Here is a 72089-nt window from a genome sequence, read left to right on the forward strand (position 1 = left end):
TTATCTCAATATGGGAATCATCCTTCTCTCATAATGTGTAATGTTGTATCTCAAGTGTGGACTTCAGGGAAATGGTGAATAGTTCCATTTTACTGTCTCAGTGTCACTGCTACAACCCTGTAACAAATCTGCATTTATTAATCCTATTTCTTTTAAGCTACAGAATAACCAGGGTTTTCTGAGATTAGGAAGAAAATCAAATTTCAAAATCAAAACCACATTCCAAAATTTCTTAAAAGGTATTTTTCTTTGTTCAATTCCTTTGTAAAAACATTGGTCACCATTTAACATACAGTGCCAACAAAATGCACCCAATCTACATGCATAAACAAGTCAATAAATCATAATACACAGACAACATGAATTTCAAACGAAGAGTACTGACACAGCTCACGTTGCATTTAACCATAGTTATAGTTGCTCCCAAAAAAGAAACAGCTAATATGAGAAATAAGAATTCCAGTTTCAATCTGAAATAAAATTCCTCGTGACAAGTAATATGAAACAATGATTATATGAAGTCATTATCTTAAAGGGAACCATTTTTCAGAAGTCACTTTGTGCAAAGCACCATACTAGTATAGAATAAGATCTTGAAAAAAATGTGTACCTTAGGTTAAGGACAAAAGGGCTCCATTATTTTTTTAACTAATTACCTGAATGATGCAAATTTTTATTGTGTCCATAAATTAAAATACTTTTCAATATGAAGGTTATATAGTCCATATTTTGACATTTTAAATAATTCTACAGACGCTCAGCTAAAAAGATTCTGTAGGACTGGGTTATTTTCACGAGCAAAAAAAATGAAAGCACTCATCAAAAGCCCTTTCTAAACTCACAGGCAAAGTTCCTGGATATGGGATTTAATTAATAAAAAGAAAATTTAAGCACCACAATAAAATATGTTTTTAGAGAACAGAAAGGACTGGCAATACAGTTAGGGACAAAAGCACTTAAACATTTACCCAAAAAAAAAAAATTTTTTTTTAAAAATAATCACTCTAATCCTATCATCTGAAATAATAAAAAAAAAATTTTGGTGTGTCTGTGGTATTATGTGGAAGATACAAACCACAGTTCTATGTAAAATGTTAAGTTTTAAAATTCTAATTTGATCAAATGAGACTGTCATAGTATTTGTACATAATAAGAATGTTATATATTTATTTTTATATTCTATGATTAAAGGACACCACTAAAACCATTTTGAAGTACACAGAAGAGAATTTATGACAAATTGCCTTGTGAGAAAAAACAGCTCCTCTGAAAATAAGACCTCAAAGTAAATATGTGCAAATAAAACTTTAAAAATAAGGTAGCTGTAAATAGAGCCATCTTTAAGTTTCCCTTCTTTTGCATCTATTTAGCAAAATAAATAATTTCAGTGGCCCAAATAGTAACTTTAATTTCTGTTTTTCTCCTCCATGATGTGTTCAACTACTCTTACAATTAAGAGTAATTTTTTAGCCTGCGTAACAGACCACATGCTAACAAACTTTAAGGGTTCATAAAATTAAAATTTATGATTCACAAGTATAGATATGAATCCTATCTATGCCTAAATCAGATACACAAGACTGGACATAAGTAACTTCAATCTAAAATATGATTTAAACACCACAAAAAAAGAAAAGGGACCAAAAAAGGGAGAAAGAATTTCTCCTCATATGTCTTTTGACCACTAGGCTATATATAGCAAAAAGCAAAACATAAAATATTTATTTTTCACCTCAAAAGAAGTTATCCAGAAATAAAATCCGCTAAAGAAGATACAACAATGTCAAAATTATGAGTACTCAAACTCATTCAATTCAGATGAGAAGACATTTGGGGGGGAGAAAAGCCTTCCCAAACAGTATTATTTGTATTTTATTAACCTTACAAATATCACCTCAACTTCACCACTCATACCATAAACCTTCTTGACAGTTTCCATTTTATACTTCTGTGAAAAAAAATTTTTTTTCCCTCTTAATTTTCCAAGTGTCATGTCAAACCCCTTAGTTCACACCTTAATTCCACAATCCCCATTAAAAATACTCTAAAATAATGACTTTCCCTTAGGAGTCAGAAATCACTATGTAATTATTCAAAACTGAGAAATTAAATTGGTAAAAAAACCAACTCAAAATAATACACTTGTTAACATATATGGTTTTATGTAGTAGGGAGACCACATAATTGTTCATCCTGATTAATCTCCGGCTCTTGAGACAATAAGGTCTGAAAATTAAAATGAGTGATAGGTACTTAAAATATTTAAAGTCTCTGTCCATTTTGAATAGATGTGAGAGTTTTTTTTAAATGACTGAAATTATACGATTGTAAATGTTTACTGTGAAACAGTACAAAATTGATGTAGCCAAAAAGAGTAAAAAAAAATCTTTAACTGATGTTAAACATCTTAAGTAATTTGGAAAAAATCTTAAGGTTGAATTGTAACTATAAGGGAACAACAACAGAAAATGCTTTCATGCATGTACACGTGGTAAGTAACAAATAGGCAAACGCCAAGTCAGCACAGCACATCAATGACTGATACTTAAATGATATTTTGGTATATAAAGAAAGAAAAAGAAAAGGTAAAATGTTGACTGCCATTGATGAAAAAGCATTTCAACAATTTACACAAAAGTTTTTTTAAAAAGATGTCCTAAGAAAACCAAGCCACAATAAGTTAATGTTTTCCATAATACATGCTGAATTAGTTGATCCCATATCTATGCACTGTTACTGTCTTAATTCCTAAATGTTGTGACAGCATATTTAATAATTGAGGTACATTAGTTTACATCTTTTTATAGGTATCCTAAGAGAGTTAATTTTTCTTTTCCAGTTTTTCATCATCTTCACCTCCTCCAAAGAAAATCAAAGGAAACATTCCTAGAATGCAGCCAATAGTCACCCCAACAGCTTTGCCCTATGGAAACAGAAGAAAAGATTTTTTGACAGTTAATTTACCCCTGTAAGAGGAATCCTTGCTTAAGTATCTGATAAAAATTAAAAATTACTATGTACTATAAAATTCAACTGTGACTGTATTTCTTTTGATCATAGTAACTTAAATATAAAAATAATGTACAAAAGGTTCTAGAACAAATAATATGTAAAGTTCAAAGCAACAAGGAAAAAAAAATTTTTTTCAAATTGCCATAAAAATAACATTAGAGGGGCTTCCCTGGTGGCGCAGTGGTTAAGAATCCACCTGCCAATGCAGGGGACACGGGTTCAAGCCCTGGTCCGGGAAGATCCCACATGCTGCGGAGCAACTAAGCCCGTGCGCCAACTACTGAGCACGCATGCCACAACTACTGAAGCCCGCGCACCTAGAGCCCGTGCTCCGCAACAAGAGAAGCCACTGCAATGAGAAGGCCGCGCACTGCAACAAAGAGTAGTCCCCGCTCACCACAACTAGAGAAAGCCCACGCATAGCAATGAAGACACAATGCAGCCAAAAATAAATAAATAAATTTATTAAAAAAAATGAATTAACATTAGAGAAGTATTCAAGTAGAAAAACACTTTTTAAAAATGTCAGAGATAGGAAGAAAGGAAATATCTCACCAAGTACTCTCAACATATTTGGATTTGCTACCCTTTGTATATATTCCTTTTCAATATTTATCCCCATGTATACCTAATTATATGTAGGTCTAATCATTATGTAAACATAGCTTTGTTTTCTGCCTTATTCCTTCCCCCCACAGCCACACATGTTATAATAAACTCCTTTCCAAACTGTTTCATAAACTTAATTAAAAAACTTCTAAATTCCACTGAATTGATGGGCCTATAATCTACGTAAAGCTCTTTTTTTTTTTTCTCCCGGCCACACTGCGTGGCTTGTGGGATCCTTGTTCCCTGAGCAGAGATTGAACCCGGGCCCCATGCAGTGGAAGCACCGAGTCCTAACCACTGGACCACCAGGGAATTCAAGCTCTCCTTACCATTAAAAATCATTGCTACTTTTTCACCACTGCAAATGACAGAACAATAAACATTTCTGTGTATAGTTCTTCCTCAATGATTTATTTAAAAATCAAATAATATGAATATTTGTGCATAATCACAGGATACTGCCATGCTATCTATTCTAGACAAAACTGCAAATATGTGTATACCCATTGCAATATATTTATATGTATACGTACACACAATTTTTCTGCGATCTCACCTACATTAAAAAAATATTTTTTAATTTTTATAAATGATTTTTAAATGATGCATTCCTATGATGACTATTAAGGTTATACACTTTTGAATTAAGTTTCATGTCTTCATACAGACATTTACTGAGAATCTACAAAGTACCAAACTCTATGCTAGGTACCAGGGAGACAGACAGGGTCCAAGCAGATGCAGTCTGTCTCTCTCCGCTAGGAACTTCCAGTTAGTTATCACGTTTTTCTACTTGCTAGTCAATATACTTGGAATTCTCTCATTCACCTAGTAAATGTCTCATCAATAATTTCAAAATAAGCTTAGATCTAATACTCACCAAGAAATCTATACACCAGAAGAAATTTCTCTCCACAAAGAGTTAATTCTTTTCCTGGTGCTTCTGCTGTATCTGGTGCATAATTCTATTACTGAATATGTCACACTAAATTATAATTTATTTAATATGTCTGGTTCCTTACCTACACAATCCTTAAAAAGAACTATAGTCTATTACTCATTTTATGTCCTTCAGTCTCAGCACATAACTGATACTCCTCAACAGTAACTGAATCATACAAAGAATTTTTCAAAAATCAAGTATACCTACAAAAAATAGTCAATAAAAAATTATTGCTTTTCTGAAGCTGCCAAGGCTTGGATAGTTTTTGTTAAAAATTCCACTCAAATCAATTTTAGTCTCAAATTTCTCAAGGGACTGAATACAGTGTCTTGCTCTGGCTACCCAAATTCACCGTCATAAGCCATATAAAGTACTCACCAAATGTGTACTAACACGTGTTTGCCACATGTCAACTTGCTTTGGTGTGAGATCAGGAATTGATAGGCCTAACCTGGAAGCCAAAGCTTCAACGTAGCCTGCAAGTCTTTAAAAATACAAGAGGACAGAATATAAGTTTTTAAAGAGACACACAATGTCCTCACATAGGAAAAACTAATTACTACAAAGATAAGATCATTCTATACCTGTAATTGGCACTCTAGAAATGGTATAAACATTCTTTTACAACTTCCATCTTCATTGTGTATAAATATATTTGGTTTAAAAATTTTCAGACTGACATATTTAATGCACAGGTAAATTAATTAACTTAGAGTGATTATTCTCTACCATTACCCTAAAAAGAACAATTCAAGGTATATAAAAATTTTTACAACACTTATAATTTATTCATTTATTCCAAATTCAAAGCAAAGCACTTTAACATATAAGTTAATAACTATCCTCAGAAAACAAAAACTTCCAAAATTTATCAGATTGATATACTACGAAAAACAGCCTACAATTTTCAGGGCAATTTCAAGTATTTATCAATTCTAAGTTGCCATTGCTTATTGGATACAATCTTACTTTAAGAACTGTAAGAAAGAAAAAAAATTGCCAATTAAACTATGCATACCATCAATTATAAGATGGATCCCAATGTCAGATATGTTAAGTTCTAAAAACCTGTGCTACTAAGATTGATAAAATGTGGTATTTGTTACCTAATGTTATTTTTAAAAGGCAGAGGAGAAGTAGTTCTTAAATATAAGACTCCTAACAAATCTTTATCTCTAATAAAAAAATAATTGTTTAATGATACAATCTAAAACCAAATGGCCTTAGAGATCTATTAGATCATTTGATTCTATTAAATATAGAAAGCTATCACAGTAGCTATATAATATTATCATTATTAACCTTAATGTTGGAAACTGGGAAATGGAATGTTTAAGGGGTAATATCATTATAGGTTTATGTCAGGAATTCCAGGAATATAAAATTTCTGCTTCGGCCCAGAACAAAGAAACTGTGTTTTTAACATTAGCTCTGGCCCCAAACTCCAGTGCAGAAATCTAATATATAGAGTTAGGTCATATATAAAGCTGCTTTTCTCCAGATTATAGGGCTAAGTAGACCTCTACTAGACCCAGATCCAAATCTCAAAACTTACCATTCTAATGAACCAAAAAAGGAAGAAACAGAACCAAAGACTGAGCAAGAGAAAATATGTTTATCACAAAAATTAATGCCAACTTAGTCTAATTTATACTTCCCAGGCTTCCCCAAGCTCAGGAAGCAGCCCAGGCCATCTGCCGCTTAGAAGAGAGAATGTAAAAACAGAAAGAGAGAAAGCTGGCCTTTTCCAAGTAGGCATCCTCAGTTTGTTTCATCATTCCTGCCACATGGAATAAAAAGAGAAAAAACTAGCCAAGTCCCTGTATGTTTTGGCCATTATTCTCTGAAAATTCCTCTCTCTAGAAAACATGCCCAGTCAGTATCCTCACATTTGAGCCATATTTCTTATCTTTGGGTTTAGTGGGAGGAGGGTGGGGGTGAAATAATGATAGGGGTTCTTACTTTTAGTCCTGTCTCACCCTTGGAAATGTTTATAAAATACATATAAACACTTCAGTAAATGAAAATTCAACTTACCTTATGGTAGTTTTAGAAAAAATTTTGCACATATCAGAATTGCTTGAGAAGATTATTAAACACAAATGTCAGGGTCCCATCCCCAGAGACACTAATTCTGCATGACTGGGATGTGAGCGAGACATCTATATTTGATGCACACCAAACATTTAGTGCTATTGATTTAGAAACATTAAAGTTAAAAATTTAGTTATAAAACACACATGCAAAAATAAATGTCCCTTTTTAAAATCCTTCTCAATTAAAGGAGAATGGAGAAGAGAAATAGAGCAAGTACACACATGCACAAATGAATAAATGAATGAACTTACCCAAGACCAGCTAAATCTGACACAAGGTTTCCCAAAGCAGCAGCTAAAAAAATGAAAAATGGACAAGTGAATTATTACATAGAAGTCAGAAAAATCAATAAAGCACTGGTCTGGAAGAGTTATCACATTTCTAAACTACAATGACAATATCCAAAGTAGTTCATTCGACAGCTCTGAATCTTGAGATCTCCAAAATAGAACACAATATTTCTGAGATTATAGTATTCTACCTCCATCAAGTAGTAGGTTTTTTCTAATGTGGCAGCCAGTTTCCATTTTGGTTTCAGTATTAAAACACCTGTACGATATTTTGTAGTTTAACTTTCAGATAATATTTAAGGGAATTTGAATACTTGAAAGTTAAAGAGTAAAGCTATATGTACAGCTATGACATTCAAGAAAATCAAGGAGAGGAAATGTCTCTTTCATTAACTCATCTACTTCACGTGTTCCATAGAATAAAACAACACAGAATCATTCCCAAATGTCACCATCATGAAGAGTACAGTGGTATTTGGGGGGAAAGAGGAGATAGAACCAAATTAGATTTTCAATCTTGTATTTCCTTCCTTGACTTTTCTGCCCAACCTGAAAATAAATAATTTGATAGAGAAAAAGAGTAGGAAGGTTTTAGGGTAACACTGAATTAAGAGAAAAAAAATTTTAATATAGTCAATCTAGTAGATTATTGTTACCCATTAACTAACTTAAAGTACCTAAACTTTCTCAGAAAAATATGTGCTACATATACGAAATTAAAAATTAGAGGAATAGGATTACGTAGATAAACTAAGAGACATCTCAGTGAATAAACTCATTCAAATAAAGTATCCTCTTCTAAACCTAACCTACTAAAATGTTTCATAAATATACAATGGAATAATAACATTACTATTATTAAATACCTGCCATAGTTGAAATTCCCAAAATAACTCCAATAGATAACTCAATATGGGTTCCCTGAAAAATGATTACAAAGAAATTAATCTTAAAAATTAAAACTGAAGTTACTATCAAAGAATAGCAAAACATTAATAAAAAGAGGTAAAATAATCAATGTTATCACAGCAAAATTATATATATAAAATATGCATAAATATACACATATACTACAGCAATTCACTTAATTATTAAATATTGGGTTGACCAAAAAGTTCATTCGGATTTTTCCATAAGAGGTTGTGGAAAAACCCAAATGAACTTTTTGGCCAACCCAATATATGCATTCATGCAGAAATAACATCAATATTTTATTTATTAAAATTAGGCTTTCATAAAAATAAAAAATAGCAACACACATAGCAATATAATTCAAAATTAATAATCTAGAATTTATATTTTCTTACCACAGAAAGTTGTTTTAATGCTTTTGAACATAAAGACAACCAACTCACCTAAATTTTAAATTCTGAATGATACAACTATACTATTGATATTTACCCTATAAAAGATTTAAAAGACAGACAAAACCAGTTTCTAGGGACCCAAAAAATCAGACTTCAAAAATTATCCTTAAAACACTTAGTTCTTTAACCGTTAAGTAATGAGACTGTATGATTCATTTATCAGCAACAATAGCATTTAATACAATAGAGCTACAGCAAAAATTAGGTTCCACTGTATTTCCACTGAATTTATTGAGAGTTTAAGATTTTCTATGTCTATCTCATTTCTCTAAAGAAAAGAGGGGCTCGTATTTTTACTTCTACTTTAAAGAGAAGGAACTGAAGTGAAGAAGATTAAACCATTCTAATGGATTATTGCATAGAATAAAGAAGAAATCCTACAATCTATTGTGCTAATTCAGTTCTAATCCTTACACAATTCGGCCATAAGTGGACTTAATTTTCAAAAGCTCTCTTGAATACTGATGCTTGAAAATTTCTAAAACTTTTAAAAAAATCTCAATAATACTTATGGAGAAAAAAAAAGAATGCCCTACAAATCTCAATGATATTTGTGGAGGAAAAAAAAAAAAGAATGTCCTATCTGGTAATATAGAAATATTGTATTACTCAATTATTTACAAAATTGAAGAGAAGCTAAGTTTAATTTCCTCAATTTTCTTTCCCCTAGGCCTGTTGATTCCACTCCTTTAAAATATAATTCTTGTAGAGTATGGACCAAGCAGCATGATGTACAAAAGTCTCCCAGGCACTTAAAGTTACAAGGTTGTAAAGATACCCAAAGAAACAGATTTCTGAAGAAGAAAACAGGCATGAAGAAGTATCTTTATATATGGAACACAAAAAATCAGGAGCATTACTATAGAAGAGAAGCACTTAACAGCTATAGTGTATAAAAAAATAAATACAGCATCTTTAACATCAATGAATCATTAGAAATGAATCATTAGAAATGACCCCCCAAAAATCTGTTTGCCAATACATGTATTTATAAAGCATTTAAGTGCTTAATCATTTGGTTGAATTTAAGAAACGTGAAGATCCTTCAAACAGCATGAAAAGCCTCATATAAAGTCAAGGTCGGTTTGAAGGCAATGGACTATCCACTTCTTTCCTTTTTCCCATAGTTACATCAAATTTCATGTTAACAGGTGAGGTAGAAATTATAAATAAACCTAATACTAGTTGTCTTAAAGTTATACTTGGTTCATCACCTTAATATGATTAATCTATGCTAGAATTTTAATCAATTCTATCCTAATTAGATTGTAAGAAAAATAATCCCCCCAAAACCCACTAAAATATAAGTTATAAAAAACAATCCCAATAATATAAAAATTTAATAAAAAACTATGAAATCAAAAGCTTAGTATGAACAGCAGCCAAGAATAAAGGTCAAGCCTACTATGAGAAGTTATATAGGAACTTGTTTACATGATTACAACTAGGGTAGCAGTTAAGAGAGTATACCTAACAGGAAAAACATCAAATGGCATGATAGAAAAGAAGAATGAAATATCTTCTTGACTTACTATCTTCAAACAGTCATAGCTATCCTACAATGTTTGGAGGCAATCAGTGTTTTGTTTTGTTTTTTTAAAAAAAAAAAAAAGGTGAAAAACATTCTTAAGATAATAATGTTCACTTATTTCCCTTTTCATAGATCCTACAGTTATATTATTTATGGATTTTAGTCTTAGCAGTCTATTAAAAAGCCTCTTTGGAAAATTTAACTGTTCTTGAATTATTTTGCAATTATCACAGGATAATATTTTTGCCATACCTATTACTCTTAATCAGGTTTAAGCCAGTAGTTTAATTATTTATTTCAGTACTATATAAATAAAAAACGGTGATACGTTCCTGAAACTGGATTTCAATGTAAACCAGAAAAACAAATATTACTGAATTAGAGTCAACCATCTCAGGCCTGGAAAAATAGTCCACTCTCAGTTACACTAATAATGAGACACAGGCCTGAGTAATACAAAATAGGAACATTACAATAATTTGACTCTAGAATGTGGTTGTTCTGTTTGTTTTGTCTTGTTGGTATCTGTATTTAAACACAGATATCTGTTACTTTAGATATTTATTTCAAAGAAATAATAAGACCATACTGTGAAGGTCTTATTCAGGATCTAAGAAACTACCCAGTTTCCCTATTCTGATATCTCTTCAAAATCTCCCTGCACCCCTCTTTATGCAAAATATATCATCTCAACACTGCCCTGTAGCAAGAACAGTCTTTCATCATTTGAATATCTAAGGTCTGCCCAACTGAGGTGAAAAAAACAAATGATTATTAAGATGGTAGAATGAGAGGTACCAGCTGTCAATAAAGAGAATCTAAAATATTGAGTGTAAAACTGAAACAGAGAAGCTTTAATTCAGACAATCTATTCAAGAACACATCAAATCTTAAACTATAGCTTATAAATTCATCATAGTGGGGTTTTCATTACAATTAGATTTTATTTACATTAACTATTTAAATAATCTAACCAACTCAAGGTTTTAGAAATTTCAGAAAAGGTAGTGTGGTATGGTTGAATAAGTTTCTCATATTCACAGATATATAAAATAGCCAACTTGATTCTTATATACATAATAGGAAAATGTCATAATCAGTCAAAAAAACTAGCATTTTGAAATTGTATTTTAGAGGCTCTTACCAGACTACTTTGCTAAAGAATTATGTATCTAATGGGTGCTCATCACCTTCAAATTATGTGCATGCTACACTATCTTCTGTGACTGCTTAAGGAGCAAGATACCTTCCTGATGTGTGAACCCTGTGTTTCCTCAACCAGGTGAATGTCTAGACTCTCTGGATATCTGATCCCTATCAATCTGGACATAAGGTGAGACTACATACCAAAGAAAACCATTCTTGAATGAACCAATTTTAGATATTTTTAAAGCAAATTTTATAATCCATACAATGTAAATTATACTTTTATCCCTATATTGAAACCAAATATTCTATTTATATCCATCTATAGTACATGTGACCTCCAAAACACCGAAACAAAAAACAAAAACAAACGACAACAACAAAAAAAACCCTGGCATCTCTCAAATATATTTCCCTCACATTCAATAATCCTAAAATCATTCCATTTCTTTTTTGAGCTGTCTCCTATAAAATACCTAGAATTTATAGAACTTTTTAAAAGTTTGAGTCAGTGAAGAGAAGTGGATAGAGCACTGGGCAGTTTCAGAAGACCTGCATTTTCATCATGACTTTATAATCTGGATCCAATACTGGTTATCTAGTGACAAAAAGTGTCACAGAACAGTAAGAAAGATAAGTCAGCCATCCCTGAGACTAAACAATACTTGCAAGAAACAACCTTAAATTAAAATGACTTCAGCAAAGGAGAACTTTTTAACACTACGATGGAACAAAGACTGAAGGGTTTATTATTCACAGTATTCTGAATTGAAACTTAAATCATCTTTGGGTTAAATGGAAAGACTGTATATCCAAACACCCTTTAAAACATTTTTGTATGGGAAAACTGGACAAGGAACTAATTAATAACATACACATGATGAGAACTACTGATACAATTAAAGAACATTACAAAATTTTACATACTTTATTCTTTAGTAAGAATGTTGAAACTAGAACAGGATAATATAGACCCAATAAATATGTGTTTATTATTGTCAATGCTTTACCAAAAGTCTTGATGATTAATAGATATGATGCCTTAAAAATTGAGCTACAGTCTAATTAACCTGAAATATAGTTTAAAATAGCCTTGTTCATTATGATATTAATTAAAACTTTATAGCTACAATATGTAAATTATTAGGACAATTTAGACCACATTAATTTCTTTATTAACTCAAAATAGAAGGGTTGAAAGAACTTACTGCAACAATCATAATTGCATTATCCAAAAAGCCAAACCCTATGAAAGGTATCGCATTGTGGATGAATACTGAAAAACATCAAAAACAGAAAAATATGTTTTAAGATTTCTATAATTTTAAAATGACAAAAACAGACCATATGATTAAACTCTCATAAATAGATTTGGTTTAAGTTTTGGAATTTGCTTTCCATTCCCCATAGACAAAAGATTCTGCTTCTCCTCTGTTTATATACTTGGTGGAAGATATACTGGGGAAAAAACAAAATAAAAAACACGTAACATGTAAAATTAATGTTAGGCTTTTGTGTTTCCTTATTGGCAACGCACACACGTACAAATTACATACAGTTAATGACAGAACAAATAAATACATGAGTACCATGTTTTACCTGTTAAATTACTATTGACATCAATCTTTTTCTCTCTTAGACCTAACGACTGATACCATAAAATTGATCTCCATATTAGAAATAATAAAAAGTGTTCTGAATCAAATATCAGGGAAGCTATCTGGTCACTTACACTCACTAAACAATTTTTTAAACAAATGTTAGGAAAATGTGATTATCTCATCTGTCTTAGACATCTGTGTTCAAAGTCCTCTTTCCCCCATCAACACATCAGTATCCCTGATAGCTTTCACCAAATAAAACAAACAATATTTGATTTAAATGAAAATGTAACTTGATCTCTTCCTACCAAAGGCACATCTCACCCTATCTATCTAGTACATAATCTGAATGACCTGAGAAAACAGAAGTGTAACTAGGAAGAACTAACACCTATTTAAAAAATATATTTAGCTTCATTTTTTTTCCTATTTACATCTTCAGCACACTGCAGAATGCCTAGTGCACAGTAGATGCTCAATAAACATTAGTTAAATAAGTTGAGGACAACTAACTTGGAAAGGAAGAGAATTCCAGATTAAGAGAATTGAAGGAAGACTGTGAAACAGATTAAAAGCTGGGGATAGTTAAGACTTTATTCTAGTTATTCTATAAATCTGCCAAGGTATAGTCAACATCCATTCAACTGAGGACTTTTTAAAAATAAACATCAAGGCTCTGAGTTTTATACCACATCCAAAAAATAGTCCCTTAAACCAATTGGTTATATATGTGTTCAGTGCCTTTAGATCTTTTTTCTTTTAATGCAGTTAAGTCCACAGAAAGTATAATTAAAATATAATCCAGAAGTTATGAAAATTTGATACCACTCTACCCCAATCAGGGAAGGCTAATAAGCAGTAAAACAAGAAACATTTCTACCCACAAGCACTGTCGAAGACTAAGATCAAGGGGGAAAATAGTATATACCCTAGGTCATTTCAGAGTTCTTCTCGTTATCACATAAGAATATCCCAGGTAAAAAGCAGCATCTTTTAAATTATAAAGCATATTGTTTTAAAAGCTATGAAAGATGATAAAAATCAAGTGGCACATTAATGAAATGGGATTTTTTAATTAAAGAGTCTAGACTTAGTTCTTTGACTTTTTGCCTAGATCCAGCTGCTTAATGACCAGACATTCAAAATTTTATAATAATCAGCTTCTAAAACACATACAGAATTTCAAAAAAATATTACAAATTTGACATGTCAAAAGAATATAATGAAATTTTTAAAATTCACCATATGAAACATTTACAATGAAAAGAGAGCTACTTAAATTTATATCTGGAGAGAAGACTCTCCAGACATCTCAATCATCTTTGAAATGTAAATATGGCAAAGTAACTATGAAACCTTTGGGATTACTAAACATTTTAGGGTTGACTTGATGGCATCTCTAAAACTGGCTAGTTATAAATATCTTAAAATTAGGTGTCAAGGTTATTAAACTAAGTTTAAGATTAGACTAATTGCTATCTTAGTAAAAACTTGGTCATAAAACCAAGGCATGTTGCCACACTGCTATAATAATTACCTGGAACTATAAAATATATTATGCTTTGATGTTTAGACCTAAGTAAATGAGTCCTGTAAATAAAAATTTATTTTCATTCCAAAGGAAAATTATAAGTTTCAGAAAGTCAAATAAACACGTACTGGACACTCCACAGGGCACTTGAGATACAAAGATACTTGGTTACCAGCCCTCAAGAAGTTTGGGTATGATAACACAGCCATATAAGCAGGTAATTTCAATATGACCCCCAGAATGGTAATAGCATTATACAGTGCTATGGATATTGATTGTATGAATCCAGGCTAGAAGAATAAAAAAAGATTACCTGGGAAAGAAACGTCTTAAAGAATTCTTAAATTGTTTTGATAGCTGGGAAAAGTTACTTATTTCTAATACAAATTATATTCTACCTCTGAGAGTAAAAGAACTATTAAAAAGAACTGGCTACTAAATTTTAATTATATAAGGTTGCTCTCCAGCATGTAATGATATCTTACCAATTTCTTCAGTTTCCTTTGGGAAATATTATTCTCTAACTCAGTAGTTGTTAGCAAATCACATCTAATATTTAGCTTTAACTTACAACCTATTCAAATTCACTGCACCACTAAATAATTCTCTTCTTCCATTGTCTTTATATTAAGATCCCAAACTATTTTACGTTACTTTGGTGTTAGCCCTTGAATATTTATTCCAATCATAATAAAGAAAGCACACCAGCAGCATTGTAAAGCTCTTCTTCCTGGTGGTTTAAAATGAACTTTACTTTCTTCATTATTACAAACAACAAATCAGAGTATTTTCTCCACCAAAGAAAATAGCCTAGAAATTCTAGTTCTGAAATTACCCAACTTAAATCCAAACGAAACATACCCTTTTTCTTGGGAATTAAGAAAACCTCTACTATAATTCTATCTCTAGATGGTAACGATATTTAAACAATAATAGATATGGTTAACAATCTTAGAAATTCCATAATACTGTAATATGTCTTAAACCAAGTTTACAAACTTTTTGCTTCAGCATAATAAATAAGATAATCTACTCTATCTGCAATGATTTAACTTACTGACTTCTGTACTATTAATGAGTAACACAGTTATTTCAAGTCCAAAAGACAGATGCACAAATATTTAACAATTATAGAACCATTACCATATCTCAGCTGTCCTGGGGTAGGTGGTAGAGCTTCCAATTTTTCTGAAGGGGAAAGAAAGGGTGTGGTCAAGAATTAGTTACTATAGCATGATTTCTTTTTTATTACAATGAAGAAAATACCAGCAGAATTACAAAGTGAGAGAATAGCAGAGTTTTTCATAAATTATCCTTAGGTTAATGGATCAAAGTTATCCATACAGGAAATATTACTTGGTATAGATTAAATTACAAAGCTAGAAAACAAAACTGAGCTTTAGTTACAGGCCTACCATGGATCCTATAGCCCTGAGTAAATCATTTGCTTTTTGGTTTTTTGTAATTCCTTGTATCTATATAATGAGGCTGTTCACACAAATTACAGTGAAAAAAAAAAAACTTCAGAAATATAGCCACCCTTCTTGAAAATGGCAACCCTAAATGACTTAAGAAATATATACCCAAACAAACACTGATAATACTCAAGTAGACCTAGATGACCTTTAAAAATAGGAAAATAATATTTTAAAGCAATGTATTACACCAGTAACTTCACCAGATTGTGTTATGTTCCTTAATTAATATCCCTAGATAATATACTGAATATTTTGAGTTTTGAAACCTATACTACTGGATAATTAGAATATTCTACACAATAAAATGACCCAAAAGAGTACAGTATCATTCAACAAATAGCAATATTACTTATAATATATGTCATAATAAACACAGAAAAGTTTTCCCAAGTATATATATCAAAGTAAGTAATTTCAAGTGCCATCATTAAATCTAAAAATTAACAATTATTACAAAGAATCTACCTACCTAATCTCATAACAATAAACAACTCACCATTTATAAGTAAGAGTAAGCTATGGTAAAATGGCAGAGAATTCCACCTTCTTTATCCTCACTCAATCCAACAGAAGTAACTGATAACCTATACAGAAGAACCCAAACCATGGATCGCTCTGCTCTAAAGATTTAGTACAAACAACCGAAGTGTCCAAGGAAATTCATTACAAACTGGATATATATTTTCTAAAATATTTATTTATAATCTATGACAACATAAGAACTGAAGAATTTATTTTTTAAAAAGGAAAAAGCAAATAAATCTCCATTAATAAGCTATATAAAAAGGAGTATGAATCATATTTGTAAATGTTATTTTACTAAAAAAGCATATAGTATCATAAAGGCTTTACAATAAGAAATACGCTAAAACCTAGAGTTTAGGCAACTACTGAATTATTCAGAAAGTTCTAAGAATGCAAGTTTAAGTTTTGTTTTTCCTTTTTTAGAACAGTTAAGAAATGAAGATATCCTAAAACTTTGTAGAATTTTACATCTGCTTAGAATATACTTTCCATTCTTTGACTAGCACTGTTACTTCAAAATCTACTTTGAAAGCATGCAAATAGTTTTCCAAATTTTTAACAAGAAATATAAGATATCGCTGTACTTCCACAGAGTTTTCTGGTGAAGTAAACATGCAAAAGTGGTTACATACCAGAACTATTTCCTAGTTGCATTACTCTCATCATCACTACAGTTCTGACACTGTGAGGAGAAGTCCTTGTCAGTTGACTGGAACATCTTGAAATACCTAAAAATTCAACAAGCAGGACCTTCCCAGTATAATGAGAATATACAGAGTCCTTGCTTTTACTTCTTCAAATTCCTTACATATTGAGCAAAATATTTAAAATATTTTACAACTCCTAAGACAAAAGGATAAGGGCTAGGCAAATGTATAACGTGTAGCGGTAAAGAGGAAAAAAAAATCAAATAATATAAACAATATTCCTAATCTGTCTTTCCAAGTACACATAAGGATTAAAAAATTAAAGGTAATGAAAAATAATTTTTTTTAAAGATAGAGAAAAAGGAAGAAATATAAAGTAAAGGAGACAGAGCAGGGAAGAAAACCACTGGCACAGAGATTAAAGTAAAATCAAAGCACAGATTTTTGCCTCCTGCATCATAAAGAACCTAAGGAGTAATAAGAGCAAATATGAAAGGAACATTTCCTAGAAAGTGAAAATTTTATTGGAAAGTATCTATCAAAAATTGATAAATCTATCATAAATTGATCAGTTTGAGGATTCTGACACTATAAATTATCTTCATTACTACGTTAACTGAAAGAAAGTAAAATACATATCAGAAGTTAAAGGGCTTCCCTGGTGGCGCAGTGGTTAAGAATCTGCCAGCCAATGCAAGAGACACGGGTTCGAGCCCTGCTCCGGGAAGATCCCACATGCCGCGGAGCAACTAAGCCCGTGTGTCACAACTACTGAGCCTGCGCTCTAGAGCCCGCGAGCCACAACTACTGAGCCCGTGTGCCACAACTACTGAAGCCCGCGTACCTAGAGCCCGTGCTCTGCAATGAGAGAAGCCACGCAATGAGAAGCCCACGCACAGCAACGAAGAGTAGCCCCCTCTCACTGCAACTAGAGATGGCCGGCGAGCAGCAACAGAGACCCAACGCAGCCAAAAATAAAACCAATAAAATAAATAAATTTAAAAAATAATTAAAAAAAAAAAAGTTACACACGTTAGATGTGGCTTCCCTGGTGGCGCAGTGGTTGAGAATCTGCCTGCCAATGCAGGGGACACGGGTTCAAGCCCTGGTCTGGGAAGATCCCACATGCCGCGGAGCAACTAGGCCCGTGAGCCACAACTACTGAGCCTGCGCGTCTGGAGCCTGTGCTCCGCAACAAGAGAGGCCGCGACAGTGAGAGGCCCGCGCACCGCGATGAAGAGTGGCCCCCGCTCGCCGGAACTAAAGAAAGCCCTCGCACAGAAACGAAGACCCAACACACCCAAAAATCAATCAATCAATAAATAAATTAAAAAAAAAAAAACACATTAGATGTATAACACACAGCAAAACTCAATCTTGGAAATAAGCCCAAGGTTTCAGCAATCTATACACGTTTTAAAATGTCATGGCTGCCAATTTAACCTCACTGAAAATAGTCATAATAAACCCCAAAGCTTTATTTCCCTACATATACATCTTAACCATAAAATTTTTCTTCTGACGTATGGTAAACTATGTACACTTACATGGAAATGTATTCTAATCTACTGTTTTATTAAGCAGACTTTGGAGTTAGAAAAACCAGTTCTTTCAGTTACTCTATGTGTGTATGTATGTGTTACATGCATCATAATTTCTCTCTTCTTTTCTAAATATTTTAAAATAAGATGACTATTAAGATTGTACATCACCACACCATATTCTCCAACCATTTTTAGCTTAAGAAATCCTGGTTCTACTTCCAATACTGGCTGAATAATCTTCTATCAGACCAATCCTCCTGCACAGAACAACTATAACTATAAATAAATATCTGAAAGCACTGAAAAATGACCAAAAGTAGGTTGATTCTGGAGAGGAATCAACACTTAGAAGAAAGAATGGAACTAAATGAGTTACCCATTTAACACAGCTTTTGGCCTAATCCACATGTAGACCAACTAAAACTCTTAATAAAAAAACTTCAGTCTTTCTGGACTAAAGAAGTAGTGGGCAGATAAAAAGAAACAAAACTGAGTTATTTGTAGTGAGGTGGATGGACCTAGAGACTGTCATACAGAGTGAAGTAAGTCAGAGAAAAATAAATACCGTATGCTAACACATATATATGGAATCTAAAAAAAAAAAAAAAAAAAGAAAAAAAGGTTCTGAAGAACCTAGGGGCAGGAAAGGAATAAAGACACAGACGTAGAGAATGGACTTGAGGACACGGGTAGGGAGATGGGTAAGCTGGGACGAAGTGAGAGAGTGGCATGGACTTATATATACTACCAAATGTAAAATAGATAGCTAGAGGGAAGCAGCCGCATAGCACAGGGAGATCAGCTCGGTGCTTTGTGACCACCTAGAGGGGTGGGATAGGGAGGGTGGGAGGGAGACCTAAGAGGGAGGAGATATGGGGATATATGTATGTGTATAGCTGATTCACTTTGTTATAAAGCAGAAACTAACACACCATTGTAAAGCAATTATACTCCAATAAAGATGTTAAAAAAAAAAAAAGTAGTGGGCAGAGTGCAAGGTAACCAAAGCCACTGGAAAGTGAGACGGGAATCCTGGAAAGAATAAAGTCAGAAAGGAGGAGCCCTAAATTCTGTATACACATTTGGTTCAAATATATGGCTGACCTGTAAACCACACTTGTGCAGGGAAAACTCCAAAAATCTCAGTTAAATGTAAAATAACTGAAGATTTGAGCTGCAGCCCAAGAGACAGAGTTTGCAATTTGAGCCTAACAATTAAGTGCATGCTAAAACAAATAAACAAAAGTCAATATTTTTCAGAAGAATGAAACAGAATGCAGAGTCTCTGCAACATAATAATCATAGCAATGACTAGGATACAATCCAAAATTATTTCACAAACAAACAGGAAAACCTGACCCATCTCAGGATAAAAAACAATAGAGACCAATTCAAAAGTGACTCAAATATGCATATGTATGTATAACTGTATCACATTGCTGTACACCAGAAACTAACACAACATTGTAAATCAACTATACTTCAATTTTTTTAAAAGTGACTCAAATGTTAGAAATAGCAGACAAGGAATTTAAAGTAGTAATTAAAATTATATTTGAAGATGTAAAAAAAAAAAATGCTCAAATAGAAATGATAAAAAACAAACAAGTTCCAGAACTGAAATATATAATATCTGAAATTTTAAAATTAACTGGATAGGCTTAAAAACATAATGAAGGTTATAGAAGAAGCAATTAATGAACATAATGATAGATCAGTAAAATTACCCAATCTGAAAAACAGAGAATAAAAGGACTGAAAAATAGTAAACCAGAGTCTCAGGGACCTGTGGCTAAATATCAAAAGGTCAATATATGCATAACTGGAGTTCCAGAAGGTGAGGAGAAAGAAAAGGACCAAAAAAACTTTTAAAATAAATAATGGCTAAAACTTTCTCAAAGTTGGGGGGAAGACAAAAATTTCAAAAGATTCAGAAAGTTCAGTGAACCCCTAGTAGGATAAATATAAAGAAAACCAATGACAAAGAAAAAAATATATTGAAAGCAGTCAGGAAAAAAATGACACATTAAGTAAAAGAAAACAATGATTTGAATATACGGAAAGAAAAAGAAAGCTGTCAGTCCAGTATTGCATATCCAGAAAAATATCCTTATCCTTCACGAATGAAGGCAAACTGTATCTCAGTTAAACTAAAACTATGAAAAAATGTGTTGCCAGCCAATCTGCAAAACAGGAAATGCAGAAGAAACTTCTTCAGACGGAAGGAAATACCAGTTGGAAAGTAAAATATTCAGGGAAGAATGAAGAGCATCAGAAATGGTAAATACTGAATAAATAGAAAAAACTACTTTTTTCCTAGTAATTTAAGTAAACCTGATTGTCCAAAGCAAAAATTACAACACTGCCTTGTGGAGTTTATAACATATGTAGATGTAATACATATGACATCAAAGCATAAAGGATGAAGGAGGTTACAAATGGACCAATTTGGAAATATGGTTGCAATATTTCTACAATGTATATGAAGTGGTACAAGGCTCTAAGTGGTATTAGCTCTAAGCAGTTTGAAAAGAGTTAAGAATGCATATTTGCAATTCCTAGAGCAACCATACATATAGACAAAATGCATTAAGGACATAGTTAGAAAGCTAAATAAATAATGTGAAGGGAATTCTAAAAAATATTAAGTCAAAAGAATGCAGGAAATGAGAACAGAAGAAAAAAAAACAGAGGGACAAGCAGAAACCAAATAGTAAAATAGTAAACCTACATCCAACTATATCGGTAATTACTTTCAATGTTAATGGACTAAACAATCCAATTAAAAGGCATAGATTGTCAAAATGGATAAAAAAGTAAGACCCAACTATATGATATCTGCAAGAATTACACTTTAATAGGTTGAAAGTAAATGAATGGTACAAGATACATTATACAAACAGTAAGCTTATAAAGGCTGGAGTGGCTATATTAATAACAGATAAAGTAGACTTAAAGACAGTATTACCAGAACCAGGGACATTTCAAAATGGTAAGAGTCAATTCATCAAAAGGCATAATAACAATTTGTTTATGCCTAATAACAGAGCTTTAAAATGCATGATGCGGACTTCCCTGGTGGCGCAATGGTTAAGAATCCACCTGCCAATGCAGGGGACACAGGTTCAATCCCTGGTCTGGGAAGATCCCACATGCTGTGGAGCAACTAAGCCCACGAGCCACAACTACTGAGCCCGCGCGCCGCAACTACTGAAGCCTGCGAGCTCTAGGGCCCGCGTGCCACAACTACTGAGCCTGCATGCTGCAACTACTGAAGCCTGCGCCCTTAGAGCCCGTGCTCCGCAACAGGAGAAGCCGCTGCAATGAGAAGCCGGCGCACTGCAATGAAGAGTAGTCCCAGCTGGCAGCAACTAGAGAAAGCCTATGCGCAGCAACGAAGACCCAATGCAACCAAAATAAAAAGAAAAACAAACAAAAACCAAAATGCATGATGCAAAATATGACAGAATTAAAGGGAAAATAAACATTTCCACAATCACACTTGGAGATACAAAAGCTTCTCTCTCAGTAACTGACAGAACACTAGGGGAAAATATCAGTAAAAAACACATTATCTGAACGCTACCAACCACCTTGATTCAACTGATATTTAAACATTTACACTCAACAACTACAGAATGCATATTCTTTTCAATTGTAGATGGTACATTCATCAAGATAGACCATATGCTGATCCACAAAACAGGTGTTAATAAATTAATGATTTAAGTTGTAAAGAATATGTTCTCTGACCAAAATGGAACCCATAACAATAAGATATCTAGGAAAAAAATTTAGAAATGAAATAACATCTTCTAAATACATGGGCCAAAGAAGAAATCAAAAAGGAAATTAGAAAATATTTTTCAAACTGAATCACAATGAAAATACAGCATATCAAAATTTGTCAAAACAGCTAAGTGAATGCTTAGAGGGAAACTTCTAGTTTTAAGTACTAATATTAAAAACAAAGGGCTAAAATGAATAACCTATGGTACTACCTTAAGAAGCTAGGAAAAAGAGAACAAGGGAAACCAAAAGTAAGTAGCAGAAAGAAGGAAATAATAACAAAAAGAGCTGAAATCAATGAAATAAAAAACAAACAATAAAGGAAATAGACAAAGCCTAAAGTTGGTTCTTTGAAAAGACCAACAAAATTAAAAAACCCTTAGGTACACCAATCAAGAAAGAGAGAACACAAATTACTAATATCAGGAATGAAACAGGGGATGTCACTACAGATCCTACAGACATTAAAATGAGAATATTACAAATAACTTTATGCCAACATATTCAACAACTTAGATGAAATGAACAAATTCCTTGAAAAATACAACTTACTAAAACTGATATAAGATGAAACAAAAAATCTGAACAGCTCTATCTAGTAGCAAAATCAAATTTGTTACCAAGCACCTTGCCATAACATTCACACTAAAAAAACCTTCTAGGCCCAGATGGTTTCACTAATGAGTTTTATCAAATATTAATGAAGAGCAAACACCAACCCTAGACAAACTTATAATCTATTTCAGAAAAACAGAAAATGAGGAAATACTTCCCAACTCATTTTATGAGGCCAGAATAGTCCTAAATATAAAATCTAACCAAGAAATTACAAAAAAGAGAAAACTACAGACCAATATCCCTCATGAACACAAACAGAAAAAATTTTAATGGAATGATAACTGTTCTGCTTTCCCAAAGTGTGTTTATTCACAATAGTGGCAAAAAATAACTAACATCCAGACTTCCTTACATTTTTCCCTTTCTGATATTTCTCATTGTTTGAAGGAGTTGTGCTTAACAGGGTTCCATGTTTAGAAACATATAGATTAGGAAAATTATCTGTATGTGTCTATGAGATAGTATTTACAAATAAAATTTTTTTCCTTTTGATTTCACAGTTAAAAGTCTTTGCTGGAGGGAGAGTAAATAAGACAGTTCTTGCAAACTGCTAATTTATACCATACCAAATCAAATAAAAATTATTTTAAGTGGGACTATCTCTCCTTCTGATCTGTCCTTGAGAACATAAATATATTCAATTATTGTATAGACAAATCTTTTCTGAATTAAAAAGCACCTAAGATATTCATTATAAATCCTGAAAACATAAAGTACTTTCCATGTTTAAATATAAAAATTTTCAACGCTTTCAACATTTTGTTTTGCTTCAGTAACCCAGGAAGATTAGAGAAAACAGTTTAAAACATTTAAAGCAATTTCACTTTTATTAAATGAAATTCTAATTTTTTAGAATGAACAAAGAATGAGGTATTCCAGTTAGTTTTCTAGTTAACTAAAGCAACCAGAGAACTGATGTAGCTTATAAAATACTGTTACTACCTAAGTAATATTGAATTCTTTAAAAAGAAATACTTCTTTGATGAATTGGAATATTATAGTGCATCAGAATCATCATTTTAATGCTCAATTATTATCTGTTTAGGAGATATAAAACTGAGGGTCACTGTCACATAAAAATCAGAAGAGAGAACAAAACACAAATTAAGGCTTTTTTCTCCTATTTCAGGAATAAAAATATATTTAATCCAGCAGCTTTTTATATCTTATTACATAAATATAAGTATATAATATTTGTTTTATACTATATTCACTTAAAAAGGGGGAAAGTTGGATTAGGAAGAGAAAGACAAAGGGAGAAATGAGAAACAGAGCAAGGTAAGAAAAACAGATGAGGAACAAATGTAGAGATTTTTTAAAAAGGGAGGCAGAGAGAGAGTTTTTGAAGGGAGCCTCAGAGAAGGCCACACAAGAAAGAGACTTCCTAGATCTGGGCAAATGAGTTGGTGGGACATGTTTCAGTCCCGCTACTGTATTTCTTTGTTGATTAGTCATCAGGTAGTCTAGACTTGACACCTTTGGATCAGACTCCCTGTGCACACAGATACCTCCTAATATATACACACTGCTAAGCACTATGGGAAAACCAGATGAACAGATATTATCTCCAGCTATGCCAGGGGTTCCCAGGCTTTGCTGTAGGACACAGACCTAAAGGTTTCCAAATCCCCAGGCCATGTTCTAAAAGCTTATTTTAAAATAAATTCCTGACCAATTGTTTATCATTGTCTTTTTTTTTTTTTTTTAAACCTAAAATGGCATCTGGTGAGAAAGGAAATTAGCTAACTGTAGGCTCTAATTTAAGCTGAATTCCAATCAGTTTTTTTTTTCCCCTGTGGTGAAAAATAAACAATAATAATTTTTTGATTGGTAAGATTAAGAAACAGTTTTTCCCAAGACATACATTTGGGACAGTATTCCTACAACCAAGCCTATACTACACTATTTCAATGACCTGTAATCACAGAAGAACAAATATCACCATTTTAAAGCTCACATTTGTTTTATTTATTTATTTTTTTTTTAAATTTTATTTATTTATTTTTTGGCTGCACTGGGTCTTCGTTGCTGCGCGTGGGCCTTCTCCAGTTGCGGCGAGCAGGGGATACTCTTTGTTGCGGTGTGTGGACTTCTCATTGCGGTGGCTTCTCTTTTTGTGGCGCATGGGCTCTAGGTGCGTGGGCTTCAGTAGCTGTGGCGTGTGGCTTCAGTAGTTGTGGCACGCAGGCTCTAGAGCACAGGCTCAGTAGTTGTGGCGCACGGGCTTAGTTGCTCCGCGGCATGTGGGATCTTCCCGGACTAGGGCTCGAACCTGTGTCCCCTGCATTGGCAGGCAGATTCTTAACCACTGCGCCACCAGGGAAGCCCCTCACATTTGTTTTAATCCTGGAAAATTCCTACTAGGTTTTACCAAAATGTCTTAGAATCCTTCATAACTAAAATGTAACATATATTCAAATACTTTTATCAGTGCTATAAACATACTAAAATTTACCTTTTATATTAATGCTTAGAATAAAGTAGGAAAATTCTTTTAAATTGTGCTTTTCAGGAATATACAACATGCAAGTTTTAGAACAGAACCACTGGGAACAGAACAACTGCCTGTAACCTGGCCATAAAATGCCTTGTGCCTTTGTGCTTTTCAGTCAAAATTGATTGTTATATCAATTTGGATATAACAAAGATTGGGATTGACATATATACACTAATATGTATAAAACAGATAACTTATAAAAACCTGCTGTATAGCACAGGGAACTCCACTTTGCTGTACAGCAGAAACTAACACAACATTGTAAAACAACTATACCCCAATAAGAAAATAAAATAAAATAAAAAATGAAATGAAGACACCAAAAGAACCCCCAAATACTGTAGGGCCTCCATTAATTAAAAAAAAACAAGACATAGGAATTTACTGCAAACATCTTACATTAAATAAGCCATATTTATATACAAACGTATATAATTCACTCATATTTATTTATTCATATTTACGTATATGAAAAGGATGAGGATGTTGAGTTTCTTAACTTAAGAGTGATTTTTAAGTAAAAATTAGAAAATAACATTTAAAATACTAAATTCCTTTGGTTTATCTAAATGAATAAGTTACACTTTTCAACTAAGAAGGTTATATACCTTTATTGTAGAAAGTTAATGAGACTCAGAAAAACAAACCAAAAAAAAAACCTTCAAACTACCTATAATTTATCAGAAATAAACATTTTGATGTATTATCCTTCAATCTTTTTTCTATAGAGAGGTATACACAAAATTGTGTTCTGCCATTTTCACAAAGCACTATGTGGTGAATATTTCCCCCTTAAATTTTTTAAGGCAATAATTGAATTGGTGGTATTTTATTTCATCATATGATACATAGTAGTTTAATCCCCTATGACTAGATATTTATTCTTTATTCTTTTTCACATTTATAAATAACACCTATACAAACCTGTACCTAAATCTTATGTTCCCCTGAAAGTTCTTTATGGTAGATTCTTAAGTGGCATGACTGAGTCCAAAAACAAGGGCATACATTTAAGGATTTTTAAAATTTTGCAAAATTTCTCTCAGAAAAAGTATGCTAAATTACTCCCATCTTGCTACATTTTTATTTTTTTATTGTTACACTGTACTAAAAATATTCTCATGTTTTCAGAATATAGGTAAAATGTCATTAAAACAAAATCCTTGAAAGAAATTTCCAGGCCCCAATCAATTGCCAAGTTATTTTCAGTGGCAAAAGATTCCAATACAACAAATAGGTAGGACAGGTCAAAGGAGTTTATTACTATATTTCCCCTTAAAAATAATTTTTAAAAAATCTTCAGTCCAATATCGACAAGTGGTTCTAAAATATCTTTTAGGATAAACTAAGCCTAGTGTATTTCTTTTTTAAATAAGTTACTGTACTAAGAAATACATCTTAAATTGAAAATCAAAATACTTCAGTAGAAGAAAGTAAGTGGAACACCTACACTTCATTTTAGCCTCCGCTATAAAACAAAACGTGTTTACAAAGGTGGTGCTGGAAAACAAAACTACCCCCCTTGACAGAGTGAGTTCTATAACATTATGTAATAAAAATTATAACTTCTTGGGAACTATACTCAATATTTTAACCTATAAGGGAAAAGAATCTGAAAAAGAATAGATGTATACATATGTATAAATGAATCACTTTGCTGTACACCTCAAACTAACACAACATTGTAAATCAACTATACTTCAATTTTTAAAATAAATAATTTTTAAAAAACTATGATCTGTCATTTTCATTGTTAAACCTTCCATTAAATTTAACCATACTTTACAAGTATAAATCCAAACTTGAAACGAAAGAAAATCTAAAGAACAAAAAGAAAGGTCTTGGTTTCCAATACGCTTTCACAGCAACGATAATTCTAAACGTGGTAAATTATTTCAGTCTATTATCATGGACATAAACATCAATATAAGATCACAAATCAAGGGAAAAATTCAGAATTATTTATAATAGACAGCAAGAAAAGTACCGAAGCCAACATCACCCTGAGATGACATAAAAGGAACAGTTTAATGCACGCACTATTACTTTAATTACAAATAACTCAATACCCTTGAAGGGTCCCGTGATGCAGTTTCTGATCGTTTGACCACCTAGTATTTGTTCTAAGCCCCACCCCAGCATCTTCCCTGAGAAAGGAGAGGAAGTAGCCTTGGCAACACAAATCACAATTTGACCTAAAAAGAGATTTATGAAAAGAACAGAGATGGAACTGCTGCATTTAAACAACAGTTTTGGGGATTACAGGTTTCAATTACCCATATTTCTAAATAGATAACTGCTTAGACTTTTAACAGAACCAAGAGTTCCAACGGGTAAGGTTAAATTTACAATAAATATATAACACATTAAAGAAAACAAACTTAAAATGCAAACCATGCTGTATGCAAAATAATTTAAGCAAAGTAAATCATATTAAATGCCAAAAAAATCAAACATGCACCAAAAAGGGTTTATAAAGCTACAAGGCAATATTTTTTTTTTTTACAAGAGATAAATAAAGGCAATATTTTTTAAAAGAAACAAATTAATATGACTAAGCAATATACTTATAAAAACTGACATTCCAATTGAAAAATGAAACACTTTAGAAATTGAAAGAACTTTTTAATTTAGTAAATTTCAATTAACAGGTCTTGTCTTTTAAAATAATGACTATTAATTATAAAAGGACTTTTAAATTATTTTTTAAATACATGCCTTAGCTAAGACCAAAAAGAAAAAGTATTTAAGTATGATTTTGTAATTTTATTTAGCATTTAAAAGTTTACTGCAACTTGTACATTATTTAGTCAAGAAATTTTTACTTAGATCATGCAATACTGTCACCTCAGTAACCTTCAGGGGAAGGTAACATGCAGCCTGGGGCTTCAATGCAACCTAGACTGGGATCCAGTTTACTTAAGGGCAGCTAACCAATTCCTGGTCTGAGGCAGTCCAGTGGTATAACAGTTGAGGACAGGAGTTGGCCAGTAGTAATGATGAGGAAGGTGATAGTACCCAATTAATCATCACCTTTATTAACCTCATTAATGTAGTAGTAACCTGTTAATTATTTAACTCTGGCTTAAGCAATAGTAAATACTAGATGTACAGTAATTTATTTCTCTTATGTCTGTCATCTCATGGAGTTTTCTTTTTTTTTAGGTTAATCAAACATACTATTGATCTGTGGTTGCTTTTACACATCTTACTTGTGTATTTGGAGCAATTATATACACTACTTAACACAAAGACTATATTCCTTTCCTTCCTTCATGCCAAAGGAAAAGAGACAAGGCAAATAATTACTATATATAATGATTTTCCTTTTTTTTTTAAAGGCTAAGATATTAAAACAACAATACAACTTTTTAAAAAAAAGTCAGATCTGGGGCGTTCCCTCATGGTCTAGTGGTTAGGATTCGGCGCTTTCACTACCGCGGCCTGCATTCAATCCCTGGACGGGGAACTGAGATCCCACAAGCTGCGCGGTGTGGCCAAAATAAGAAAGAAAAAGAGTCAGATCTTGTTACTTTCACTTATTAGGTATAGAGAGAAATAGTACTATATAACATTAAATTAAAAAAATCATATAACTAAGTATACATAACATGGATACATTATATTATAGATGGAAAGCTTAAAGTGAGTTATAAAAAAATTATTCATCTTGGAACATCATAAGTGGTTGGTAAATCTGTGGGTATGGTGACATAAATCCCTGGAAAACATTCATTTTAAAATAAAATTGCTTAATATTAGGAAGGAGCAAAGATTTTTCAGTCATTGCATTGCCTTTTTCCCTTTCAATCATTCCCCAAATAAAAATTCTTTCACAGAATGTTAGAGCTGAAAGGATCCTTAGAAACAATCTGCCAGTGGTTCTCAATATGCTACCTCACCCTGGAAAATGCCTGGAAATGCAGGGTTGTTTGTGGATGTGATAATGACTGAGAAATGCTACTAGCATCAGGGATTCTAAACATCCTACAATGCACAGGAGAGCCCTTCATAATGAAGAATTATCCAGCCCAAATGCCAGTAGTATGCCCACTTGGTAGTATACTGACTTAATTCTCCATTTTGAAGATTCAGCCACTTAGGTCCAGGGATGTTAGGTGACTTACTCAAGGACACACAACTTGGTCTAGAACCCAGATTCTCATTCTCTTGCTCTACTTCTCTTTCAATGAGTAAATTCTCAATGGCAAAACATAAAAGAACCAAGAATCAATTGGATATGAATATATAAAACACTGTCAAAACATTGGTCATGCATTAGTATTTGAAATTGAAGTAAAAACGCAATCAACTAAAATACTAATACCTTTTCAAATTCCTTTTTTCTCCCGTAAAATATCATTCCCTTTCATATACATCATTTTCAAATCCATCAAAGTTAAAAGAAAGAAGAGGAAATCAACTTATTTATTATGGTTAACAAATAAAATATTTTCTCAATTGGAAAATTACATGGTTCCTACTGGTTTCAGAACAACCGGATACCCTATAGTATAGCGCTAATCTCCCCTGCTAACCCTGAAGAAATTTATTATAGTGAAGAGCACTGAACTAAAAATCCAAAAGCCTTGACACTAATCCCTGCCCTGCTATATATGTATATATATAACTAGTCACCAAATCTTGACTATATCATAAATCCTCTAGATCTCAGTTTCATGTTACATAAAATGAGGAGTTTAGGGTCTCTGCATCCCTTCTAGCTCTAAGATTCTGATTCTATATTTCTTGTTTATTATATAGCTAGTAGGATTAAAAAAAGAAAAAGAGGCATACCACCTAAACATTCATGAAGAAGCACGCTACAGTGAGTAGGGATATAACTGAAGACTGAGTCTCAAAGGCTGATCGCTGACAGGTTAAATCCTACGATTAGTTACTGTTCAGCAGCACCTTACCTCCTAGTGATATCATTTGCCATTATCTATAGAATAAGTATTATTCCTTTTCCCCTACATTGTCCTAAAAATGAGGACTAACTAAACAATCTACAGAATAACCCAAAATTAAAACTTTTTTCTTCAAAAGACATTTTCATTAAATGCTTAACTTCTGCATAGACACTGAGATTAAACTTTTTAACTTCAGAGTTACATTAGAATTGGCAAAGTAGAGCAAACTGGGGGATTTTTGCACTGCCCTAATATGTTAATATATACACATGTGTGTATGTGTGTACACACACACTATATGTCTCTCCATTTCTCGGAGGTTCTTACAGTTTAGTTTCTGCTCTTGACACTATATATACAGCCTAAGAAAACTGAGTTATATTTATCCTTTATCTTTACAAAATTTCAATTGGCCCATAAAATATTTCTTATTCCTTTCCAAACACTGTGTTATACTTCTTAGGCAATGCATATATATTAAATAGTAATCAAAAAATAAAACATGGACAGAAAAGAATTTATTGCAATATTTTTATTTCTCCCTCCCCTCCCCCCCATACACACACACACACACACACACACACACACACTCAGTTAACACAATTCCTCCTCTACCACCACCATCACAACACACAACAGAAGTTAGATATCAAGCTGCATGGAGACTGAATCTGAAAAAAGTTCATGAATGGCCTTAAAGTGAACTTACATAAGACTTCCAAACTATTCAAGAATATACTCTTAAAATATATTTTCCTAAAGTTCAGTTACTTAAACCCAGTTTCTCTTTACAATATTCTGAAGGTTTCCCTGTGTGTGGTCCTTTTATCCTACTCATTCATCCTAAAGATATTCATAATCTTTGTTGCTTCTTATGTCTCACTTGCTCTCGTTATTTCAACAACTTTGAAAATATGTTATTTAAATATAATTAAATATAAGTGATTTTGTCTTTTGTTAAGATCATAAATGTAATCTTTCAGTTAATTAAACATGCAATTATTAGTTGATCATATCCACAAGGTCTAAGGTTAGATAATAAAAATAAATATTCTGTAGACAGTCTAAAACACTGATGCAAACGAACGAACAAACAAACAACAAAAAAGGACTATCACTATAACCAAAGCATTCTACTTCAAACAAGCAAGAAGTTCTGTCAAATAGATGCTTTTCCAGTTGCATTAAACATCTGACAAACAATCAATACTGCAAGATTGTACTATACCAAAACTATCAGGGGTCTCTGCTGATGATACCTCCTTTGCTCGCTTCACAATGGCAATCTCGGGTTTAGGATACCTGCATGCTAAAAATATTTTTAAATCAATGTATTCAAGCAATAATATAAATAAAATATGTATAAGTTTTCAAATGTATATGAAATTTTGAAGTGAAACATGCTAGAATATGGGCAGTTCTCATTTTGCACAATAGTGTGGGGACATAAAAATGACAATGCAAGCTGCAAAGCAAACAATAACTGATGGGAAAAATCACAATTGTTCTGTGACCTTAAAAAAATTTTTTTTCCAAAACATTAAAAATTATCTTACTGGCAGTTATAAATATATAGGGAAAGTTTTTAAATAGTAAAACTGATGTTTATTTAATATACTGTAATTTAAAATATTAGAAACACTGAGAAATAAAGTGTTTTATGCTTTGTAAAAAAAAAATTAAATGATCAAAAGTCGCTTCAATCGTGCTAGCACTCTCTTTCTCATCATATAACTTACAATATGGAACAAGCATCTTTTCTATGCCTTGGTTAATTGTCACACTCCTTTCTAAGTCTGAAATAGCTTGCATTTTATCTTTCATATTTTTAATATCATGAAATATCTGAGAGTTCCTTTAATGTGAAATTTTTACCAGAGTCACTTCTCTGGAACATCATCCTTTTCATCACAACCTTCTCACTTTCCTCATTCATGTCCATAAGTTTGCGGTCTCTTAGCTCCTCTGGCTGCATATCTGGAGTCTCTCAATGGCAGCAGTTCAACAGCAGTGTGAACATTCCCACAGTCAGCTATTTCTTCTATAACCTCATTTACATTTGATTAAAATTTCACTTCAGCATTATCACTTTTCTTTGCTGCATTTTCATCTTTTTTGGTCCATTCCCTTTTCATTATCTTTTTTTTTTTTTTAAACGTCTTATAGGTTTATCACTGGGAGACAAGGAGGCAACACAGCTACACATTTTGCTGTCTGTGTGTGAACTGAATAACAGATAAGTAGTGACCAATCACTGACAGACCGTGAAAGAGTGATATGATTGGTTACAATCATGAGGCACCCCCTGTTTTTACACAGTGATTTGTGGACTGAGGAGCTAGCAGCAAAGTTAATACTTTATGCAATTACTAAGAGTTAATATACCGCGGTAAATAAAATTTGAACCTTGTTGTTGGGGACTGGTGTTATTTAACTAAAACATGGTTACTAAAATTCATGCTTATGGGAACTGTGTAAAGCAGGGACTGCCTGCAATAACAAAAAAAATGAATTATTTAATGAAATGAGCATAAATTCAATGGTGGTGATGGGATATTGGTGACATGTAGGAGGAATGATCAAAAGAATAAATATATTAAGGATAATGGGAGTCAGGTATTTTTCCATCAGAGAATAAAGTTAGAAATACAGAAAGACAGAAATAAGAATGTACCCTGTGATGTTGGATCAGGATTGGAAAAATTGTTATGAACTCTTATGTTATAATAGATATGGATAGATAGAGAAATATAAATAATATTTATTATGTATATAAGTACATACATTCATATATTCACTCTGTCCACTGTGGGGGCCTGAGAACAGCAACACCCTAATAGCTATGAGCACACCTAATGTGCACGTCTTGGTTTCTAAATACCATTCTACACCGAAAAAAAACAGGGCTCCTTATAGAAATGGCTGATTCCAGGGCTAGGGTAGGAAATGTGCTAAGATTAGCCTAGAACAGCTCATGGTGCCAGAAAGTAAGGAAATGTTCAAAGAGTAATGGAGACGTCAAAAAGACACAGAAGCCAACTTGAAGGAGTTACCACTGGTGAAATATGGGACTGTTTGAGGGTCAAAAATGAAAGTAATGAATTGTAACCCATTAAATAGAGTAAGAAGTCATGAATATATATTGATATGAATTCATAACTTGAATAGTTGATGAGGAATGGGATATTTCATAGACTCAAGGTACCTCCCCACAAAATATTAATTACAAAAAGGAAAATAGTAACTCTCTAGTGGATAAGTCGGATAGACATTACTTCGTCAAATGTTCAAAGGAAATGGTTAGCCAAGAAATAGTTAACATCATCAGGAACAAAGAAAAATCATGAGCAACTGATAGGATGAAAAAAGAACATAAAATTACTTCTGTGATATTCCTACTTAAGATGCATAACTGGAATCTATTCATGAGGAAAGAGACAAAACCAAATTGAAGTATATGCTACAAAATAACTGGTCTGTAATCCTCAAAACTATCAAGGTAATGAAAGCCAAAGGAAAGACTGAGAAACTGTTTCAAATAAAGGAAATTCTAAATGCAACATGTGATTCTGGACTGGATTTTTTTGGTGTAAAGGAGCATTATTGGGACAACTGGTGAAACCTGAGTGACAGAGAATAAGATGGTAGTAATCTATCCATGTTATATTGTGGCTTATATGGGACAATATTCTTCTTTGTAGGAAGTATAGGCCAAAGTACTCCAGTTGTAGTGGGCATCGTGATGCACAGTTGATCCTTAGCTGCCCGAAGTCCTTCCGAGAGACAGCCCTCAGTGACAGTCCTCTTAGGGGACTGCTTCAGCTGAAGAATGCTGCCTCACCCAAGGCTCTGCTCCCTGCCCAGGGCAGTTCCGCATGTAATTTCACAGAGGAAGAGGCCTGGACCTCTCACCCAACTCAGGATAGCACTGAAGGGTCGTTCTATCTCTAGACCTCTCCTCAGGTTCAGCTAAGGCTTCGGTTGAGACTGCATCACTTTACTTCTACCTCTGCCCAAAACTCCTTCCTTCCCTTCCCTTTCTAAGGTGAGGATTCCAAACAGCACTCCCAGTAAACTTCCTGCATGCTAAATTTTGTCTCAGAGACTGCTTCCCAAGGAACCTACCCTGTGCCAGGGATGACAGAGCATCATGTCAGCAACTTATTCTCAAATGATTCAGGGGAAGGAAAAAGAATCTTAGTGTACTACACTTGAAACTTTTTCAGAAATTTGAGATTGTTTCTAAATTTTAAAAGTAATACAAAATTGAGTGGGGAAAACATAGGAAGAACAGGATGAAGAAAAGCAGAAGAAAAAAAGTATGACAGAGGACGTGGTTCACTGAAGAAATGAGACTAACCAATGAACAGTATATTCAAGGTAATAATGGGAAAGCAAAAGAAATGAGAACAAAGGAATAAATCTATTACACAGTATTTATTACTCAAAAGTGATTGTTGCATAACTATAAAATCAGTGTTAACAATTCACACTTTTTGTAATGTTGTTAACAGGTCCCTGTGAGTAGAAAAAAAAGTTATAATAATGTTTTTTTAAACTATAAGATCTTTCTAACACACAAGCAAAATTCTGCCAGCTCACAAAATATGCCACATCTTACATTATCACTCTCACATGTTTGCCTGTTTCCTTTCAAAATGCAAGGATGCCTGAGTTTATCTACATGACCTCAACTTTCTCACCTTAAAAACAAAAACACTTGCTATAACCTTGCTACTCAAAATATTGCCCCCCTGGATCTGTAGCACTGAATCACTAGGAACTTGTTAGAAATGCAGAACTCAAGCTCAACCTCAAATCTACTGAAACAGCATCTGTATTTCAGTAAGATTCCCAGATCATTTTATATGTACATTAAACTTTGTAAAGCAGGTTCTAGTTTTCACTGTGGGATATAGAGAGCTACAAAGAGTATTGCTCTCACCCTTACAGTGAAATGAAGTCAAACTAAATTCAAATTTATGACTTATTTCAAACCCATAAGAGAACTCAAGTCACAAAGCAAACAATTGGCCCTAAATCAAAAGAGAAGCAGGCACCTGCAAGGACAGAGGAGATGTTAGCATATGCTTACTTGAGACAGATGCAACCGGACACCATAAGAATACTGCTAGAATAACAACGGAACAGGTGAAGGCAGAGTGACAGCCAGTGCAACAGTGTGAAGGCATTAGGGTACGAATAAACTGTGGGAGTCTGCACCTTCTTGCAGGTTCTTTCACCAGAAATCTCACCAGACACAAAAGGTAATAGAAGGAGCCCTAAGAAAGCATCCATTGTGGTACAGACCTAGAAGAAGGGAAAAAGCAGTAGTGCAGAAGGGACATGAAACTCTACCTGGATCCCTTTCTCAACCTCTCCTATGAGTCAAAAGCCTTAATCTGTGAGAACGGCAAAAATACTGTCACCCGTGGGCAGGTAGGGTGACTAACCATCCAGTTTGCCTGGGACTCTTTCAGTTTTAGCACTTAAAGTCCCACATCCCAGGAAAAAAAATGTTCTCCCTAGCCTTTAGGTATTTTAATTTGAAAGTGGAGTTTCAAATCATCTTCTTGATTGCTCTAAGCTTCTTACCAAAGAAAATGAAAAGACATTACTTGCTAAATGGCCTGTATATTTTCTACACAATACTGCTAAAAAGAGGCATAATTTGCTTACCTGTGATATTACATTTTTGTCTGATAAACTAGAATTCTACACAGGACTCTGTAAAAAATGAGTAAACTAGTAACATATATTTAAAATAAGTTCAGACTTCTGACCGATGAGGAAAGAGGGAATCTTAGTAGTACTCAAGCTACTGCCCAACACCTCCTGCCCTCCATATCCAAAGTTCCCTTTAAAGAGTTGAATCCTTCCTTATTGATACTCCCTCCTCAGCCAACTAAAATCTGGCTTCTCCCCACATAATTCTTGACAAAGACATCACTCTCTTTTGTGTTATTATATCCAATAGACCTTCTTTACTCCACCCTCCCACCCCGCCAGTCTTCCTCTTATTTGAACCATCTAAAGCATCAGATCATTCCCTCTTTCTTGAAATGCTGTCTTCTTCACTTAGCTTCTGGAATACACTATTCTTGTTATTTTTCCTGACTTTGTAGACACTCCTCAGTCTCCCTCCAGTTCTGATCCTTCTTCATCTTCCCTTCCAATAAACATTGGTGCTTTTCAGAGTTCTGTCCTGGATCTTCCTCTCCATCGATATACAGCTGTTGACACCCATACTTACATCTTCAGCCTAAACTTCTATGAGCTCCAGATTTAACTGTATAAATACACACACATGCATAAACACACACACCTACTTACTTGACATCTCCATTTATATTCACAAAGGTATCTAAAATGTGACATGTCCAAAATTAACACTTTAAGTTCCACATCCCCAAATCTATTCTTTCCCCAGTCTTCTCCCTCACAGTTAATAATAACACTTTTTACTCAGTCACTATAGTCAGAAACCTAAGTCATCACTTACTATTTCCTTTCCCTTAATTATCTGACCCTTTCTAACCCATCAGCAAGTCCCATCAGTTCACTCTCACAAGTATATCTTGACTCCATCTCCTCCTCTTCATCTCTATGGCCACCTAGTCTCAGCCACCATCATTGCTAGCCTAGACTACTGTAACAGCTTCCTAAGTGGTCTCCCAGCTTACACATTTGCACCCTCCAATTTGTTCTCCAATAGCAGCCAGAGGGCTCTTGAAATACCATTTCACTAATGCTTAAATGCTTGAATGGCCTTCATATGGTTTACCCAGAAAGGTCCTGGCTAATCTGGCTTCTGCCTACCTACATCTCATCCCATTCCACTCTACCCTTTGTTCATTAAGTTCCACTCATATTTGCCTCCTTTCAATTTCTACACTATGTGAAGTCCCTTCCTATCTCAGGCTCTTGGTATTTGCTTTTCCTTCTGAGAATGCTCTTCCTCCATCTGTCTGAATGAATGGCTTCGTCTCAATCCTTTATTTTCAGCTTAAATATTACCTAAACAGAGGCCTTCCCAGATCACTTTAAGTAAATGTCCTTCTATTTATTCTTCTAATAGCACACACTATCTATAATTATTTTATTATTTACTTTATTGCTCTTATCTTTCCTCTCTCAAAAATGTAGGTTTCATGAGAGTATTTCCCTGAATTAATTCTCTGACACGCCTCCAATATCCAGTACCGAGTCTATTATGGTAGGGAGAGTAACAAATATTTGTTACACAAATAAATTTTCTAAGTTTAGAAAGGTTTTCTATGAATAGCATGTTAGATTTTTTTTAACTCATTTAAAAATCTAAAGGAAAATTAGAATGACAGAAAGTTAAAGATTTATAACAGTTGGAAGTCCCAAATACTAGTTTTCTGACTTTTTCAAAATCCCCCCACAATTTATAAACTTTTTTGCACACTGATTTTACTTTGATTTCCCTTATTTTAAAAGTAACAATGCTATATTTGCTTTTGTATTGAATGTGTATATTATGCAAACATATAAAAGATAGACTAAGATATACTACCAGCACATGTGACTTTTATTGAGCATTTGAGTTGTTACCTTTTTTCCCAGCACGTGTTAAAAAAATTCCAGGTATGAATATGTACAGAAAGGTGCAATAATAAGAACAGGGATTTTAAAGTCAAACAAAGCTAAGCTAAAAACTCTACTCTGCCACAGAGGTTTTAGGATCTTGGGCAAGCTCCTCTTAGCCTCAGCATCTTAATCCATAGAATAGAGATAATTCCTTCTCTCTCCAAGAGAAGTAAACAGAATAATTATATGAAAACTCACTTAATTAGCTCAGTATGTCTGTAGCAAACATTCAATAACTGCTAAGTAATGGTAATGAAAATGGTGTTGGCAGCAGCAATAGTGGTAGCAGTGGGATGTCTTCTATAAAATATAAGAACCATTATACAACAGAAATTCAGAAGTTATATTACAAAATATCATGCTATTTTTAAAATTACAAATGTTTTAATAACCCAGTGCCCTAAATAGTCTACCCTAAAACTCAGAAAGAAGACAGAAAATCTAAACTAAACCAAGTAATAAAGAACACCATTCTAACCTAAACTTCTCTGAACCTAAGTGCCTTTCAGGTATTTACAACAACAATCCTTTGAACGGCCATAATCGTAACATTAGCAGAAATACAAGATCTTCAGTGTGAGATCTGAAGAGTCAGAGGTCCATAGCAATGTGATAGGTGTGACTGGCTAGCTGGAGAGACAGGAGAGTAGTGGTCTGTGACCCTGAAATGTCTATCAAGATTAAACCCTACTGAATAGCATAAGGGTGAAGAGAGAAAGAGATACTGAAAGAAAAATAAGAAGAAAAAAAAAAAAAAACCACCATGGAAGAGTGACAAAGAGCAGACATTAGAAACAACAACAGAGACGCCCGAGAAGCAGACCTCCTTCCACAGTAGCAAAGTTTACCACAAGGGATGAATGAGGATAGAGCAGAGCGGTCCGAGGGCACTGGGGATGGAGTGGGGCAGGGGCAGAACAAATCCGACACACCTCGCCAGCACTATGACACGGTCTGAAAGCATGCCAACGGAAACAGCACAGCGTTCTGGGGGCATCTGGTGTGATGACTAGTATCTCTACAAATAGAAGTTAAGTAGCCCTCATATTAAAATACAGTATACAAGGACTCGGACATCTGGTACAAGCAAAACTGTGCTCGTTATACTTTTACTAAGGCAGAGAAAAAAACAGTATGTTCAAATATGTTGCCATCAAACATAGTCAACGTAAACGTTTCAGAGGCTAAGAGGAATGATGTTTTGTACAGAGGAACCGGTTTGCAAGGCAGAAATAGAGACACAGAGATAGAGAACAAACGTATGGACACCAAGGGGGGAAAGCGGGGGTGGGGGTGGTGGTGGGATGAATTGGGAGATTGGGATTGACATGTATACACTGATATGTATAAAATGGATAACTAATAAGAACCTGCTGTATAAAAAAAAAATGAAATAAAATTCAAAAAAAAAAAGAGGAATGACGTTTTGTTACCTGCAAGGTCCTTTGTCTAGAAGAGTCTCTCATTTACCAGATGGTTTGAGGTAACTACGTTATTATATTTTAACAAATAACTACTTGCTTTCATGTCGTTGTTTTCATTCACTTAAAGCATAAACCTATGAGTCAAAGACAAGGCTAGAATCTTACATACTAATTAATTCAGCTGACGAGCAAGATGCTAATAAAATCTGCACTCAGGAATTTAGTCCCTATTTGTTCCAGTTAGCTTTATATTCTCTCATGCCAGAGAAAACCAGATAAGAGTATAGTTATACAAATTCATCACTATTTTTAGAAAAACTAAAACAGTCGCCACTGATAGTGGTTCAATATCAGATCATTCCCAACATTCAAGATTATCCATTATCTTTATTTCTGCCTGACCCTTTGGATGACCCTATAAAGTTGCAGACTTTATATTATTTCAATTTTCCTATCTACAAACATCTTTATAAAAATTTGCTTGTCACAACTGCTATAAAAAGTAAGAAAACAGTGACTATTGAGAGGAACACCAGCAAATTACCGGTGAATTCAACTATGGCAGTGTTTGACTTATCTGGAAGCTCTATTTTCTAAGGGTCTAATATTTAGAATTTAGTTAAGAACTTAGAAGTGAAAGGGCATCACAATCAAGGAAAAGAGTTATCACAAAGCTCATTTATTTGATAATGAAGTGAAGAGTCTGATATAGCATTTCATATAAAGCGATGGCCCTCAAGCAGATTGGTTTTGCTAAATTCCTCCCTTTCCTCCCACCCAGTGTCTCCGCCAGGGAATATTTGGCAATGTCTAGAGACATTTTTGGTACACAAAACTTGGGGTGAGGAGGGTGGGAGGGTGCTACTGGCATCTAGTGGCTAGAAGACAGGGATGTTGCTAAATATCCTATGTGGAGGACAGCCCCACAACAAGAATTATCCAGCCCAAACGTCAATACTGCCAAGGCTAAGATATCCTGATATAGAGGAAAGAGTCCTATACATCTCTGTCTCCCTCTGTCTCTCTATATATCTATCAATCAAACAAATCACTATCACTATACTGGCACTCAGTACGAGAACGAATGGTCAAAAGTCTTAAGACACACAAACAAAAGCTAATATGTTACGGGTATGCATTAATAAACAAAGATGTAATACAAGATTTCCAACAGAAACGATTAATTTTTAAATGTTATAAAGGATATAAAGGAACTGATATAAAGGAACAAACTACAATTATTAGTTATGGTTACCTACATAGAATATGTCCTCCTAATTTCCCTTCCCTTGAATCTAGACTGGTCTTAGTGACTTGTTTGACCAATAGCATGTAGCAGAAATGACATTCTGGGACTTCCAAGGCTAGGCCATAAACTGTGGTAGGTTGAATAATACCCCTCCCCATATGTCCCCATCCTAATCCTCCTACCTGTGACTACATCACCTCATATGGCAAAGGAGAGTTTGCAGATGTGATTAAGTTAAGGATTTTGAGAAAGATTATCCTGAACTATCCAGGTGGGCCCTAAATGTAATCACGAGGGTCCTTATAAAAGAGAGGAAAAAAGGTCAATGATGTGACAACCGAAGCAGAGATTAATGTAAGCAAGAACCAAGGAATACCAAAAGCTGGAAGAAACAAGGACCGGATTCTCCCCTAGAGCCTCCAGAAGGACAGAGCATTGCTAACACTTTTATTTTAGCCCCTTAAGTCTAATTTTGGACCTCAGACTTCCAGAACTCTAAGAGAATAAATTTGTGTTGTTTTAAGCCACTATATTTGTGGCAATTTGTTACAGCAACAATGGGAAACTGATAACAAAGTCTTACAGCTTCTACTTAGCTCTCTTGGAACATTTTCTCTGGAAGTCCTGACCATTTTAAGACTGTCATACTGGTGAGATCACATGCATCTACTCTGGTCAATAGTTCTAGTTGAACCCAGCCTTCCAGCCATGTCCAACAAAGTGCCAGACAAGTGAGTGAAGCCATCTTGGACTCTGTGACCAGCTCATCTGCCAGCCGTTTACCAAGTGACCCCCATAGATATCATGTGAAAGAGAGGAATCACCCAGCTGAGCCCTGCCTATATTCCTGATCCACAAAATCATGAGAAATAATGGAACGTTCATTGTTTTATGTCACAAATAACTCTGGACCTCAAGTTACATGTTAAATGATGATTAAAGATTGTTAAATAGAATATATCCATTTTGTAATGGAAGAAAAAATTCCTATTTATATGATCTGTTTTCTAGGCAGTAATCCCTAGTTATAGGGCTACTCCAACATTCCCATTAACTCTAAGGTATCGTAATTAAGCTTGCTGGAATATACTGCTATAATTAGGTTCTTTCCATATTGGTAAAATAACTGATTGTGACAAAGCTTCATTTACTTATCCAGGGCCAGGATACAGAAGCTCTTATTAGAGATCACTCACTCTTCCTGACTCAATCCACATTTCATATCCTCATCCTGTTCTCCTCTTGCAGGTCTAGTTATTCCTTTATTCCTCTTTTACTGTTTCAACTAAGGCACCTAAATATCTTTATTCACAAATCTTAATTTGGAATATGAAATGTTTTCTTGCCCTCTTTCTTATTCTCTTTGAGCAAAAGCTAAGATTATCTCCAATTCATCTGGAGGCTAATAGCTTAACAGCACTGCCACTTTCTTACATAATCCTATACAAAGAGCTGAGAAAAATGCGGATACTCTTGTTAAGAGTCCAAGATCCCTAGTGGACTGGAACGCCACAAAAAGTCATCTTTGTTTCTATGTATTCTGAGTATGCTATACGGCAAGTTCTCAAAACAAAACTCCTCATGCTACCTTAAGTAAATAATCACAACGGTGGGGAACTACAAGATTAAATTTAGAATTATATGGTGTATCTATATGGATGTAGATAAATGGTAAAAAAAATTTGTAAAAAAATTTTTTTTAAACATATACAGTTATCACACAGAGAAACAGAAAAAAAAGCAAGCTGATTAAGATCTAACATTGACAGAAAAACTGCTCTGTTCCCCCAAAACATCCCTTATTTGCTATATATAAAAAGAATCTCATTTTTAAAATACTTTAAGTACACATTTAACAAAAATATTCCCTAAGAAGGTCCTTTTTCAAATCATATCTTTCATGGTGCCTCCCCAAAAGCCAGCTCTTACCTTTCTGTGTAATTCTCCAATGAGCATTAATTACAACACCTAAATAAGCGTGGAAGGCAGCCTCCAAGATGACCCCCACAATGATTTCCATCTCCTGGTATTCACACCCTGCCTGTATAGTATGCTCCCACAGTGTATGACGAGGGCAAAAAAGGATGGACTATCTCTTCTAAGACCAGGTTATAAAAGACTGTGGCTTCCAGCTTAGGTGTCTCTCTCTCATCACTCATTCTGGAGGAAGACAGCTGCCATGTCTTGAAACACTCAGGCAGCCCTGTGGAGAGGCCCACACAGCAAGGAATTGAGACTTCTAGCCAACAGCCATGTGAGTGAACCTTCTTGGAACGGGTTCCTCCAGCCCCAGTCAAGACTTCAATGATGCAGCCCTAGCTGAAAGCTTGATTACAACTTCACGAGAGACCCTGAGGCAGAAACATCCCTCTAAGCTGCCCCAAGACTCCTGATCCTCAGAAACCATGAGACAGTACATGTTTGTTTTAAGCCACTGTGCTTTGGGGTAATTTGTTGTACAGCAATGTAGAACTAATTAATGCAATAAGCACTGCTCATCCTTCAAAAACCAAATAGGTATTTTAAAAGTTTCTTAAAATAATTATAAATAGAAATAGTAACTGCAAAACTTGAAAACCAATTTGGTTTAAAAAGCTCAGCTGAAATTAAAAGGCAGCAGTAATAACATCAGCTTCCCAGTCCTACTTGTAAAAACAATGAACCAACAGTGCACTATCAGAAGACTATGGACTCTTTCTGGAAGAACAGAGAGCAGGCTGAGCAGATAAATTGAGAACAGAACACCAACGTTTTCAAAACTAGGAAAGAAATCAGTTTGTAATTTAAAAATCACAATATCTTACTTAACTATAATAAGACATCCCACAAAGTCTGCCTTATCTATTACAAACTGATTCTAAAGCTTTATCTTGTCACAGACTATATCAAATGCCTACTGATAAACACATAAGAAAGATAAGGGCAAATATACCAAATTTCAGCAGTAGACCCCACTTCCATTTCAAAGTACAGATTTTTCTTTTCCTGTAATGTTTCCACACCAAATCCAAAACACTTCATTAGATCACGCAAGCACTCTTTCCAAGAACACATAAGATTTCCTACTGTAAGAAACAGCTCTTTTAACATAATTTATTTCATTAGAAAGTGCACTTAGTACACACGTATTTAATACATGGGTTGAGCATTTAAAAACACTCAAAAAGCAACAATAAAAGAAAAACATGGCAATTTTTCATTTGTCTGGGGAAAAAATTGATTTCAGCAATAGAATGAGCTGTATGCATTCTCAACATAATAAATCCTCTCTACCTTAAATGGTTAATGAATAGGGTAATTTACTAGTGATGATCCCAGTTATCTCCATAGAAACTATATGTATTGATATGGAAAACAACGAGGAACACTAAGACTGTATTAAAAATTAAACCATCATCATCAATAAGTGTCATTTGAGTCAAAGAGCAATAATTTAGTCATCAACATTGGCAAAATTAGTTGACTTAAACTCTGAAGTTCTTTAGCTTTTAAGTCAAATGAGCATTTGAATACCACATTGTTTCCTATATCCCTTATCTTGAACAAAGACATCTTAAATTACCAACTTCTCTCTCATATAACTTATGTATTATTAAGTTTAATTGACACTAACTGATCTCCATTGACTGAAGTTTATAGGTCCTTTCCAGAATATTTAAAACCATGTTAAATTTTAAAATACATTTTCCATTTTCACTGGGAGATGTAGCATTCCTACTGGCATGTGCTAAAATAATAAGGTATGAGGCAAAATTTATCCATTTGTATCACAGGACATGCTTTTCATGAACTGTCATAAAATCATATTAATAAGGCCCTCCGATCTTGTAACAATGTTAATGCAGAATTTCCAAGAAATTACTTAGAAAAGGCCAAATGTGTGTTCAAACAGTCTTGCCCATGGAGAAAGATTCCTAAAACTAATGCTCTAGCATGAATGTCTTTATAGTTTTCCAAGGGTCACATTTTCAGAAGTGAATATTTTAAAACCACACACTGAGTGCACACATAGCTCACAAATATGCTAGTATTTGATTATGACTTCATGTAATATCATGATTACATTTAGTAACCGAATTGATTGTGATGTTACATTTTTCCTATAGAAGCACTGTGGGTAGACAATGTCTGGAATCATCCAATACCATAAATTGGTCCACAATTCCCTGAACGGAGGAAAAAAAAGCAGTTAAAAGGCACAACTAATAAAAAGTTTCTGAAGAAGTAGTGTAGAGAAGTCCTGCTTATGAGGTAGACAATTCTCTCCTCCATTCCTGAACACAGACCAAAGAAGCGCTTTCAAGTGCCTGCGGCAGATCAAATGCCTTGCTCCAAATAAATGTGCTCTTAACTTACGGAACCTATGGAATGCTTATGTACCTACCAACCTTGAGGGTAGGTTGGTAAAACAAACAAACAACAACAAAAAAAACAAAAAAACCAAAAAAAACCTTTCAAACACACCAGAATGTATAACATGAAACAGCAGCAATGTATTCTGTCTGTATCACGGTATTCAAATGGCCAAAGTATCTTAAGACTGAATGATTTGATCACTGGCCCCTTTCATCCTTCTGATCTTCTGACTTTTTAGCTTTTTCACTTGGACTCAAATTCTGACATACCAGCATGGTGCACCGGTTTGAAAAATATCTCTTTTAACAGGTTAGCTTAAAAATGGCTTGGCTTTCACCATTCCAAATTATTTTTGAGCAGAAGTCCGCTTTTTATTGCAGAGCCACAGATTTCCAGAAAAATACCTTCTTAACTACTGCATTCTTTCATCCTCTGGGGGCACAACAAAAACGGGAGTCTAACTTGGGCAGCACCGAACCTGTGATGGGCTTGCAAGTATGTATCTGCAGTTGCTGGTCTGATCCACGCTTTCAGTTTCCCAGGAAAATGTTTCCTTCGGCTGCTTAAATGAATCCAACTGGAGGTGTACGCAAACAAGCCGCTGAGAACACCTCTGCCTTAACGAAGCAACATCCCTTCTTTCGGACCCTCACACATCTTCCTTTGATAACCATTTAGCGAAGTTTCTCCCTGCCTCTCGGCTTTGTAGCGCTTTGGAAGCACGCACCGCAGGCCACCGGCATGGCTGCACGTTCACAAGTAAGCAGCAAGGACTACAGGGGGACAGGAGGGCTGGGGGACGGGGGGCACAGCAAATCTAAACAAAATCAAATCAACGTCGGTTGGTAACTGGGGCTGAAGCTCCAACTGTGAGGCTGGGGAGGAACCAGCCAAGCGCTGGCCCTGGCCGCCTGGCACGATCCGCGCCCGTCCTACCTGCCCCGGGGACACTCAGGAGGCGCAAAGTTCCCCCCGCCCCCCCGGACGTCCCAGGCGCGAGGCCAAGCGGGCGAGGGGTCCGGCGGCAAGGGGCCCAGGCCGAGGGGCGGCCGGGCGGCCGCGGCGCAGGCGGGGTAGGGGAGGGCTCTGGCCACCCGCCCCTCCGCCCCCGGCTCACCCCGCTCGCGCCCCCCTTACCTTGGGCGATGGCAATGGACTCGAAGCGGTGCAGCTCCTTGAGCAGGCAGCTCCTCTCGCTGGAGTGCAGGCTGTAGATGAAGTCGCGCGCGCCCTGCGCCGTGTTCAGCGCCTCCATGGGCTCCTTCTTGGGGTGGGTGCCCAGCTCCCGGGGGCCGCCCGGGGCCGCGAGCGCCAGCAGCCCCCGCCCGCAGCAGCACCAGAACGGCGGGCGGGGCGCGGCGGCAGGGCCCGGCCTCAGGCTGCGCGCGGTCCGGCTCCTCAGCAGCGGCAGCAGCCGGGACATGGCGGGCTGAGGAGCGGGGACGCCCCGCGGCAGTCCGGCAGGGCGATTTCTGGCGAGCCCGCGGGAAGAAGGAGCTGGTCTCAGCCCGACCCCGCCCCGATGTCCTCCTGACAGGCAGCCGAGGCGCCGGGAACCATGCACTCGCCGGGCCCGCGCGACTGGAGCCTCCTCTTCAGTCCTCCTTCCCTTCCCAAAGGCTCGCGGCGCCTCCGGTCCCTCCCGACGACAAAAACTTTCTCTGAGGCGGCTGGGCCGGGAGAGCGCTCCCGGAGAAGGCGGGCGGGCGGTGCGGGCGGGCGCCTCCCAACCAAAGAGGAGCGGCGCGGGCGGGCGGGTTCAGCAAGGGTTTGTGTCTGTCAGTCTGATCTTCCAGAAGGATGAGTCAGCCACGCGCCGCCCTTCCCCGGCACGGCCCTTCCCCGGCACCGCCCTCCTCTCTCGCCGGTTTTCCCACCCTCTTGCCAGCCCTAGTCCCCACACCGTACGGCTTCAGCGCCCTCAAAGCAGCCGCGCTCTCAGACCACAGCCGCCGCCGGTACCCCTAGCGGCAATATAGGGGGTAACGGGGCGGGGCGAAGGAAAGAGGCGGGGTGGGTGAGGCGGGGCCGCGCAGGCGCATTGTGCAGGCTTGCGGGCCGCGTTTTCTGCGGGCTAAAGAGCGTGCGCGCGATTCCCTACTCCCTCTGAAGCGTGAAGGTGGAGAGAGAGAGGGACCTTGCCCCTTGCGCTGGCCTCCGGGTGGCTGAGTAGTACGGCTGCCACCCGGCCCCCCCTAGCGCCGGGCCTGAATCTGCGGCTGGTTTTGAACGATGCTCCAGCGTGTAGGCCCTCTCGCCCGACACGGGCCTGGCCACAGCGCCCTGCTCAGGCTTTGGAACATTGAAGCGCCCAGGCCGCGCCCTTCGCCAAGTCGCACACACCCAGACTTCGGCCAGACAACCGGGTCTCCGAGGCACCCGCTCTGGGAGCCCCAGAGGGAGGGCTAGGCCAGTTCTCTCCCTTCCCAAGAAGAGTCTGAGACTGAGACCTTGACACTGAGAACACCCTTCCCCGTTCAGATGCAAGCAGCTTAGAGACGCTGGAGCCTGAGGCAAGAATGTTACAGACCTTTTCCAGGTGGTTGTCCAGGTTTGTTTGGTTGGTTTTTTTCTCTGTGCCGAGGTGGAAAGAATTCTGCGATCCTCCACCATTTCCACGTGTCCTAGGCATCTTTCAAGGCCCCAGTTCATAGGGTCTGCTATTCCAAGCTTTAATTTATCTCTTGCTAAGGGCGGAGATCTCTGCTTTATCTGAACCTGTCTAAAGACACTTAGGCTTCCTGTCTTCTTAGAGAATAGATCCACTTAGAGAATAAATCTGCTCAAGTGTAATCAAGATCTAAATCCTATCCTTATCATACCCACTGCTGCACCCAGCCCGAGACCTTGTATGCAGTAGATGTGCTATAAGAATGTAAGTGCAGTATATAAATGCGAGTCAAGGGAGGAACGGTATCGCTAAATCCTCCTACTGTAACCCAGTGGTTCTCAAAGTGTGGTCCCTGGACAGCAGAGCTTGTGAGACATGAAAATTTGTGTGCTCCACCAGAGACCTCCTGAATCAGAAACTGGGGGTTGGGACCCGTCAGCGTTTTAACAAGCTCTCCAGTTAATACTCCAGTTAACTCCAGTTAATAATACAGTTAATGCACACAAAATTTGAGAACCACTGCTCTAACTTAAACATGGAAAGCAATTTTTAAAATTTTTAAATTTCAGGGCAGTGCCTCTGGTGTAATAATGACAAGAATTTTCTCTGTGGAAAATGGAAGCTCTTTGAGTGTAGAGACTTTCTTGTCTTTGAAACCCCCTACACTTCCCAGTGTGTGTTGGAATCTTCTACAGAGTTATTTAAATTCTTGGGATTTCTACCACCACTACCCGCCCCCCCCCCATATCCCTTTTACCCCCAAGAGATTCTGACTCATTGGGCTTGGGCTGGGGCCTGGGAAGAGAGGTTTGAAAAAGCTCTTCAGTAGGAATTCCCAGCAGTCTCCAGGACACCAGTTTTGAGTTTGGGCTCCAGAAACAGATTGCTAAAAATTTGATAACTGGATCAACCACTTCCTAGCTATGTGTTAGTGTTAGATTGTTTCAGTAGTGGTCCCAATAATCATGCCTTATGGTATCCACTCCCTTGTGTAGACCTGTCCCACATGACTGTGGGCTCGGCCACGTGAATTGCTTTAGCCAATACGTGGGACATCACAGCCATGCTCTAAGTGCTTGTTCCTTGGGGCTTGCTGTAATGTGTTTGCTGTATGCTTTATGAATATTCAGTTCTACTATAGAAAATAAGAGAAACAAAAATGTAGACACAATTTGCTTATGAGACACGTTACGCGCAGAGTAAATGGATATGTGTTGAACATAGATAAAAAGGATGGAACAAATGAAAGTGCTACTTCAGATAGAAGGAGATAGATAAAGTAAACTTTAAATATTAGTAAGGCATGAATCATACTACCTCTCGACTGACAATTATGTCATTCCTAAATTGGCCACCAACTAGTGATACCCATTATAGCCCCATTATGGCCTCAGGTAGTCTCTGCACAAGAAAAGCAGATAAATCCCTAGCTGCTCAGCCAGCTAATGGCCAGCTACAGTTATGACCAGACACACTTGCTTCTGTATCACTCAGATGTATGTCAGATGTATGTCGATTCCAGACCCCTTCAGTCTGCCAAAACCCCTCGCTTACCCTCCATTCCGGTCCTTAAAACCATGCCATCTATGGTTTTAAGTGCTATGGTCCTTCCACCCTGCTTATACCCTAACCTAAGCTTGTTTATCTACTCCTTTTCTTTCTCCTTGCTTCTCATTCTGTTCTAAATTGGTTGATAAACTGTTGCTGTTCTTTAAGTGAACATGTTAAATGAAACTTAGTGGCTTAAATAGCCAGTTTATTTTGCTCGTGATTTTGTAGAAATAGAAATAGAAATTCAGGAAATAGAAATTCAGGAAGGGCTTGCTTGGGCAGTTCTTTGTTGGTGTCTCTTATCAGATGTCACTGCAACTGCAGTTGTTTAAAGGTTCATCTAGGCTGGACATCCAAGATGGCACACTCATGTGGCTGACAGTTGAGGCTGGCTGTTGGCTGGCTGGAAGCTCAGCTGGGACTGTGAACCAGAGTACCTTCACACACCCCCTCCAACATGTCAGACTTCTCACATGGCAGCTGGCTTCCCTGAGAGCGAGTGTCTGAAAAGAACCAGGTTCATGGCCTTTAATGACTTATCCTAAGAAGTAATGGAGCGTCACTTCCACTGTATTCTACTAGCTACCAGCAAGCCACTAAGACCAGCCCATATAAAAGAGAAGGGGATATGGACCTCCACCCCTCAATGGAAACAGTGTCAAAGAATTTGGGGACATGTTTTAAAGCTGCCACATAAACAATGTGATTCAAGCATCTTAATTTGGTCTATAAGCCTATCTACATATATGCTTAATCCTTACTAGTCACTTGTGTTATTTCATTTTCTTCTTTTTTTTGTTTTTTGTTTTCATTTCGCTTGGTATATCAATGTCTTTGTTACTGGTTTCTAAGAACTCATTTATGATTAAGGATGTTAACCATTTATCATGCAATGCAAATGAAATGCCATATTTTATTGCCATCAATTTACTATGGTGTTTTGTATTTTGGTTTTGTATTAAAATATAATCATGTCGTGTTTTTGGAAAAAAAAAACAGAAGCCTATCTGTTCCATGACTTATGGTACAATCTTGGAATTTGGCTGCCACATAAAAAGGTCCAGAGTATCCTGCTGGAAAGGCCACATGGAGGAGGAGGCGACAGCCAATAGCCCCAGCTAACTACCAGGCACATGCGTGAGGCCATCTTGGACCACCTAGTCCCAGTCAAGCCCCAGATGACAGCATTGCAAAGTGGTTGAGATCATTAGCTCTGGAGCCAGACTGCCTAGGTTTGAGTCCCCACTCTACCGTTTACTTGATGTATAACCTTGAGCTAATAACTCAACCGTTCCATGACTGCTCATCTCTTTGATGGGGTTAAGGGCGTGTTGCTAAGTTTGCTCATCTGTTAAATGGACATAAGGGCATCTGCTTTAGAGGGTTATAGTGAAACTAAATACATGTAAAGTATTTCAAACAGCTCCTGGAACATGTAAGTGCTCAATAAATTATTACTATCCAAATTCCTGTGGACCTCTCAAACCTCTAGGATTAGGTCTTTGGACCCTAATTTGAGAAATAGCTACCTAGCTATCTGTCATTTAATACACATGTAATGTGTACTAAGTGGATCCTCTATCCACTCTCTTTCTCTGAACACTTGAATACCCTAAATATAAATGGAGGAGATGGGGAGGGGGGAGGGTTGGGGGGATCCACGTATGGAGCTATGGAGAAGTGTAGGATAAGGCAGGTCTAACTGTGGGTGTCAAGAGGAAGGTTGTGAGGAAATGGGAGAGTGCCGAGGAGGTAGTGCCAGGTTGGAGAAGGTTACAGGAATGGAAGAGGGAGAGGAGGGCCCAGAAGGCAATCCTGGCCTGGGTTCAGCCTAACCTGCTCTTCACTTTTAAAGGTGACAAACATCATGCCTCAGTTAACAGTCACAGTCTCCTCCTCATGAAAAATTGGTGCTGAATCAATAGTCCACAGTAGGTTACATTATGCAAACACTCTCCAGAGTTCCTGGCATCCCTGTTGCTGGCAGGGCATAAGGCCATTTGCTGTCTGCATCTTACAATACGTTATATACCCCGCTATTGCTGTTCACTTTAAAATTCTTGAAATTGTTGCTTTACTTGGTGGGACCTTTAATCATTTTTTTCTGCCCACATTTTTGCAGTTCCCTTATTATACTTCTTATCCATCAAGTCTTAGTATTCTGACCCCCGGAAGTCCCCTGCCTCATTGGGGTTGTGGTGGATCGATTGCTGCTTCACAATGAAAACCACAAAATCTTATTAGGAAAATTAAAGAAGACTTAAATAAAAGGAGGAAAAGACCAATTCACGTTTGGAACAGTCAATAGCATTGACATAAGATGACAGTTCTCCCCAAATTAATCTATAAATTCAGTGCAATCCCAATCAAAATCCCAACTTGGTTTGTGTCTCTGTATATGTGTGTGTGAAATGGTCAAACTGTTACTAAAATTTATATTGCAATGCAAATGGAGGCAGTGTAGCATACCAGAAAGAGCATGGGTCCCCTGACTTTACATCCTAACCCTAATACCTACTAGCTGTTTCAGTTCGGACAAGTTGTCTATGATGCGAAGTCTTGGTTTGGGTGTTTCTTGTTATTTCTTAAAATACCACCTCACAGAATCATGAGCGTAAGATGAGTTAATGTATGTGAAACACATGGCACAATACCTAACATGTAGTAGGTGGTCAAAAAATGATAGGTAGTATTAGAAGGCATTAAGATTTAAAAATTAGTGTTAGCAGTATCAGTGTATCTACAAGTATCGGAGGCTCACATAACTTCAGAGCTAAAAGAAAGAGAATCCAACTGGATCTCTATTTTCTCAATGTTTCTTCACTCTCCAACTCCCTGCAGTCTAGCTGTTTGGCTTCCAAAGGACAAGGCTGGAGATATAAATTTGAGAGCCATCAGCATCCAGGTATCATTGAAAGCTGTAGACCTGGCCAGATTTCCAGTGGGTAAAGTAAAGATGGAGATGAGAATGTGGGGCTGACCCTGGGACTCTTCACCACTGAGACACTGGAAGAGGCAGAGGAGCCAGCAAAGTAGGAGGAAAACCAGAGGACAATGATGTTTATTGTCCTCCTCTCTGTTCCTAACATTAGAAACACCCAGAACGATGTTCGCCTGATACTGGTCATCATTATTCTTGGGATATTGGATGATTTTGTTAACTTTCTTCTTTGCCCTTGTCTCTGTTGCTTGGATTTTTTATGATAAGTGTATATATTGATAATTTAAACAAATAGAAAGCTTTACTCTAAAGAGAGGAACTACAGAACACTTTTGTTTCTTTTTTTTCTTTTTTTAAATTTATTTATTTATTTATTTTTGGCTGTGTTGGGTCTTCGTTTCTGTGCAAGGGCTTTCTCTAGTTGCGGCAAGCGGGGGCCACTCTTCATCGCGGTGCGCGGGCCTCTCACTATCGCGGCCTCTCTTGTTGCAGAGCACAGGCTCCAGACGCGCAGGCTCAGTAGTTGTGGCTCACGGGCCTAGTTGCTTTGCGGCATGTGGGATCTTCCCAGACCAGGGCTCGAACCCATGTCCCCTGCATTGGCAGGCAGATTCTCAACCACTGTGCCACCAGGGAAGCCCTACAAAACACTTTTGGTATGAAAAACACCTGGAAAATCCTAAATAAATCCTGAACAGACAATCTCTCTTTTGGATCCTTTGCATTCCTCTACACCAGTCATTTATTACTGCCTCTCATCACCACCTCATTTTGGTACTTCATCTTTAACGATTTAATCTATATGTTGAAAAGTGTCCATCACAGGGCAAGAAGCAGTATCTCATGGAAGCAGGATGGAAAATATAAGAGAGGGGCTATCAACTGGAGCTCAGAACTCATGTGTTAATTTCATACTCCAAGAGGTTCATATTTATCTGTCCATAAGTATACCTATAGGCAACACAACTATGACTGTCCACACAACATGAGAAGTGCATATGCACACATAATACCCATTCATATCAACACACACACACACACACATGCACACACCCCTACCTGACTCAGGGCAATATTTTGTAACTTTTCCCCCTTCCAGATTGCCCGTTGTGTTTGAGGCTGGGTAGGGATGTTGACCAAGGTAAATGTAAACAACAGGGCTATGAAATGCCTTCTCTTCAGACTTTAAACTTGAATTCTTAATGAGGCTTCCAAGTATTTAGATGCCCCAAGAACTATTTTTAAAAAATTACTCCAACTTTGAGCCCAGCAGCAAGATCAGCGGAAGGATTCTTGAATGTTCCTGTTTTTGAAGGAAAATAAGGCATCAACTCAGACTTTTCTGAACACCTTTTCAGATAGACTTATTAAATCATCTTCTAACACATACCTAAATTCAAATAATATTGACCCCTCCCCCCTCAGTACCAGCCACCAAGCTAGGCCTGGAAGTATAAAAATAAAAAGATATTTTGTTTAAGACCAAATTTTCTATTTTAGACCAAATATTTTCATTGCTGTCAGTTACTACTGTTCAACAGAATCGATTCTCAGGGTGTGAGAGGATTGCTCTTCCTTGTCCCCTTGAAGTTGGGGGTGGCCATGTGACTTGCTTTGGCCAATGAATGGAAACCTGACTGACACATTTTCACCTCCAGATGCAGGCACTTAATTGCCTGTGCTCAGCTGTGCAGCTCTGTCCTCTCCTAGCATGCTGAGATTCACAACATGTATTGAAATGGAAGTTCCATGAAATTGAAGAGGCGGGAAGTAGTGAGCCAATATAGGAGGACAGCTGCCCTGGAGAGTTGCCCCAATCCACAGCAGATTTTGTGTGACAGATAAATAACTTTTTTTGTGTTGAGTCACTGTGATTTAGGCAAAAGCTCCCATATCATATGACTAGTACAGCTCTTACTTTGTTTCTTACATTGAATGCCTCCCTTCACTCCTATTTTCTTTATCTAAAAGGACGCCTGTTTTGGCTCCAGGGTGTTTGTTTTTCCTTGGGATTAAGATATAGGGAAACAGGGTCCTTGTTTCCTTTGTCCTGTTTCTGAGCTTTATGTGGGTCTGGGGCCACAGATATAGATTTGGTAATCAACAGCATTAAGGAAGTGGTTACATCCATGCACTGGATAGAAAATGTGTAAATGAAAATGTAAGAGGACAGAGACCTGGGAAACAACAGTTAAGGGATAAGCAGTGGAAGAAGAAAGAACCAAGAGAAGAAGGTAAGATGATGTGGCAAAAGGAAAACAAAAAACAGGTGGCCACAGAAGCCAAAGGATGATAAAGTTTCTAGAATGAGTGGTCTAGAGTTTCAAATACAGCAGCAAAATCAAGCAAATTAAGGACAAGATAGTACTCATCAGAAACGATGTGTTGACTGTAAGTGGGTGAAAAAAGCACAGAGTTAATGGGAGAATAGATGACATCAACACAGTAACACAAGCGGGAAGCAGGTAGAGGAGTGGTAACTAACCTGACTGATCAGAGGGAGGTGGAAAGTAAACTGGAATGGAACAACCTAGAAGCTTCATTTTAGTAACAGCCTCAAAAAAGTATAGGAATTGGAGGCGCCAGGTACCTCTGAAGGTAGAGATATAGTTGAGCTGAAAACAGAAGATCCAGGTGAAAATTTTTAATGGAGCAGTTAATAAACCCAGATCCCATGCAGCTGGGAGATTGCCACTCCCTCACCCCAGGAGAAATCTAGAAGTTTACTAGTGGAGAGACACTAGGCTTGGGGGCTCCAGGAGCACCTGAGGGCAAGGGAAGCACACCACAAACAAGGAGATTAAGTGAATGCCACAGACTGACTCACGGATCCCTTATCACTCTCCTGCTCTGCCTCAACAGCGTTCTGTTAACCATAGTATTGGAGGATTCCTCTCTGAGAACCCAATAAAAGAGCACAGCCAGGCCACCCTGTAAGTAACCAGGCCACCAATTAACCAGTTCTGCCAGTCACAGTTTCTAGCTTTTTGTTGTCTCATTCTTAAAGACAAAATATGAGCTAAGAGCCTAAATTCACTAGTCAGCTGAAGAAAGCCTTCAAGATGGAAAGACAGAACCAAAATAGTCTTAAAAAAACAAACAAACAAAAAGGAACTCAGGACATGGGGAGCAAAATAAAACTTTTGAAAATGTATAACATTAACATCTTTGCAAAATAAGAAGCGATACTGCATCTATGGAAAAATAGGAGTCTATAAAAGTAGGAACATTCAGAAAACAAAAGGGACTTCCCTGACAGTCCAGTGGTTAAGACTCCAAGCTTCCAATGCAGGGGGCGCAGGTTTGAGTCCTGGTCAGGGAACTAAGATCCTACATGCCACGCGGTGCAGCCAAAAAAATTTTTTAATGGAAAACAATTAAAATAAAAACAGAAAACAAAAAATCTTACTTGAAAATTTAAAGTATGACAAAGTGAGAAATGTAGCAAAAAGATTGGAAGATAACACCAAGAAAAAACTTTATCATATCTGTATGATAGATAATATAACAAAATAGAAGACAAGTAACAAAATTATAGAATCAGGTCAGGAGGTGCAAGAGTTAAAGAAGATAAAGTAGTTTTGAAAATGTAAGGGAGAAAATTGTCAAAGAAATATCTGAAGGAGGGACTTCCCTGGTGGCACAGTGGTTAAGAATCCGCCTGCCAATGCAGGGGACACGAGTTCGAGCTGTGGTCCGGGAAGATCCCACGTGCCGCGGAGCAACTAAGCCCGTGCACCACAACTACTGAGCCTGCGCTCTAGAGCCCGCAAGCCACAACTACTGCGCCCGTGTGCCACAACTACTGAAGCCTGTGCGCCTAGAGCCCACGAGCCACAACTACTGAGCCCATGAACCACAACTACTGAAGCCCACGCACCTAGAGCCCATGCTCCGCAACAAGAGAAGCCACCCCAATGAGAAGCCCAAGCATCACAACAAAGAGTAGCCCCAACTTGCCGCAACTAGAGAAAGCCCACGCGCAGCAACGAAGACCCAACACAGCCAAAAATAAATAAATTAATTAATTAAAAAAAAAATCTGAAGGAAATTTCCCCAAAGTGAAGGTCATTTGTTCCCAGATCGAGAGTTCATTGAGGGCTCAGGACACTAGATAAAAAGAAGACCCACTCCAGAGCCTGTCATCATGACATTTCAGATCACTAGGAACCAAGAACAGATTCTAAAAGTTCCCAGCATCAAAGTCAATGGTTGTCAAGGGAAGTTCAATAAAAATAATCCTATTAGAATGGCTTCAGACTCTCAACAGCAATGCTGGAGACTAGAAGTCAACAGAGAAATAACTTCAAAATTCTGAGGGAAGTTATTTCCAATCTAGAATTCTATATCCAGCAGTCTAGTGTGAGGGTAGATTATAACCTTTTCAGACATGAAAGTCTCAAAATATTTCTGTCCCATACATCATATCACGAAGAAACTGGAAGATGCACTCCATCAAATTGAAGGGATAAACCAAGAGATCCAGGAAATGGGAAGTCACAGGACGGCAGTTCTAGAGAGCAGCTAGTCTGTGTGGGAGCAAAGCAATGGAAGGTTCTGGGAGGTGGGCCTCTAACAAAGAGGTGGACTTAATGAATTTTTCTGATGTATTTGAAATAGTAAAGGAGAGTTATGCTTACGGAAGGGAGTCTGGGAATGGACTAGTGATCGAAAACTAAGCAAACAACTGAGGCAATTATTAACTCTAGTAATAAATTATATTAGGGAGAAATTATAATAAATTTAAAAGTCACAGGTAAATAGTATTTACAGAGTTATAATAATACAGAACACTGATCTAACCAAAAATGATGATATATCTAAACTAGGCAGATGGGCGCCAGGGGAAGGGTCTTAGTCAATTCAGGCTGCCATAACAAAATACATAGATTGCATGGCTTAAATAATAGGAATTTATTTCCCACAGTTCTGGAAGCTGCAAGTCCAAGATGAAGGTGTCAGCAAGGTATATTTCATTCTGAGGCCTCTTCTCTTGGCTTGTACACAGTGACTATCTAGCTCTGTGCTCACATAACCTCTTCTTTTTAAAAAAAAATAATAAATTTATTTATTGGCTGTGTTGGTTCTTCCTGCTGCGCGTGGGCTTTTCTCTAGTTGCAGAGAGCGGGGGCTACTCTTTGTTGCGGTGCGTGGGCTTCTCACCGCGGTGGCTTCTCTTGTTGCAGAGAACGGATTCGAGGCACACAGGCTTCAATAGTTGTGGCACGTGGGCTCAGTAGTTGTGGCGCACGGGCTTAGTTGCTCCACAGCATGTGGGATCTTCCCGGACCAGGGCTCGAACCCGTGTCCCCTGCGTTGGCAGGTGGATTCTTAACCACTGCGCCACCAAGGAAGCCCCACATACCCTCTTCTTTTTGCAGGTGTGGGAGAGACAAAGCCCTCTGGTGTCTCTTCTTATAAGGGTGTTAATCCCATCATGAGGGCCCCACCCTCATGATCTCATCTAATCCTACTTACCTCCCCCAAAGCCCATCTCCAAATACTATCACATTGGAGTTGAGCCTCAGATGTGAATTTGTGGGAGACACAAACATAATAAGAAGTGAGTTTGCGTGTTTATCTGTATAGGTGCTGTAGGGCAAGGAAGTGGGAGTAGAAAAGCTAAATCCTTATCTTGCATAGTAAGCGTGCCAGTTAGCATCACCATAGGACACGGGTGGTAGTCCACTCTAAATAGGGTCATCTGAGGAGGGTTTATTTGCAAAGGTATGGGTGTAGGGGAGCCCCAAGAGATAGTGCAGTCACCCAGGGCTTAGAAGAAATTGCACTGTCACCAAGCCTAGGCTCACAGGGATGAGCGGAGTGCATGGGGACCACAGTCTAGAATGAGAGTCACGTAGAAAAGGCCTCCCTGAGAGAAGCAGTGACCTCCTGTTGAGGACACAGCCGGCTAGATTAGATGGTCAAGGAGGGAAACAGGGGAATAAACGTTCTGCTCTCACTGTCTTTTCTGTTTCTCTTTGATCTCTCCAGGTTCTCCCAGCTGGGGAAAAACTAACTCGTCTGGAAGTCAAAGGGCGCATTCATCAACACATTGATGTGGTCCATACAGGTGAGTTTCTCTGAACGGAGAGCAAGGAGAAGGGTACAGAGTAGATCCAAAGGACAAATGGGAGATAGCCAACACAGTAAGAAAGCCAAAAAATGAAGAAATAATAGGCATAATCTTAATATGTACCCAGAAGAGAGTTCTAAAAGAATTGAAAATAGTTGCCTTTTTTTTTTTGCCACACCTTGGGGCAGACCAAAGATCGAACCCGCGCCCCCTGCATTGGAAGCACGGAGTCTTTTTTTTTTTTTTCCATTTTTGGCTGTGTTGGGTCTTCATTGCTGCGCACGGGCTCTCTCTAGTTGTGGTGAGCAGGGGCTACTCTTCGTTGCGGTGCGCAGGCTTCTCACTGCAGTGGCTTCTCTTGTTGCGGAGCATGGGCTCTAGGCACGTGGGCTTCAGTAGTTGTGGCTCGCGGGCTCTAGAGCGCAGGCTCAGTAGTTGTTGGTGCACGGGCTTAGTTGCTCCGCGGCATGTGGGATCTTCCCAGACCAGGGATCAAATCCGTGTCCCCTGCATTGGCAGGCAGATTCTTAACCACTGCACCACCAGGGAAGTCCCAGAAGCACGGGGTCTTAACCACTGGACTGCCAGGGAAGTCCAGTGGTTGCCTTTGTGAAATAAAAATTGAAAATAGGGAGATGCAGGGTTGGGAACTGCTTTTTTAAAAATATATATCAATAGACTATAAACTGTGTAGAACTCTTTGACTTTTATAACTAAATACAACTTTGACAAAAATAATTTTTAAGTGCTCTTTGGATTTGCAATGAGAAAATCATTGATAACCTTTTGCCATGCAATTTCAGTTAAGTGCTGGGACCTGAGGTCAGATTATAGTGGGTTAAGAAGAGAAGCTGAGATGAGTGGAGATGAATTCTAAAAGGCAGTCAAATGTTGTTAATCAAATGTTTAGTTAATGTCTTTAACAGCTAGTCTGTTAACTTAGCTAGGTCAAAGGTATGCTGCCTGTGATTTGTGTTCTAATGACCCTCCACACTGCTACTTTGGGCCCACATGTGTAATCCACGTGTCTAGGATATTCATGTACAGTTTTAGGATTCAGAACATTTTATTGTGCTTTTAATTATTAAAATGGTTTCTGGCTATTATTTCTTAACCTGTCCCCAAAATATCATCTTGCCTTTGACACCCATTCCTCCTACTGTATTTCCTTTGTATACCTTCCCAACTCAAACTCAAAATCTGAACCATCTTTGACCTCCTCTTTCACTTCTAACATGTCCTTGCCAAATGCTATACATTCTACCTATGAAATGTTTTTAGCTCCTCATTTCCACCCTGGCTGACCCCGACAGAGTTTAAGCCATCAGGATTTGTGTATGTCCCTATGGGACTAACTCCCTCTCTAAGCCTCTAATCTCTACCTCCAATACATCTCCTTATTAACTAATGGACTTCCTGGTCTTATTAGAAATTGCTTTTCCAGCCACATCTCTCATTATTTCCCCTTTCTTGAGCCAAACACTCCTTTGGTGCTTGCCAAGAATTCCACTCTCCATGCCTGTGTTCATGTTGTCGCCTCTGCTTGCAGCACCTTCATGCTCATTTTCTCTACGTGTCCAGTCTTTCCCAATCTTCAAGGCCCAGCTCTAATGCCTTCCCATGCCTGAGGTCCTCTTGGAGATGCTTTCCAGGAAGGCATGAGCTCCTTTTCTGAAGCCCCTCATCACTTTTTCTGAAAGAAGTCCTTGTGTTCTAGTACATGGGGTGCCTCACTTATAAGCAACTTGAAGGAAACTTCCCTGTCTAATTCATCTTTGTTTACCCTGAACAGCAAGCATGGTATCCTGTACCTATACACACTCAATACATTTGTTGAATTTTTTAAAAAAATATTTATTTATTTATTCATTTATTTTGGCTGTGCTGGTTCTCAGTTGTGACACGCGGGATCCTTAGTTGCGGCATGCGGGCTCTTTGGTTGCGGCATGCGTGTGGGATCTAGTTCCCTGACCAGGGATCGAACCCAGGCCCCCTGTATTGGGAGCATGGAGCCACTGGACTGCCAGGTAGGTCCCCATTTGTTAACTTTTAAATGAAGTAGCCAATCAGTATTTTTCCTGCTGTATTGAGGTATAACTGGTATACAAAAAATTTGCACATAATTAATGTATATCATTTGGTAAGTTTAGACAAATTTATACACTCATGGTACCATCACCAAAATCAAGGTAGTAAACATATCCATCGCCTCCAGAAGTTTCCTTGTGTCCCTTTTGTTTTGGTTTTGGTTTTGGTTTTGGTTCTTGGTAAGAGCACCTAACATGAGATCTACCTTCTTAACAGATTTTAAGCACATGATACCTCATTGTTAACCACAGGCACTATGTTGTACAGAAGATCTCTGGAACTTACTCATCCTGTGTAACTGTAACCTTATACCTATTGAACAACTCCCCTATTCCTCTCCCCCCATTCCCTGGTAACCACCATTCAGCCAATCAATATTTGATTTTACGATATACTGTCATTTGAAAGGCAAAAAAGAGCAGTGATCTTAGGAACTATTATCATAATTAGACCAGCTGACTTCAAACCTCAGGTCCCAGAAAGATAGGAAAATATTATATGATCATTAAGGAAAAGATAGAGGGTGGGGGAACTGAAAGGTCCTATTAAAATTGAGAAGCCATAACCTGTTATTGTAGCCACCATGTAAATAAAGGTTAAGAACAGAGGTATTGGAGTCAGATTAACCTTGGCCAAAATCTTGACTCTGCCCCTTAAGGACTGCATATCCTTGGACCAATTAGCCCCTTTGAGCCTTCGTTCCTCAATTTCCTTCTTGGCAAAATTCAGACAATAACGTTACCTACCCTCCAAAGCCGTTCATATACTTATGTGAGATACAGGCAGACCTCATTTTGTTGTGCTTTGCTTTATTGAGCTTTGCAGATACTGCATTTTTTACGAATGAAGGTTTGTGGCAAATCTGCATCAGACAAGTCTATTGGCACCATTTTTCCAACAGCATTTGCTCACTTCATGTCTCTGTGTCATATTTTGGTAATTCTTGCAATATTTCAAACTTTTTCATTATTATTATATTTGTTATGGTGTTCTGTGCTCACTGATCTTTGATGTTTCTACTACTCACTGAAGGCTCAGCTGATGGTTAGCATTTTTTAGCAATAAAGCATTTTTTAATTAAGGTATGTACATTGTTTTCATAGACATAATGCTACTGCACACTTAATAGACTACAGTATAGTGTAAACATTACCTTTATATGTACTGGGAAACCAAAACATTTGTGTGACTTGGTTTATTGCAATATTTGCTTTATTTTATTTGGCCACACCACGTGGCTTGTGGGATCTTAGTTCCCTGACCAAAGATTTGTGTGACTTGGTTTATTGCAATATTTGCTTTATTTTATTTGGCCACACCACGTGGCTTGTGGGATCTTAGTTCCCTGACCAAAGATTGAACCCAGGCCCTTGGCAGTGAAACCATGGAGTCCTAACCACTGGACCGCCAGGGAATTCCCAATATTTGCTTTATTTTGATGGTCTGGAACCGAACCCATAATATCTCTGAGGTATGCTGGTAATGTACGCGAAGAGTTTTGCTGAATGCCTGGAATACATCATATACACTCAGTAAATGATAGCTTCTTTTTATCATCAATAGTGAGAACTGTGTTAAGCAGTTGCCAAGAGCACTCACTAGCTTTCGAATCAGACAGAGCTGGGAGTGCTTATTAAAAATGATGAGAGACCACTGAAACTCATTTTACTAGGCCAGCATTAAACTCATACCAAAGCAAGTTAAGGACACTGTGAGAAAAGAAAATTACAGGCCAATGTTCTTGATGCACTTAGATGCAAAAATCCTCAACAAATACTAGCAAACCAAATTTAACAGCACCTTAAAAGGATCATACACCATAATCAAGTGAGATTTATCCCTGAGATGCAAGGATGGTTCGGTTCAACATACACAAATCAATAAATGTGATATGCCACATTAACAGAATGAAGGATAAAAACCATATGGTAGTCTAAATAGATTCAGAGAAAGCATTTCACAAAACTCAACAGCCTTTTGTGATAAATATTCTCAACAAATTAGGTATAGAAGGACTGTGCCTTAACATAACGAAGGCCATATATGACAAAACCACAACATCATACTCAATGGTGAAGAGCTGAAAGCTTTTCCTTTAAGATCAGGAATAAGACAAGGGTGCCCATTCTTACCACTTCTATTCAATGTAGTACTGGAAATCTTAGAGTAATTAGGCAAGAAAAAAAATGGCATCCAAATCGGAAAGGAAGAATAACAACAAAAAAAAACAAAACAAAAACCAACCAAACAAACAAAAAACAAATTGAAAAGGAAGAAGTTAAATTGTCTCTGTTTGCAGATGACATGATTCATATGAGTAGCATCAACATATATACACTACCAAATGTAAAATAGATAGCTAGTGGGAAGCAGCAGCATGGCACAGGGAGATCAGCTCAGTGCTTTGCTACGACCTAGAGGGGTGGGATGGGGAGGGTGGGAGGGAGGCGCAAGAGGGAGGGGATATGGGGATATATGTATGCATATGGCTGATTCACTTTGTTGTACAACAGAAACTAACACAGCACTGTGAAGCAATTATACTCCTATAAAGATGTATTTTAAAAAAAAAGAAGAAAACCCTAGAGACTCCACCAAAAAATTGTTAGGACTAATAAATGAATTCAGTAAAGTTGCAGGATACAAAATCAATATGCAAAAATCAGTTGCTTTTATATACACTAACACTAAACTATCTGGAGAAAAAATTAAGAAAGCAATTTTATCTACAGTAGTACCAAAAACAATAAAATACTTAGGATAAATTTAACCAATTAGCTGGAAGAGCTATATAATGAAAACCATAAGACATTGATGAAAGAAACTGAAGAAGACACAAATAAATGGAAAAATATACCATGTTCATGAATTGGAAGAATTAACATTGTTAAAATGTCCATACTTCCCAAAGCCATCTACAGATTTAATGCAAATCCTAAAATGCACGTGGAACCACAGAAGACCTTGAATAGCCAGAGCAGTCTTGAGCAAGAAAAACAGCTGAAGGCATTACACGTCCTGATTTCAAGCTATATTGCAAAGCTATAGTAATCAAAACAGTATGGTACTGGCATAAAAACAGACACATAAACCAAAAGAACAGAGTAGAGAGCCAAGAAATATGCCCATGCATGTACATATAATATCTGACAGGAATACACAATGAGGAAAGAATAGTCTCTTTCAATAAATGGTGTTGGGAAAACTGTATATCCACATTCAAAAGAATGAAATTCAACCATTACACAAAAATCAACTAAAAATGAATTAAAAACTTAAGTGTAAGTCCTGAAACCATAAAATTTCTAGAAGAAAACACCAGGAGTAAGCTCCTTGACACTGGTCTTGGTAATGATTTTCTGGATGTGACACCAAAAGCACTAGCAACAAAAGCAAAAAGAAAACAAGTGGGATTATACCAAACTAAAAAGCTTCTGTATGGCATAGGAAACAATCAACAAAATGAAAAGGCAACTTGCAGAATGTGAGAAAGTATTTGCAAACTATACATCTGATAAGGGGTTAATAACCAACATACATAAATAACTCTTACAACTCAATAGCAAAAAAATAAACAAGATTAAAAAATAGGTAAAGGACCTGAAGAGACATTTTCCCAAAGAAGACATTCAAATGACCAATAGTTATATGAAAAGGCATTAAATATCACTAATCATCAAGGAAATGCAAATCAAAACCACAGTGAGATATCACCTCACACCTGTTAGCATGGCTAGTACCAAAAAGATAAGAGGTTACAAGTGTTGGCAATGGTTGCATAAAAGGGAACCCTCCTACAATGTTGATGGGAATGTAAACTGGTACAACAATTATGAAAACAGTATGAAGATTCCTCAAAAAGTTAAAAATAAAACTAAATACCATATGATCTAGCAATCCCACTTCTGGGTATATATCCAAAGGAAATGAAATCAGTATCTTGAAGAGATATCTGCTCTCCCATGTTCATTGCAGTATCATTCACAATAGCCAAGATATGAAAACATCCAAAGTGTCCATGAACAGATGAATGGATTTAAAAAGGTGGTATATTGCTAAAATAAAATAAAATGGAGACTGCTTGAAAATCCCCCAAGTAGAGAAAACCATTTAATCCACATAAGCAAAACTCAATACAGCTTATTTGATGAATGTAAGCAAAACTTAAGTTATTTCTTCCTCCACACTTCCCAGTTGCTGTAAAGTTAAATAATTAGGCCTGCTGATCAGTTTCATAGTAATATGTAATCATTATTTAGTATTCACCACATGGAAGACACCACATATGCTACGTACTTTGCATACCTCATCTCATTTAATCCTCTTAGCCTCGAAAAAATAGCTTTTGTTATCTCCAGTTTATAGATAATAATAATCATGATGATTATAGCTCTTGAGTGCTTACCATGGTCCAGGTACTGTGCTAAACCTTTAATATAGGTTACCTCTCTTTATCTTTATTAAAAATCCTATGTGGTAGGAACTATTTTTAATCCTCATTTTTTTAGATGAGAAACCAGATGTTCAGACAGGTTAAGTAACTTGCCCAAGGTCATACAGCTAATAAATGATGGACAGGATTCAAACCTCTGGTCTCTGTGATTCTAGAGTTCAAGGTTTTTCCCCTCAGAAGCCCAGCCAGCTTCAGGCACAGACATGTCTTTGTGTAAGTTTCAAAGTCTCTCAAAATCAAAAAGTCTATTTCTCTTCTTGATAGCTCCAGCAGCAATTTCCCTCAGTAAATTATCTGTTGCCTGACTAGCTTCACATTTAATGACTTTATTAATCTCCAGTTTGAATTTCCCCTTATCATTACCCTTTTTAACTATCCCAAATGATTTCTCCATGTAATGTTGTCCCTGAGGCATTGGAAAATATATCATTTGAGAAAAAGTTATGTAAGATAATACACTAAATACAGGGTCCATTAAGACCAACCGTAACACAATAAATGTTAGAAAGGATTAATGTATTTCCATCTTTGCCGCTTGCAGCTATTTATTGGCATCCTTCTCTCTGCTTAGCACTGTACTAGGCATTCTGACCTTGCAGATCCATGACCTCATCTTCCTCCCATGATTCTTTGCTCCCCCTTTCTTCAGCCACTAATCCCCATGGTCATACCTGGCTTGGACATCACAAATAATGTCAATACCTCAATGTTCAATTAATGCACTTCCCTTTCTGATCATCACTTTCTACCCTTTTAGATACTCTTATTCTTACTGCTCCTCACTATAGGTGTTTGACCCTACGGGGACCTTTAATCCATGGACTCTACTATTTTTTTATTATCCACCAATCCTTGTGTCCTCCCTTCCCTTTGAGCCCGTCTTACATTACATGGCGTTATAATGACTCCCTTTGAAACACTGTTAACTTGCTTACCTCCCTCTCTCTCCATCCTCCTTATTTGGCAAATTGTCAACTCTGGCTAAACTCAAATATTTGCCAGATATCTGTGCCCGCTCCTAAGAAGCCACATGTGGCTGGGGAGCATCACAACCTTCTTTACCTGTGCCCATTTCTGGGCCTTCTTTCCCTTTACAATAGATAAAGAGTTCCTGCTCTCATCAGAGGTGTGGTCTATGGAGCTTTCCTACTCCGGTAGACTACTGCTAGAATTAACCCCCAGTCTCTTTCATCTTTAAGTTCTCCCTACTGGATAAAAGCATAAAAGCACCTTCCATTATCTTCCATCTTTAAACAAAACAGATCTCTTGAACACACTTATTTATAGCTACTGCCCCATTTTTCTGTTTCATTTCAGGGCAGAACTTCTGACAGAGGTGTTTGTGGTCAGCATCTCCACTTCCTCACTTCCCATTTATTCTTTAACCCTCTCGGTTAGACCTCCACCGCCACCACTGCACCAAAACTGCTTTTATCTGACAATTAATAAGGGCAGTGTTGCCAAATCCAGGGTTCACTTCTTTGTACTGATTTTCTTCCAAATCTCAAAGGTATGTGCAGTAATGAACTACCCTCTTATTCTAGAAATGCTCTTTTTTTTTGGCCGCGCTGGGTGACATGAGGGATCTTAGTTCCCCAACCAGGGATTGAACCTGTGCCCCCTGCAGTGGACATGCGGAGTGCTGACTACTGAATCTCCAGGGAGTTCCCTTTTTTTTTTTTTGACATCTGGGAAAACACTCTTCTGGTTTTCCTACCATCTCACTGGCAGTTCCTTCTTCTAAGTCTTCTTTAAAAGTTCCTCTGCATTACCCTGGCATGTTCTAGGGATTGCTTCTCAGCTTATTTCTCTTTCTACCTACACTTGCATCTTAGGTGTTCTCATTCAGTCCCATAGCTATAAATGCCATCTATAGGCCAATGATTCCCAAATCTCTGTCTTCAGACTAACATGTCCAGACTCATGTATTTAACTGTTTACTTGACATCTTTAGTTGGATGTCCAATATGCATCTCAAATGTGACAAAGGCAAAGAACTCATGATTCTACACCATTTATCCCCAATCTAGCCCTAGGTAAGCAGCACTACTATCCATCCAAATTCTTGGGTCAAAATCCTAAATGTGAAATGCCTGTAATAGGCAAATCTATAGAGATAGAAAATAGATTAGTGATTGCCTAGGTGTCCTGCATTGAATGATGGCCCCTAGAAAGATATGGCTGTGTCCTAATCCCCGGAATCTACAAATATGATGTTATTGGAAAAGGGTCTTTGCAGAGGTAATTAAGGATCTTGAGATGAAATCATCCAAGATTCCCCAGGTGGGCCCTAAATCCAATGACAATTGTCTTTATAAGACAAGAAGAGAAGACATGAAAGAGAGGAGAAGGCCATGTGAAGATGGAGGCAAAGATTGGAGTGATGCAGCCATAAGCCAAGGAATGCCCGAAGCTACCAGAAGCCAGAGAGGTAGGGAAGGATTCTCCACTAGAGCCTTCAGAGGGGGCACAGTCCTGCTGACAGCTTGATTTTTGACTTCTGGCTTCCAGAACTGTGAGAAAATAAGTTTCTGTTGTTTTAAGCTATCAAGTTCCTGGTAATACACTAGGGCTGCTGGGTGGAGGGAACTGAGGAATGACTGCTTATAGGTGTGAGCTTCCTTTTTGGAATGATGAAAATGCTCTAAAATTATATTATAATCATGGTTGCACAACTCTGTAAATATACTAAAAAACCATTGGTTTGAAGACACTAAATGGATGAATTTTTTGGTATACAGATTATATCTCAATAAAGCTGTAAAAATAAAATGTCTTGGAGTTATCTTTTAACCCTGAAATAAAAAAAATAATAATAAAGATTTCTTTACACTTTGGGCTCTCTTCCGAAATATATCTCAAATATGACTACTTCCCTTTATCTCCATGGCCACCTTTTTAGTCCTGGCCTGTCATCTCTGGTCTATATAACCACAATAGCCTGTTTCCCTGTTTCCACTCATTTAAATCCATACTCCTTAAAGCAGGTAAAATGGTTATCTTAGAACATAAATCAGATCATGTCTCTCTCTTGCTTAACCCCTCTCTACCTGTCCCCATGGATTTCCTTTGTACTTGGAATGGAATCGAAACTCTTCACTGAGTGCCACTGAGCCTTCTGTGACCTATCTGGCCTCTATCCACATCTGAGATCCCATCTCCTTAAATGCTGCCTTTTCTCCACACTTTATCCACACAAACCCACCTTATGATCCTGGGACAGACCAATCTTGTCCTTGCCTCAGGGCTTTTGCCCCTGCTGTTTCTCCTGCATGTAGCACTTTGCTTCTCAGCTTCCCCATGGCTGTTTTTTTGTCAAAACCATTCTGACCACACTATAAAGAGTTGCCTCTCCCCAATTTACTCTCACTCATGTCACTTTGTTTTATTATTTAGCAATTTTTGTTGTCTGAAATAACCTTGTCCATTTAGTTCGATGCTTTTTTATAGTCTTATTTCTTCTTATTAAAGATAAGTTCTACGAGATAGGGACTTTATCTGTCTTGTTCTTTGCTAAATCCCTGCTCCTACCACAGTGCCTGACAAAAGAGATGCTCAATAAATATTTCAGCCATGAACAAATGAATGATACAAATCATAATGCACAGCCTTTTGCCCTTAAGACACTTACAGTCTATTGGAGGTCCAAGACATACTTGCACTGTTGTAAAAGATTCAACAACAATTTAAGATAGAATGAAAACTGCCAACATGTAAATAGAATAGTCTTCTCCTAGAACAAATCTGATGACCATCCCACAGTAAGGAGCTCCTGGGGAACACATTCTTTCCCAAGCCTGCACTAGTTGGGCAGCTGGAGTGACTGAAAGGGATAGTGAGGCCCATGAGTTGTGCAGGTGCTCATGACTTTTGATGACCTCTGCCAGGATGCAGAAGCAAGTCCAGAGAGCTGTGGCTTCTCTGGGCCGTATCCCTGGACCAGTTCCTATTTCTTTACAGCATGCGTTCCTCATTCTTATCCTTCTTGGCTTCCAGATTCCAGTCTGTACACTGTAAGTTCAGTGCATGCTTCTGGCCCCAAAGTCTTGACCTTTGTGGGATTTTGAAATGTCCCTCTATTGGCCCAGCACCCTGCACAGCCCTAACTGTCCTCTGAATCCTGGAGCAAGAAATTCCCTTCCCCAACTCTGGTCTCCCAGACATCCCTCTTTTCCCCTGAAATCTTTCTCTGCCACAGAGGAATTTGTGCAATTGATATCAAGATTAACCAAGATGTGGTATAGTAGAAAAAAGCATGAGACTTGGTGTCAAAAGAAAAGTTGAGATCACAGCCCCACCACTTACTGTTTGTGTGACCTTGAGTCTTCCTTTCATCCCTTTTTAAACCTCCAAAGTAATACCTACATAACAGGGTTGTTGAGATGAAAAATAAGAAAAAGTCCTCTTTTTACCCCTATTTCTCTGTCACTTCCTCTTACAATGTTTTCTGTCTTACTGAACAGCATTATTACCATTCACCCAGCTGCTCAAGCCAGAAGTCTGGGAGATCTTCTTTACGGTATCTCCAGATCTACTTCTTGCCGTTCCAAAGCCAAAACAACTTTCACTCAGGTCCACTTTTTTCCATTTCACCACCATTTCTCTGGCCTAGACAATCATCTTCCACCTGGAATGCAACAGCAGTCTTCTAACCAGTCTCCAACACTGGATCCATTCTTCACAGCAATGACAATTATTTAGTACATGCAAATTTCAGGAGCTCACTTACTTCCTTGAAACTTATCAAAGGCTTCCCTTTGTTATTAGGACAAGGTACACAACTGTTGCCATATACCCTGCATTGCCAGGAACGAGCTTCCTCTCCAGCTTTACCTTGACCCCTCTTGTGCTAAGCTTCAGACATACTGGTATTTTGTCCCTTCTGGAACCCTCCAAGCTCCATCCTGCCTTAGACACCCTCATATACTCTTCATTCTGCCTGGGGCCCCCTCCTTCTCTCTCTGCCTTTCTGTTCCTTCTACCCAGTTCATTTCTACCCATCCCTGGGGTCTCAACTGAAACATTGTTACTTCCTCAAAGAAGATTTCTCTCACTCTCACTTCCCTCAAACCAGAGTATGTCCCCCATCAGGTGCCTCCATCTCACATACACACACACACACACACACACACAGAGACACACACAGAGCCCTCATGGCTCTTTCAGTTACTTGATTAGCATCGTATTCCCAGCTTTATCTATGCTTCCTGAAGGCAAAGACTGTGCCTATCTTGTTTAGCTTTGGGCCTCTGGTGCCTATCAGTATATAATAGGTGCACAAAAAATGCTTGTCAAATTAATGAAAAGAGTATGTCTAAGTGTATTGTGAACTATAAATGGACTATAAAAATAGCAATATTCTTATTGCAGTTGCATAATTAGGACATTAAGAATCTAGCTTTGAGCTTATAGCAACCATCATGCTGGCTACAGCTATGGCATATTTGGATTCCTGGCTATTTGATGCTAATCCAAATGGCTGTGAAAACTTCTGACACTTATATTCCCCTTATCTTGATCCTCTAGGTTTCTTTAACTGATAAACTCAATGGAAAATAGCACAGGCTTCGTGATGGCAGAGACATCCTCTGTTTCATTCACCCCTGTATCCCTTAGATTTAGACTGTAAGCACATACTATGTGCTCATTAAATTGTTTCCTAATAAATGAATCAGCCAGGTTTAATGACATTTCAAACGAAGCACTCCTACCACCACCAACAAATATCCTGAGCATCTCAAACTCAGATTTGCAGTGTAAATAATATGTAAATAAGTAGACGGTATTTTATTAAAAAGGAAAAAACCACTGAGAGTCCTCAGAGAGGAACACAGGTAAATCAATTTACTTGTTAAAAAGATTAGGCTAAATGAACACAAAGGTCCATTTCGTTATAAAATTCTGATTCCAGGATGTTAGGCAATTGGAATAGTAGGTAGACAAGCTTACTGAGAAGTCATTGGGTTCATGGGACAATGGTGCAATTGACACCCCAATTTAGTATTGACTTCTCCCAGGACATTAGCAAGGACTTTGCACTAATTGGTTTTAAAGCTTGATGACTACAGCATTCCTGTTAATAGATCATCTTGTAGCTTAGGAACAGTTTTTCAAAGAGACTCAAAAGAAAGTCCTGAATTCTTCCCCATCAGTACCAGCTTACGATGACAAGGCCAAGTACTAGAGTAGAAAGAACACTGGTTCTGGAGCCAGGATTGGGACGAGTCCTAGCTCTCTACCTGCACTATCTGTATGGCCTTAGATCCATCATCTACCTCCTGTGAGATTTAATTTTTCTCCATATGTAAGTAAAACTTTACCAAGTAATCTCTAAAATCCCTTCAAGTTCTGAAGACTCATGATTCTAAGAAACTGTAAAAGCTTATAAACATGCATGTGTTATTCCTGAGCTTTAAAATTCCCAGGGCTGGGAATTCCCTGGCAGTGCGGTGGTTAGGGCTTTGCACTTCCACTACAGGTGGCGCGGGTTTGATCTCTGGTCGGGGAACTAAGATCCCACATGACCAAAAATAAATAAATAAATAAATAATAAATAAATAAATAAATAAATACAAATTTTTAAAAATAATAAAAAGGGACTTTCCTGGTGGCGCAGTGGTTAAGAATCTGCCTGCCAATGCAGGGGACACAGGTTCGATCCCTGGTCCGGGAAGATCCCACATGCTGCGGAGCAACTAAGCCCGCACACTACAACTACTGAAGCCCGCGTGCCCTGGGGCCCACATGCTGCAACTACTGAAGCCTGTGCAGCTAGAGCCTATGCTCCAGGACTAGAGAAGCCACTGCAATGAGAAGACCACACACAGCAACGAAGAGTAGCCCCCTCTCGCTGCAACTAGAGAAAGCCCATGCGCAGCAACAAAGACCCAACGCAGCCAAAATAATTATAATAAAAAATTTAAAAAATAAAATTCCCATGCCTCCCATTGTACTTAAAATCCAGATTCCTTATACTGGTCTAGATCTCTTGTATGGTCTGGCTCCTGCCTGCTTCTCCTGTTCTCATCTCCTACCAATTGCTGTTTTTTTGGCTGTGCTAGGTGTGTTGCTGCATCAGGATGGAGCATGTACTTTTCCCACTAGCTAGGATAGTCTGCCCCCAGCTCTCTACGTTGCTGGCGACTGATCATTCAAATTCAGCTCAAATGCTACCTTGTGGGAGAGGTCTTTTCTGAACACTCAATACGAAGTAGACCCCACCCCCCAAGCCCTTCTGTCACTTCATCCTGGTCTTATTCCCTCCACTGTACTTATCATGATCTGAAATCACCTTTTGTACTTATTTGTTTCTTTGCTAATTGAGAGATTCACCCCACTAGGAGGTGCAGGCCTACCTGGAGGTACTGCAGGCTCAGCTCCAGTCCACCACAAGAAAATGAGCCACACAAATTTTTTTGGTTTTCCCAGTGCATGTAAAATTATGTTTGCGCTCTACAGTAGCCTATTAAGTGTACAATAGCATTATGTCTAAAAAAAACAATGTACATACCTTATTTAACGAATACTTTATTGCTAAAAAATGCTAACCATCATCTGGGCCTTCAGCAAGTCATCATCTTTTTGCAAT

General features: G+C 37.2%; 1 protein-coding gene across 1 annotated transcript; it reads right to left on the bottom strand.

The window, feature by feature from the left end:
* Nucleotides 1-1248: 1248 nt before the first annotated feature.
* TMEM65 (transmembrane protein 65) lies at nucleotides 1249-46722 on the bottom strand. Its single transcript, XM_061171749.1, has 7 exons — nucleotides 45919-46722; nucleotides 15271-15315; nucleotides 12204-12271; nucleotides 7818-7872; nucleotides 6913-6955; nucleotides 4943-5048; nucleotides 1249-2923 (listed from the first exon to the last, which is right to left on the bottom strand). The coding sequence occupies exons 1-7, from the start codon at nucleotides 46202-46204 to the stop codon at nucleotides 2822-2824; spliced, it is 705 nt and encodes a 234-aa protein (XP_061027732.1). The 5' UTR covers nucleotides 46205-46722; the 3' UTR covers nucleotides 1249-2821.
* Between the last annotated feature and the right edge of the window lie 25367 nt (nucleotides 46723-72089).

Source organism: Eubalaena glacialis, chromosome 17 (genome assembly GCF_028564815.1).
Source record: "Eubalaena glacialis isolate mEubGla1 chromosome 17, mEubGla1.1.hap2.+ XY, whole genome shotgun sequence".
Lineage (NCBI taxonomy): Eukaryota > Metazoa > Chordata > Mammalia > Artiodactyla > Balaenidae > Eubalaena > Eubalaena glacialis.

Coding starts and splice junctions, on each gene's coding strand:
- TMEM65 (XM_061171749.1), bottom strand. CDS start 46,204: ATGTCCCGGCTGCTGCCGCTGCTGAGGAGCCGGACCGCGCGCAGCCTG. Junction 12,272..15,270: donor CCCAGGACAGCTGAGATATG/GTAATGGTTCTA, acceptor GATGTTTTTCAG/TATTCATCCACAATGCGATA. Junction 7,873..12,203: donor ATGCAATTATGATTGTTGCA/GTAAGTTCTTTC, acceptor ATCATTTTTCAG/GGAACCCATATTGAGTTATC.